This window comes from Pseudochaenichthys georgianus, chromosome 10, assembly GCF_902827115.2.
Source record: "Pseudochaenichthys georgianus chromosome 10, fPseGeo1.2, whole genome shotgun sequence".
In the NCBI taxonomy this organism is placed as follows: domain Eukaryota; kingdom Metazoa; phylum Chordata; class Actinopteri; order Perciformes; family Channichthyidae; genus Pseudochaenichthys; species Pseudochaenichthys georgianus.
The window spans coordinates 40,602,562-40,674,650 of record NC_047512.1 but is presented as its reverse complement, the minus strand read 5'-3'; the positions used below and the strand labels follow the sequence as shown (position 1 = coordinate 40,674,650).

Genomic DNA, 72,089 nt, shown 5'->3' with positions numbered 1-72,089 from the left:
TTTTGCTACTTTGTACTTCTACTCCACTACAGTTCAGAGGTACATGGTGTACTTCTACTCCACTACAGTTCAGAGGTACATGGTGTACTTCTACTCACTACAGTTCAGAGGTACATGGTGTACTTCGACTCCACTACAGTTCAGAGGTACATGGTGTACTTCTACTCCACTACAGTTCAGAGGTACATGGTGTACTTCGACTCCACTACAGTTCAGAGGTACATGGTGTACTTCTACTCCACTACAGTTCAGAGGTACATGGTGTACTTCTACTCCACTACAGTTCAGAGGTACATGGTGTACTTCGACTCCACTACAGTTCAGAGGTACATGGTGTACTTCGACTCCACTACAGTTCAGAGGTACATGGTGTACTTCGACTCCACTACAGTTCAGAGGTACATGGTGTACTTGGACTCCACTACAGTTCTGAGGTACATGGTGTACTTGGACTCCACTACAGTTCAGAGGTACATGGTGTACTTCGACTCCACTACAGTTCAGAGGTACATGGTGTACTTCGACTCCACTACAGTTCAGAGGTACATGGTGTACTTCTACTCACTACAGTTCAGAGGTACATGGTGTACTTCGACTCCACTACAGTTCAGAGGTACATGGTGTACTTCTACTCACTACAGTTCAGAGGTACATGGTGTACTTCGACTCCACTACAGTTCAGAGGTACATGGTGTACTTCTACTCACTACAGTTCAGAGGTACATGGTGTACTTCGACTCCACTACAGTTCAGAGGTACATGGTGTACTTCGACTCCACTACAGTTCAGAGGTACATGGTGTACTTCTACTCACTACAGTTCAGAGGTACATGGTGTACTTCTACTCACTACAGTTCAGAGGTACATGGTGTACTTCGACTCCACTACAGTTCAGAGGTACATGGTGTACTTCGACTCCACTACAGTTCAGAGGTACATGGTGTACTTGGACTCCACTACAGTTTTGAGGTACATGGTGTACTTGGACTCCACTACAGTTCAGAGGTACATGGTGTACTTCGACTCCACTACAGTTCAGAGGTACATGGTGTACTTCTACTCAACTACAGTTCAGAGGTACATGGTGTACTTCTACTCCACTACAGTTCAGAGGTACATGGTGTACTTCTACTCCACTACAGTTCAGAGGTACATGGTGTACTTCTACTCCACTACAGTTCAGAGGTACATGGTGTACTTCTACTCCACTACATGTATTTAATACCTTTAGTTACTTCACAGATGTGGATGAATGATGTGAAATCTAATCAAGTGTTGAATCAGACTTTAGTTCCACCTGGAGTAAATCCACAAGCTACCCTGCAGTCTACAAAGTCATTCAAACTAGCTGCACCTTTACCAGCTTTGAGAACACTTTCATGATCAATCATTGTAAAACATATCATATAATCTGAAATGGACCAATCTGCACAATGACTGCTTTTACTGTTGCTACTTTCACTATATTTTGATGAGAATACTTTTCTACTTTTACTTGAGGAACATTTTGAATGCAGGACTTTTACTGAAACAGAGTATTCCTACACTCTGGTACTTCTACTTTTAATCAAGTACAAGATCTGAGTACTTCTACTTTTATTAAGTACAAGATCTGAGTAGCCTACTTCTACTAAAGTACACGATCTAAGTACTTCTACTTTTAATCAAGTACCATATCTATACTTATACCACCTCTGTATATAGCCTATGAAAAAAACTATTAGAAAACGAAGGCTAAAGCTAACGTTAGCAGATAGTGACAATGTATGCTAGCTAGCTAGTGTTAGAAATTAAAATCAATGTTGATATGGCATAATTTGAATTAAATACACTATTTAATTTAAATTAGTTTTATTCTGAAAAACCTGAAGTTCACTAACTATTAACTTAATACTTTTATTCTGAAAATGCTTCACTTCCGGTTAGCATTAGCATGTGGCGAAATGCTGCATTTTCAAACCATGAATCAACGGTGAAATGACATGTGATGTTGTACACTGAGCACACTGGGGTTAGCACTCTTCTATTGCCGCTGAATAACGTTTATTAGGGAATGTTTAATTAACCACAGACACCAGAATGATGTAATTTAACAGAAAAAGGCAGGAATTGCATTGGACCCCCCCCCCCTCCACTCGCACATTTCATTTTGTACACCACCGCATCTTTTGTGTAATTAAATGCTGTTAACTTTTATAAGCTTCCCTTGACTCTTTTCAGTCTCTCCTGCCTTCAGGGTTCTAGAATACACGAACACTAGCTCAACGATTCTTTAAATGATATTGCGACAGAAAAACGTTTCAGTTCACATCACGCTCTGCCGCTCTGCTCTGAACACCTGAACGGCCCGTTCTAACAGCTGTTCACCAGCGGCTCAGTCTGTGCCACAGTGACTCCGCACAGTTAACGAACACACCGTAGATAATGTAGCTGACCCTCATCCCAGAGCAGTTCAGCCGGCCCGACAGGCAGGAAGACTCGAGCACACAGCTCGCGCTTCATATATTAAAAAATAACACCATCCGCGTCATGATGGCACATAACAGCTCGCGACCGCAGATTATTTCAGCGATTAGATTAAATGTAAATTATATTTGACGCAACTTTAGTTACATTTCCATGACTTTTCCAAAACTTTGGGAAAAATATTGTTTTCCATAACTTTTCCAGTGCCTGGAATTTGCATTTTCAATTTCCATGACTTTTCCAGGTTTTCAATGACCGTACGAACCCTGACAACCCTCTCTTTTCCTCCATACCCAAATCTCTTAAAAAAAGGGGCTGTAACGGATCTGATACAGACTGATCCAGATTTGAATTCTTTCCTACGTCACAAAAGTGGTGCTCTGCTTAGTGGTCAATTTTCCAACCTATCAGGGTGTTACAAGCTGGCTCTGCTTGTAACATAAGGACAACAGTTCCACACCGGAGTTGCCCAAAACAATCATTTATTGTATCCAACACAGTGGTTACAACCAACAATAAAACAGAACAGAGGAGCGGTGTCCTGCTGCACCGAGCAGGGCAGCTGAGAGAGAGCGAGAGCCTGTTCTGCAGCCCTCTTATCTACTGGAAACAAGTGCCACAGGTGGGTCCCATCACTGCTGATTACAAGAAACACAGGTTACAGTAGGGGTGGGCGATATGACGATATATATCGTCGTGACGATATTAGGTCTTCACGATATGCTTTTTCAGAGATATCGTCCTATCGTGATAAAAAAAAAAAAAAAGATTGAAAAAAAAAAAATAGCGGGAGGGGAAGAGGCTCTCCGTGCGCGGCGCAGGGGGCTATGACAGCGGACGGAGAGCCTCTTCCCCTCCCGCTCCCCCAGCCTCACCTACTGATTTTAATTTCACCATATATCAAGCCCGATCGATTTCATAATGTCAGCGCACCTCTGCTTTCGTTCAGTCCGAGTTGTTTGACAAGTTCCCAAAGTCCCCGCCCCCTTTCTTTGCAGCGAGCAACCATAGGGCAGGCATTTCATAAAGGGGCTCCTTATGAAAAGACTAGCAAACGGTGGAAAGACATAACTGACGCTGTGGCGTTTTATGTTTTTCCCTTCAGTTATGCTAAAGTATTTTATTACACTTCAAGTCTACTCTAAAGTTTACATTTTAATTGTTTGGCACTGACTTTTCCTCATTGATGTTTTACTTAGTTATGTTTTACCCTCCTTTTCATGTTTATTGATGTTCACTGCTCACTTGTTCATTCAGGGTTTCATTTCTGAAATAAAACCAGCTTGAAATGCTATTTTGGTCTGTTACTCCTTTTTGTTTTAGTTTCTGTTACCTTGTAGGTGCTTGTACTGTTAAGTAACTTGAAAAATAACCATAATAACCGTCATGAAAAAATATCGTGATATATATCGTCTATCGTGATACTGCCTGAAAATATCGTGATAACATATTTTTCAATATCGCCCACCCCTAGGTTACAGCAGCACCACCTGGTGGACAACCACAGGGTTGTCACAAGGGGAATGAGAGGTTGGGCCACGGCCGGCCATTGCCGCTGGAGACGCTGTAGTACATATGCCAGGCCTGTAAGTGGTGCTGTAGTCTGCCACAAAAGCAGCGAAGAAGACTTCCCGCGCATGGTTGCCATTCTGTTTATTCTCTGCTGTGCCTCTGTGCAGCGAAGCAAGCTTTTTGATTACAGATTTGAAAACATCGTTGCTTGCTTTAAAAGTAGCACAATTCATGATGTCAAACCTTGGAAAGTATCTAGATATCCCTGCCCTAATACCAAAGTAACTGGCAACTGAATATGTGTCGCCGTTTGATGTCTATGTCTGGACCGCTGCGTAAAAAGGAGGGTTTCTGCCCCATTACTTCTCTTCTTACTTCTATAAGGATAAAACACGGAGGAGGGAGATCTCTTTTTCTCCCCCTCTTCTGACAGCCCAGCAGCTGATCTCAGAGCACGCTCCCCTCTCCTGCAGGGGGGCGTGGTCAGCTGCAGCTCACAGAATCAGCCCCCTGCAAAAACAGCGCTGGAAAGAGCAAATAGAGCGAAATGAGGCATGGCTAAAATGCAGGATCTGTTTGGCATTTTGAAAATGTATATATATATATATATATATATATATATATTTATATAGGTATGGCCCTACAATATATTGTTCAAATATAGCATGATATGTCCCCTTTAAAAAAAAGAAGGAAAAAAAGATAATACTAAAAAAAGTATCGTTTTATTTTGATTACGTCGTTAAAATACGATTAATTGAGCAGCCCTATTACACAGTACTCCCCTCATAGCACTTCATTGATGTTAGACATTGTGGCAAAGACAAACCTAGCGTGTGCAGGGGTAGACATTAAGGGTAAAATGCCACTGGCCCTCCGGGCCGGTGGATTTGTATTATCACTGGCCCCACCATTGTAACCACTGGCCCGGAGTACTCATCCAAAAAAAACAATAATGAAGAAAAGGAACACATTTGTTGCCATAGTAATTTATGCACTAACTACATTACTACTTGTACTACAACATTTTAATCATCAGTTCTTCCTCATTTTCCTCAATTGTTCATATTTGGTTTATTAAAATAATGATATTGTGGTCATTGTTAAAAAATGTCTGCTATTATGAGTATTATTATTATTATTATTATTAGTATAATGCACTTTCTGCCTTCCTGTCATTAGGAGTTAGACATGTAATGGCTATGTAATAGATTAGAACCTTCATTCTCCTAAACTGCTGGGACATTTCCCTAAAGCCAATACCTTTATATTTTCTACTCTTCACTTACTTGTCAGCATAGGTCGGCATTGATGTACAGAACCGACAGAAGACCTTGTTCATACTGGCATCATATTGAGAGGTGCAGTGACGCGTCCTAAAAGCAGGAAGTAAGCTGCTGGTTCCCTCGACAAAAAGCAATGCGATTTCTCCACAGGGTTTTGTAAAATAGCTTGAAATAAGGTCTGTGGAAAACTAACCTGTTTGATAAATGCACGTTTTGTTCAGCCGGATAATATCCACATGTCTACACTACTTTTAAAATGTTCGAATCATAAATCTAATCGATTCCCGCTCACGGGAGCCTGCTCGCGCTGTGCTACGCCGTAAACAGCTGTTTGCTTTTCACCCCACAACGACAACCGACTCACAAAACGCTATGTTGTAGCGTTAATAAACGAAACAATTTAACAAAATTGCTAGTCAAAATACCAATACCACAGGACCATTTCTTTTTTTAAAGCAATATTTTTAGTGGCCCGAGCGGGCAAGTGGAAAGTACGTTATGCTGGCCCGGGGTGTCTAAATAGTGCTTCCGGGCCAGCGGGCCATTTATAATGTCGAGCGTGTGCGTGTGCGCGTGTGTGTGTGTGTGTGTGTGTGTGTGTGCCTGTGGTGATGGGGAGAAAAAGCCTTTGAGTTATATCACTACTGCCTTTCTTCTCTTTAATCAGAGCAGAAAACCCCAACAAACACATGCACACTCTCACATGCACCAAACTCTCACACGCTCTCTCACGCCCACACTCTCTTTCACGTGCACACACAGTCTCTCACACGCACGCACATTCTCTCACATGCATGCACACCCATTGCTGTAGGATGATGATGGAATTGTTTGACTATAGTAAGTAGACAAACAGAAGCCTCCGTTTTCAATACATTGTAATGCAAGCATTGATAAATTATCTTTTAGATCACTCAGAAAGTATTCAGACCTATATCCAGGGTCGGGTTATAAAAACAGAGCACCACCAATTCCTTTATTCCTAAATGGAAAGAATACGTCACCACAACAAACCTGCCAAGAGAGGCCCCCCCCAAAACTCACAGAGTGAGCAAGGGGGGCGTTAGTCACCACAGATAGCAGGATCCGGCCAGCAGAGACAGGAGTGAAGCTGTACACTCAAAAGGGCTGGGCTTTATGGAAGAGTGAACAGAAAGAAAATCACAGTGGAAAGAAAGAAATGAGAAACTCGTTATGATTTGGCTAAAAGGCATGTGGCCATGTCTGTCCAAACCCATCACCTCTCATCCCCCTGGGAACACCACCCCACAGTGAAGCCTGGTGGAGGTAGCAGCATGTGCTGGTCACAATTGATGAATAAATCTAAATACAGGAAAATGTATTTCAGTTTTCCAAAGATTTGAGGCTGAGACAGAGGTTCACCTTCCGGCAGGACGATGACCTAACGTATACTGCCAGAGCAACACCTGAGAGGTCAAGGGGAAACATTTCAGTATCTTGGAATGGCCTGGGAAAAGCCCAGACCTTAATCTGATTAAGAATCTGTGGGATGACCTAAAGATTGCTGTACACCAGCAAAACTCTTACAAGTTGAAGCAGCTGGAGCAGTTTTGGGAAGAAGAATAGGAATAAATATAATTTGTCTTTTCGAGACATTGCCCAAGAGACTAATAATAATATGTCAGTTTGTTGTAATGAAAACAATTGTTTTCATTACAACATTATGGCTCGTGTGTTGACTGCATTCATAATTAATAAGAGTAAAAAGGCAAAATGCCACCTAAGTTAATATACAAACAGTTTTTGATAAACAATGTAGCATTTAAAAAGGTCCAGCACAGTGATTACTGTTGGGGAAATATTTTCCAAGGCCCATAACTTTGACCCAGTTGATCAGTTCATGCTGTCCTGACTGAGCACACGCACCTGTAACCGTGGCTGCTGTGCTCTCAGTGTTTTGTCTCCCTGTTCCTGCCTGTTGGCGTCAGCAGATAGAGGTGTTATCATTAGTGGTGCACGATAATTATCGGTCCGATATTAGGAATTATGATGTCATCACGATAAACCCGATAAAAGTATTAATAGCCCCAATAATATACAATTTATTTCTTGGGTAAAAAAAAGAAACAAACAGATACTGCGGTGTGGGTGGATTGGGATGAGGGGCGCTTGTTTTTCACTCGGCTCCTCCCGTTTTGCCAGTACTGTGGTATTAGTGGTTTAGGAAGAGGGGAGTTCTTCACAAATCCAGCGCTCCCTAATACTTCGAACCTGATCAGTCACCTGAAACATCGCCATTGCTACGATGGTGTGTTAAAAGCGTACGAAGACAATAATACAATACAAAGTGTGTGTGTGTGCGCGCGCGTTGGAGCTATGTGCAACTCAAGGCATATGCTCGAACGGGAGCTGCCTGGACGCTGCAATCATGTTGCACTATCCGTGCTGAGTGTGCTGACTTCTCCTACAATGTCCCACTGTCTGCCTTCCTGCATAAAGTCAAGTGCTCGGCGCAGTTGTGGCGAAATGTCGCTCCTCTGTTTTCATTTAAACAGCTCCTTATATCCGTTAGCGCAGCTAGCTAGCACCAGATGCTAACAACAACAATGCACGTAAGGTCTCTCTCTCGCTCGCTCGGGCCACACATACACACACTCTCCCGGTCCTCCAGATGGCCAGTCGGTGCCTGCCGGTGAGCGTGGAAGTGTGGTCTGCCACAAGCGGGCGGCAGGAGCGGGGCAAGCATCAGCTTGTAGATGGTATTTTAAACTCGATGCGCTCTGAAAAAAATACACATGCGTTAATCGCGTTAAAATAATTAGTGGTGTAAATCTTTTTTTATTATCGGTTATCGGTATCGGTCTTGAGAAGCAGGAAGTTATCAGTATCGGTTTCAAAAACCCAATATCATGCATCCCTAAAAAAAAACTTCATGTGTGTACGCCGTGTGCTTTGATATATTCAGAAATGTTTCAGGTTTGGTCAATTCAGATAAGAATGAGAGAATAAGTGAACTAAATGTTCAGTGTTGTCAGGTTTTGGTAGGAAGGCAGTGACAAGGGCTAAAAGTAAGGGTGGAGGGGTTCCGGAGGGGGCATGAGTCGGCAGGACCCCCGACGGGACAGGAAGTGGGTCCAGGCTTGAAGACTTCTACATGCCAGTATTCACTTATCGACATATTGCCTCCTGTCGATAAGCTGTCTGGTTCAGCAAAACTCCATGTTAAAAAACATGGAAGAATAGCCGCACTGCTCTAACTACCAACCAACATGTGGAAAGCATTTCCTGTGATTCAGCAAACAAATAGTGCACCAAAGAGTACCTATAAAAGTATTAATTTAATATATCCAAATATTCACCCTGTTTCGAACAACACACCACAATATTTCATATTAACTTCATCTTATTTTATTATATTGGGTTTTGTTTTTGAATGCCTCTTGCCATCTCCCATGCTAAAGTACCACTCTCCACCAATTTAGACACGGGTGCGCTGGTGGGGCATTGTTTTACCTGAACACAATGAAAATGATGTGACATTGACAAAATTGTTATTTGGACAACATTTGAAGGTGAGGCCTGTCGCGATAATCAATAAATGGACTTATCGTACGATAAATAAAAATGGACTTGATAACTTTTCTGAGCTCGATAAATTGCCGTTTACATGCGTGTTTGTTTACATAAGGATGTGACCAGCATTTTAGCCAGGAGCGCTGTGGCTGCCAGCCCGGCGCGCTGTGAGGGGCGGGGCTCACACACAGCCAGGTCAGGACACTCCGCGTGCAGCAGTGTAGTAGCCAAATTAATAATATAGAGACAAGCAGGAGACAACGTGTGACTTACTAGAGGCGAATTTTAAGCTAAATGGAAGTGGTTGTAAAACCTAATACCACATCTCCGGTGTAGGAATATTTTGGCGTTAATAACGCGTTAACGCGAAAAAAAATTAATTAATTATTTGAACGCGATTAACGCATGTGTACTTTTTGTCCTCGGCCGCCCCGTAGTTTCAGAGCGCATCGAGTTTAAAATACATTCTACAAGCTGATGCTGACAGCCTCGCTCCTGCCGCCCGCTTGCTGCAGACCCGGCAGACCACACTTCCACGCTCACCGGCAGGCACCGACTGGCCATCGGGAGGGTGTGTGTATGTGTGGCGCAAGCGAGCGAGGCATACCTTACTGTATACTGTACTGTGTATTGCTGTTGTTAGCATCTGGTGCTAGCTAGCTGCGCTAACGGATATAAGGAGCCGTTTCAATGAAAACAGAGGAGCGACATTTGGCCGAGCACTTGACTTTATGCAGGAAGCCAGACAGTGGGACATTGTACGAGAAGTCAGCACACTCAGCTCGGATAGTGCACGCAACATGATTGCAGCGTCCAGGCAGCTCCCATTCGAGCATATGCCTTGAGAGCGCACGCGCACACGCGCACGCGCACACACACACACACACACACACACACACACACACACACACACACGAAGTCCAAAAAGCAAAAGTAGAGGAGGATTTAAGAAAGGCTTCCACAGTTGCGCTCACCGGAGACTATTGGACTTCACTCAGTAATGACAGTTACCTCGGGGTCACAGCGCATTATTTTGATCCACAGTGGGAACTTCAGGCTCATGCTTTGACAGTTATGAAAACAGAGGAGCGACAACTGCGCTGACACACGCACGCACGCCCGCCAACAAGCAACGCTGCTTTTCAAAACTGTTGGGGAAACCCGGGGGGAGGGAAACGGAGGTCCACAATGGTTTTTGCCAGAAATACGACTGGACTTTCAGCTTTAGATAGAACAGGACTTATTATTGGAACTCAAAACTCAGATCATCTGTAGCACAGAGTAACTGAACCCTTGTTGAGGAAAGAAAGGAGGATGGATTTTGTCTACAAATAATCAAAGCTAGTTAACTTCAGCTAACTTTATACGAGCGGCAACATGGATCGATTTTTTGTGAAGTTACCTAAAGTGAGAGAGGAGACAGCGTCTGGCAGAAAACGTCACTTGCACACTTTTGGCTGTCTGTGGAGACCGAGTTCCCCCACCTCGCCAACAAGGCTGTAAAAGTGCTCATTCCCTTCAGCTCCGCCTACCTGTGTGACAGTGTGAGTGCAGGTTTTCCGCATTGACCTTAAATCAAAAGCAAGTACCGGTCAAGCAGGGGCGGATCTACCGGGGTGGCAACTGCCACCCTAAAAATAGGCCTTGCCACCCCAGCTGCCACCCCAGTTGGCAGCTTTGTTTTTTTAAATAAAAGTTGTGGCTCATCGGACATTTATGAGAGAAAACCCCTAATGTCCGAGTGCAAGTAAATGCAGCACAAGACGCGAGCCTTGTAACCCTGGCGCAAGCGTGGAAATGTGATTGGCGGCGATTTCATTTGAATGGGACGGCGCAAAACGAGAAGCATTCGGACCCAAGCACTGAAAGAATGAGGTATTTGCGGTCTACACTGACAGAGAAGAGACTGTCAGTTTGGCTGTACTCAGCATTGAATCAAAACGCACTAAAGCTTTGGATCTTAATCAGTTTGTGAGGCGTTTTGCTGAACAACATGGTAATCGCCGCATTCAGCTGTTATAGGCAACTTGATGCTCTGCTCACGGATGACTCGATGAGCATAACAAACTGTTAAGATGATGACCTTACGTGTGTAAATACATTACAAAAAACGGTTTTAAGTCCTGAGAAAGTCAAGTAAGACGGTGAGTAAAACTACACTGCCCAGCTAGGGCTGAACGATTAATCGGTTTGAAATCGAAATTTGAAATGAACTTCCGTTGGGTCGCTTAAAAACAAATATCGCAAATCGAATCTCTGTCAGAAAAATCGCAATTAGATTATTTCCCCAAATCGTGCAGCCCTATGCCCAGCCAAAAGAAAGTAACCACTTTGATTTCACTAGGCCAGTAGGTAAGGGCATTCCACTGGATAATAATACCCCTGCAGTATAGCAACAACAACAATAATAATAACAATAATAATAGCAGCAATAATAATTGGGAGGGGGGGGCGCGGCTGTTCTTATGTTCTCTGAGGGGAGGCTCACCTTCCCACACTTTGAAAACCCCTTCCCTATAACACTATAAACGGACAAGAAGTTCCTGCTTTCTGGTAATTCAAAGTTTAAGGACAAAACATAATCTTTCCCTTTCCTGTAGTGTGTTGTATAGGTTTTTATACGTGTAAATAGTCTGCAGAATCCCCTCCAGTTTCTCTCCCACACACTACCCCCCCCCCCCCCCCTGCCTGAAACACCTCCATTGGACTCCTTTGTTTACTTCAGTAACAGAGTGACATCACTATGAAACACTCGCACTTCTATTGACTCTTCTTCAACACATTGTTTGTGATAGTTTAAGGGGCGGGACATCTCTAAAGGGGTTTACCAATCACAACAGAGCCGGCCAGTTAACCAATCAGAGGGTGAAAAGAGGTGCTGCAGCACAGGCAGTATGAGATAAATAAAGAGCTTTTTGAACATTAAAGCATGGAGACATGTCCCAGTTGAGACACCAATATACACCTGGAAATTAGCAGAACAGGGCCCCTAAGCTTAAATCTGAAGTAAACATCTTTGTTGGGGGTGTGTCAACTTTGAGTGCCCCCATCTTCTGAATGATGGGTCTCGTATGGGGTGAGTTAAGTTGTGAGGGTGACTCATAACATATATCCTTGTTCAGAAATAAACAGGTATAAAACATTTACATATAAATTGTTGGAAAGGAGTGAACAAAAATCAATGTGGCTTATGCAACTGGAAGTGTGGCTAATCCGTTTTATAATTGAGTCTAAATGCAACACACAACAGACGTGCTGTGGTGTCGGCGGTGTGCACAACCAATGGGTCGTGCTGAGTGGAGGTGGTCGTGTAGCGTAGCGTCAATGGAAACACAAACACACGAACATGATTCGGCCTAAACCTAAGCAGGCAGGGTGGGTGTAGAGGCCTTACCCAGGTATTTGATGGTGAATCCTCGTGGCGGATTGAGGGACCTCCGCATCCATCCCTCCCTCAGCACCTCTAGGTGGTCCTCCTTCCCCTGGATCAGCAGCACATGCTCATCTATCCATCCCAGAAAGAAGGTCTCGGACACAGCCTCAGTAATCCTCTGGTTCCATACATGATGCTGGGTATTTTCTGCTTTAAAGTCGGCAAAAATCTCATAGCCGGTGTGGTGTCTCGGCAGCGCATCGCTCTCTGACACCCCGGCCGCCCCCCCCGCATCCCCAGCCCCAACCCTGGACAGTACTATAGCCAGTGAATGGGGGGCTATCTGCAGAAAAGACTCCATTTTCGCGTCGGCCTTCTAGCTGACTATCGAAAGCCCTGTTATCATTGTATGCATGCATGTGACACCGTGAGGCTTCATGCGGAACATAGACTCCATGTTAGCTCGCAGGGTGTAGCTACAGGCTGCGGGCTGCAGCAGCCGCATAGCCTACCACTGTGTCCATGAAGCTAGCCTGCTAGCTCCCGTTAGCTCCCTATACTTACATGAAACCCATTCCTACACCTTTAGGTCCTTTCCTCTAAACATAATACATAGCCCCGTAACGGAAACCGGTTTTTACCAAAGACCCATGTCGAGCGCTGTCACCTAAAAACCAAAGATGACATTCGTGATTTTCGGTGTAACGGTGTCTTACACCTCGTTGTGTTATGTACCTGCAAATTAGGCTAACTAGCTTGATGCTAACGTGTTAATGAATTCACCCAGGCAACAGATGCGGAGAGACCCCCCTTTCCTCGTCGCCAGGCAGCAACCGGGTCTCGTCGGACACCTGTATCTTTTTATCCAGCCTCCACGGTACCCGATGGCTTAGTATCTCCCCGGCCGCCCGGTCCTTCTTTCCTGTCCCCTGCCTGACACACGGCGGTACGGTGCGAGAAACCCAGCTGGATGCAGGAGCGTCTCATCCAGGTACAGTGATGGCAGGCATCTGTATGGAGCTGCGTCAAGGCAGCTATCACAACAGCCGACACACATCTTCCGGCCACATTTCAAATTAAGACCTCTAGCCCAACAGGTGTTTACAGTCAGCAGCTCGCCTATCTGCTGCCAACAAGCTGAGTTAATAAGATAATAGCTGTCGAAAATCATACAGTATCCCTGCAGCGAAGTATTTCCAAAGTATTTAACGGTAAGAAAATCATTTTATATTTATATTTATATATCTAGCTCATTAATCAGTTGTCTGATAACTACCTGAAAGAAATACATTAATGTATCATATATGTTGAGGATTTTCAATTGTTCTAATTGACATTATACAAATAATACATGTTATAGCAATTCCAACTTTTATTCAGTAGCCTATTGTGATTTTTTAAAACAAAACATTAGATAGCAAAAAATATGTTTGTCTTGTCGATTATGTTCTTCTTACATCAACCAAAAAAAACACCGCCCCCACACTTAAAGTAATAATTAATTCTCAAAATTTGATCTGAAACCAGGTCCCTCTGCCGAACAAGGACTCAATAAAGGACCCTCCTTTAGGTTGTTATCATATTTAGTTATATTTCACTTGTGTACAATTTCATTGCCCCATATTCCCACACATCCCTTGAAATACGACATGTCATAGTGCAATACAAACTGAAAATGATAAGCTTTGTTAAAGTACATTTTATGTCAGGACTGTTTTATTGCATAATGTGGTACAGGTGTGCGATGCGTCAGCCGTCGTGAGGAGGCTGAGTGCAGCATGGAGGAGGGGAACTTTGTCACAATGGGACCACCTCAACCTGACAAACTGCTTGTATTCGTCCTTAAATATTTACTTTTTTGTATTTAGTTTTGTATCTATTTATTCTTGATTTACTATATTTTATATGTATTTTACCCTTCACTTTTTGAAGATGTTTAGTTTGCTCTGGATATTGCCATTGCTTTTAATGCTCTTTATTATATAAATGATTTGCATCTGGTGTTAGGGGGCAGGCAGACTTCAAATGTGGACCTTCTTGTTCTCGCTCCAGCCTCTGTATTTAACATACTTGTTAATCCAACATTTCTCCTCCAGTTTCAGTTACAGTTTCTACGTCATTTCTGTTTCTTACTTAATTATTTATTTAACTATTCCATAAGCGATTTGAGCACCATGGAAAAGCACTATATACATTTCATGTATTATTATTATTTTTATAAATATATATAATTTATAACCCAATGATACACACACATTACCCCCTCTACCGGATCTTATGTCCTCTTATGTGTTGTGACATGAAGCAGCTCTAACCCTGCCGCAGTGTAAAGGGTGAACTGTTTGTATTCCCCAAACCTACAGCAACACAAACAAATATAGATATATGAAATAAATACATTGTTAATACATTAAAAGAAGGGGAAATAAAGCGGGACACTCATTGAGCCAGTCGTATTATTTACTTTCTTATCTGCTTGGATATAGATGTGTTATTCATTATACTGACATTTAATCTCCAGGTACTGTTTTTATTTTTACCATTCAAGTAGACAGAAAGGTGTGTGTGTGTGTGTGTGTGTGTGTGTGTGTGTGTGTGTGTGTGTGTGTGTGTGTGTGTGTGTGTGTGTGTGTGTGTGTGTGTGTGTGTGTGTGTGTGTGTGTGTGTGTGTGTGTGTGTGTGTGTGTGTGTGTGTGTGTGTGTGTGTGTGTGTGTGTGTGTGTGGGGGTGGGTGGGGTTATCTTCAGACAGCAGCCTGCTCTCTGCATCACAGTCTCATGTCTGGATATTTGTTCTTCCTGGCTGCTCTGATCCGGTTGTGTTATCTTGAGGCTTAGATGAGTCTTGTTTTTACAAAGCAACCAATCAGAGGGCGGCTACATCCAGCTCAACAGGTTGTGTATGAAAGGAAAAACATAATGTGAGAACCACACACCTGCCTCCCACAGAGACACGTACACACACCGGAAACATGAAGTCCCTGCTGCTCTGCTCTGCTCTGCTGCTCTGCTTCTCTGGTGAGTTCATTTCAGCAGAATATCATGATCTTAACAACTAGTTAACAACATGTCGTTCAGCAGACTCGGATTCTGCTTCCTTTGAACCCGTGAACACCGGACAGATCGTTAGTTTCCATCCCAGAAATGTGCCACAGGAATACAGCAGAACACTGCATTAGTGTCTAGAAAGAGGACAAAATAAGAAACAAAGTATTACAAATGTGAATTAATATCATCCTGAGGTGGATTGTTTTGTTAGTGGATTGTTTAGAAATGGTTACGTACAAAAAATTCAAATTGGTCGATCAAATATTATAAAGAGCTAGCTATTTTTAATGGGTAAAAATCCCAACAAAGGAAAGTCTGAGGATTAAATAATGATATTATGTGTTCATCTAAAAGTGGTCGGTTAAATCAGAATGACATCACTCACATCATGTATGTGAGCAGACGCTTTCTGTTTCTTTATGCGTTTCTTTCTTTCATTGAAAAAATAAATAAGAATACAAATAATTGTGTTTTGGATATTTAGGATGACATAACACTTAGCCAGGTGGAACACGTTTTGTAAGCCTTGTTTTGGACTAACTCTGTGGTTCAGATGTCCTCTTCTCGTGGCTGCTCAAATCAGGTTACCATCGGTGTGTCCCTACGGACAAGACAACAAACAAATGAGTTCAGGACATTGCTGAAACAGCAGCTCTAATTTCACCAGCACGCCAAGAGCAGCCAGACAAGAGGAAGTACAGAGGAACTTAAGACTTGGTTACATTCTTGTTTAGAAAAGCTGGTGACGATGTTACATTCTCTGTTGCGGCTTTCACACCAGCGCTTTTCAGTTTCTAGCTCCGAGCGGGAGCTTTTCTGGTTCAGCTCCGGTTTCCCTTTTCAGCTCCCGCTCTGTGCACACCGCCCACTGGCGCCCCAGAGCTGCCCTTGCTGCGTCATGACGTCACCGTTTACATCGCTGATTTGCCCCCCAACGGCAGCTCACAACAACAACAACAACAACTGCGTCGGGTCGATGATCGTGTTGCTTTTAATCACACCAAGCCAGAATAAATTGAATAACGACTTCTCCAACCTTATGCTTTTCTCCAGAGTGCCGTGGTTCATTGTTTATTAATGTGTTTCTGCAGCATTTACCGACCGCTGCAGTGCTGGCTGCTCTTCCACGGGAGTTTATTCTCCCGTTAGCTCCCGGTTAGCTCACACTGCAGCGGCCGCTCTAAGTATTCACTGTCCGACTCACACACGCAGCTGATGCATATCCCCAGTTCCCCTTAGCCTAAGTGAATGTGTGTCAGTCTGAATTGACACTGTTTGGTATCACAACGCTGTTATGAAAGTTTCTCTGGTATAAAACGGGTGATGTTGGCATAGCAACCGAAGCTAAACTGACTACTTGCATCCGATAGCTGCAATAATACAAAACAACACGTCTGCCTCTCTCCACAATGATCGATAACAGCGAACGGATGGTCAAAGTAAGGCACAAATAAACAGAATCACACGAAGCCTGGTTAGTGTTGCCTGACTTTATAAAGTGTGTTTATAGGCACTACTGCTTGTAGGCGGGCATAACAGTCGACCCATGGGAGGTGGGTTTAGTTTCCTGCACGCCTCGACGTAAGAGAGACGTAAGCGACGTCACCTCTTAGCTCCAAAGCTCTTGCCTCTGGACCGACAATTTTTTGGAGCTGGAAATGAAGCGGATTCCGGAGCTAAGAGCCGGCGCAGCTGCGGTGTGAACAGGAAAACCCGGCGCTTTTCAGGCTCTAGCTCCGAGCCGGAGCTGAAAAGGCGCTGGTGTGAAAGGGGCATGTGAGGGTTGAAAAGAAGCCATCTACATCCTGAGGGCTGTTCGTCCAGCCTCCTGTTCATCGAGCTCTCTGTGAGGTGGACTGGTCTCAAGGTCACAGTCAGGAGGGTTATGTGAAGTTGAGGTCATGGTTAGTGTTAGAGTTGGATAGCAATACAGCTCTGGGGACAAGGGGCTATATTTCTGGGTTGTTGATGTAATAGATAGACTTGCTTTTTGTAATGTTCCAGCCCGAGATCTGAGAATGGAGTTTAAGTCAAAAGAAAAGCTAGTTTTAAAGTAATAAAAAGCTAAATAGTCCTCAGACTTTGGCTGTTGGCTTCCAAGATTGTTGGAGAGATGACATGCATTCAACCGAAGCCTTCTGAAATATATGACTAACATATATATATATATATATATATAAGTAACCAGAACACTTCCATTCCCCACTCAAGAGATGAGGGGTAGTGTGACGTGTAACATTAATGAGGACTATTACAAGAATAGAGGTACTGATGACACTGTGTGTGTGTGTGTGTGTGTGTGTGTGTGTGTGTGTGTGTGTGTGTGTGTGTGTGTGTGTGTGTGTGTGTGTGTGTGTGTGTGTGTGTGTGTGTGTGTGTGTGTGTGTGTGTGTGTGTGTGTGTGTGTGTGTGTGTGGTGTGTGTGTGTGTGTGTGTGTGTGTGTGTGTGTGTGTGTGTGTGTGTGTGTGTGTGTGTGTGTGTGTGTGTGTGTGTGTGTGTGTGTGTGTGTGTGTGTGTGTGTGTGTGTGTGTGTGTGTGTGTAGTCCTGTCCGTGGAGAGTGAGGCGGTGACAGACGGCGATGGGGCGTTGATGACTGGAGAAGAAGCAGCTCTCACTGTTACAGCAGAGGTGAGAGTCCTTAGGAGGATCTGACTCTGGATTTTAATTTGAACTCCTGGTTTACACATTTATGATAAATAATCTCTTTAGCAAAACAGAACTTGATCTCATTAGAATATCAGAATAAATAAACCAATGAACTAAGTGGGCTTCAATGTTGTTTTATGGATAGCTCCAAAAGGTGACGGGTCATCTCAGCCCTATTACCAGGGTGTGAACAGGAAGAACAAACATCTCTTCTTATTATTAAAGAGATGCACTTCAATAAGCTAGTTGATCTCTAAAGTGTAAGGCTTAAATGTAGGACTATTTCATAGATGTGCTTATGGACTCCACAGAGAACCTGCCACGAAGACAAAGGTCAAGGCACCATCAAACACTTGTCAATGACAACATGCAAATCTGGTTGAATACATTCATAATGATGAATACATTTGTTTTTCCAGGCTGGCTGTGAGAAGTTTGAAGAGGAAACCTGCACCAGGGAGTATGATCCAGTATGTGGCACCGACGGAGAGGTCTATAGCACCGAATGTGTCCTCTGCCAGGAAAACAGGCATGTAACATGTACTAATACACACTAAAACACATATGGAGATATCATTGCAGCATTATTATTTTCCAATGGGTGGGGTGAGTTTAGAAACTATAGATTATAGGATCATGTGTGTGAGAGTTGACTCTGACAGCCTGCAACCTCCAAAGTGTTGTTTAAAGACTGAACAAGGGAAACAAAACAATTCAATGTCCTTTTACTCATTTAGTGTCAACGGTAGAAACTAACACCAATCACTGCTCTCTGCCTCCACCTGGTGGTCAAAAACAACTCTGTCCCAGCTTTTATTTTGAAAGTAGAAGGAAGGGTCTAACAGTAGAACCACACACAGATTATGTAATGCATGACAACAGTGTGAACTTACTTTAAGATTGTTTCAGTAAAATCTGTGAAACTGAATGCAGTTTATTAGATTTGTGTGTAGCGTTCTGCTCCACATGCAGACAGACATCAATTAATCCACAATGCTGTAACACACATTTGTTTTTCTCCAACAGAAGAGAGAAGAAGAATGTGAAAGTGGCAAAGAAAGGGACATGTTCTCCTTAACCGTACAGTATATGGAGCCCAGTCTCACACACACTGTGTAATGGGCATATTCTGTAACTGGCTTTCTCAATAAAGTTGTACACTGCAACCTCTCTCCTGTGTGCGTGAACAGAATTCATCCTGGGAAATGTAACACACAGTGAATGAACACCCTGACCACCACCGATCTCTCTTCCATCCTATACTCCAACACCAGATAACATACGGTGCTGTCCTTGTGATGGTGATCTGTGCACACAGACTTACTGTACACGTTCTTTTAGGGAGGAGTTCTGCACAAAATGTGCAAAACTTTTCCAGAATTTCAAGTTTAACAGAAAGGAAGACACATTCAAGGTTCATCTATTGTCACAACACATGTTAGGCCACATTTGGCCCCCGGGCCGTAACCACCGAAACCACTGTGGTAGGGTTTTTGCTTTAGGCAGGAGTTTTCCTGTGCTTTAGCTTTCCTGGTGACAGCTCAGCTGATTCAGGTGGTTCCGTTTCCTCCTCTCGAACCACCACTCCAAAAGGGTCCAGTTTGATGCCGATGTGCACGAGCAACAACAGACTGATAAAAGATCATCAACATCTTGCTGCACAGGAAATAGAGTCTGCTCATCCCCTTCTTGTGCACAGCGTCAGTGTTGATCCTCCAGTTCAGTCTGTCGTCCATGTGCACTCCCAGGTACTAATAATTCGTAACCACTTTGACATATTCTCCCAGAATGCCTAGGGGCTGGGAAGCTGTCCTACACTTCCTTCTAAGGTCTTATACAATTGCACTTGTCTTTTAAAGCAGGTGACTACATACAGTCCAATCCACAAAATCACCCACCAGTGCTCTGCTCCTCCTCCCGTCCATCCCTGAAACACCCGACCACTGCAGAGTCATCAGAAGACTTCTGCAGATGGCATAACTCTGAGTTGTATTGAAAGTCAGTGGTTATAAGGTGAACAGGAAAGGAGACAGCACAGTCCCCTGTGGGGCTCCTGTACTACCAACCACCACACCAGACAGCACACCGCCCAGCCGGACATGATGTGGTCTGTCTGTGAGGTAGTTGGTAACCCCGGAGATGGTGGATGAGTTCACCCTCATAGCCTGCAGCTTGTCACTCAGTAGCCGAGGCTGGATCGTGTTGAATGCACTGGAGAAATCAAAGAAGGTGATTCTCACAGTGCAACCCGATCCATCCAGGTATGAGTGAGCACGCTGCAGCAGGTAGATGATCACCCACCCCCCACCTGCAGAGGGTCTATTGGTGACTTCACCAGCCTCTCTGAACTCTCATCACATGGGATATATAAGAGGCTGGGTTTTGCTTGGAAGATGTTCCTGCAGACAATTCAGGGTTTCAATCAGCTGCACTAGTTTATTTTCCCCAACTGTGCATCACAATAGTCTAATGTTGAGTACTTGAGAATGGCATTATAGCCTATGTAAACAATAGTAAAAAAAGATTGGAGAGGTTTTGGGCCTTATTGATGATGCTCCATTTCTGACATTTTGTACTCAACATTGCCGGGTTCACAATAGAACCCCTATACCCTGATACACGTTGGGAATATATGGGTGATGTTAGCATAGCCACCAAAGTCTGACTGCCTTTTCGCTCTCATTTTTGTGGCATAAGCTGTTTTCTAATGGCATATTTTACCGGCTGGTTTCACGAGGCACACCAACTCAAAAAGGGTAAAACAATGTTGTTGTGCTTTATACACATTTTTGCGATTCTCATATATTTTGTAATAGTATTACTGGAAGGAGCTTACAGCAAGAATTTCATTGCCAAAGAATGCTCCACTGTGTGATTGTTGTCAATTGATCAAAGATTTGACTTTTAAATTCCTGATGAAGTTATGTTACTTTATTTAATGTCCCCTCAATATCACAGTTTACAAAGGAAAAACAACGATAGGTTTTATTGTGCGGTTACAAATAATAAGGACCCCACTATATATCATTACTTGTTACTTGTTAGACGCTTTTATCCAAAGCGACTTACATACATCCAGTACTGTGGGCAATAACCACAGGAGCAATTTGGGGTGAACACAGGGACACAACGACATGCCGACTGCAGTGGGACTCGAACTTGCCACCCCCTGACTCGAAGTCCGGGGGTTCACTTTCCACTGAACTACAGCCGCCCAATTTATGATTAATCTTGGATTTTTCCAATTCATTCAGTTAAAGTTTTCACTTGAATCATCGATTATTGTCTCAGGCAACCTGTAAACTCATCATATATATATGGGTGATTCTCTGAATCGGGTGCCCTTTGTGTCCCCCATGCTTACTTCAAAGATTTGATATGAAAGGAAACTACAAAAATATATGTTAAAGCACTGAATTAAAGGAACAGGGTGTTTTGCATTACAATGTAAAACTAAATATATATATTTTGTTTTTGTTTTATAATAATTAGTTGTCTTTGTAGTAGACAACACACATTTTTGCATGTCCTCACTGAGCATAATCACATATTCATTGAATATTAAACAAATAGCAATTGCCAATTATACCAATATTTTGATGCTAATATAATCATATGCTTGTGTACTTTAACTGAGAAAAAAAAAAATCTGAAAAAATACATGAATTATCTATGAAATTGCACTATTGACACACGTCCCCGAGTTTGGTTCAACCCCGTCACACTATACATTTTACCCCCCTATTAAAATAATGGATCAGTCCATGTGACATCTGCATGAGGGAGTGACATCACAGAAGTCTATTGAGGAAAAGGCGGCAAAGAAAGGCAAGTGTCAGTTTCTTCTCTTACCTATATTTCATTTTTTAATGTCAGATTGAGAATGTCAAGCTCAACATTTCAACTCTGTTGTATGAATTACTTATAGTAAACAGTTCTTTAGGAAAAATTAAACAATAGTTGTGCAAAATACTACCATTTTATGATGTCCTTAAATTCCATGTGGTGCTATGTCTTAGCTAAACAAGGTCTCATGGCTACTTTTTGTCAAGAACTTCAACCCCGTCACATTCAACCCTGTCACATTTCTTATTATAACAGGGTTGAACTGTTGTGACGGGGTTGAATGTTTGACATTTCTTATATGACTAAATGGTAATGTCTGTATCATTCTTAATGTTTTTTTAATGTTTAATATTTTCAGACATCACAATGGGAAAAACAGCAGCAGAGAGGCAAAGAGAGTACAGGGCAAGAAGGAATGCAGACCCAGATAGGAGGGAGAATTATCTCAGGAGTGAGCGCAAGAGGTGGAAAATGAATACTGAGGAGGGGAAAAAGAAAACTATCTGTGATCTGAGTGACAGAGCTAAACGACAGAAGCGTAAGATGTGGAGGAAAGCTAAAAGAAGACAGAAAGAAAGGGAAGCTTTCAGCAATATCAACACTCCTCCACAAAGTCCTAATATTCAGCATGCAGTGCAGCCCAGACCTGAGTCCTCAAGGTCAGGGAAATATGTTGTTAGGTGTAGGGGTGTGTGTGTGTGTGTGTGTGTGTGTGTGTGTGTGTGTGTGTGTGTGTGTGTGTGTGTGTGTGTGTGTGTGTGTGTGTGTGTGTGTGTGTGTGTGTGTGTGTGTGTGTGTGTGTGTGTGTGTGTGTGTGTGTGTGTGTGTGTGTGTGTGTGTGTGTGTGTGTGTGTGTGTGTGTGTGTGGTCAATGGAAGTGTTTATCATTTTGTTTAAAATATTATAGTTTATCCATGTTAGATGTTTATATGGGCTGGAGTTTTGCTAATTATGTATTGCTTGGTTTTGTTTTAGGCAACGTTTGGAGGGCAAAAAGCAATCCCGTAGATCAAGAAACAAACTGCGCGAAGAAATAGAACAACTCAAACATTCACTGAGAAAGGAGAAACAACTTAAAGAAAAGTACAAAAAGAGGTTCCAGCGATCAGCAACACATAATGAATCTCCAAGATCCAAAGTCCGTGAACTGGTCAAGAATTGTACTGTGAACAGCAGGGTCAGAAGAACGTTACTTCTCCATGAAGCCCTTGTTGCTGACATCAAAAGAAAATACCAAAAGAGCAGAAATGAAAGAGATAAGCAAATCATATCTAAGGTTACTGTGGGAAAGATTGTCAAAAAGTATAGGCTGCAGAGATGGTCAGAACAGGCACTGGGGATTTCAAAAAAACGCAGAAACCTTTTGAACACTAGTAGCCTAAGCAAATTTACCAGAAAGCCTGTGAACAGGTATGCAGATGCATCTATGGAGAACAATGTAAAGACCTTCTTGACAAGAGATGATGTCAGCAGGATAACTACAGGAAGAAAACAAACCATTACAAGAAACAAGGTAAAGATGCAAAAAAGGTTCCTTGTAGACACAATAAGAAACCTCCACAGAAGGTTTCTGGCAGAGAACAATGTGAGGATCTCATACCCTGCATTTTGCCGCCAACGTCCCTTTTGGGTTGTGCACCCGTCCCTGTCTGACCGTGACACGTGCATGTGCAAACTGCACGAGAATCTTAGCTTTCTGGCAGAAAAGCTTAGTCAGTTGAAGTTGATTGAGACCTCAAATCTTGAGGCACTCACTAAAATTGTGTGCTGTGATACTGCTATAAAGGACTGTATGTATGGGGAGTGTGAACACTGCAGAGACAAAACAGTTCCACTCTCAAGTACATATGACAGTGCAGAAAGGGTGTCCTATACTCAGTGGGGGACAGAAGATAAGGCAACAATGAATGACCAGGAGGGGCCAACAGTGAAGATAACTGTTAAACAGATTGTTGAGGGCACCCAGGAGCAACTTGCTGAGCAGTTCCAAACACTCCTGAGCAAGTTCAAGAAGCATTCCTTTAATATTAGGCAGCAGTATGCCTAATGCCGTGAGCTAAGGAAGAGCATGGCCACTGATGAATGCCTAATTCACATAGATTTTTCTGAGAACTTTACCTGCAAGTACAGTTCGGAAATCCAAGCAGTGCACTTTGGAGCATCCCACCAGCAGGCAACACTGCATACAGGGGTTCTTTATGTAGGTGGCATCCAAGAACCAATCTGTTTCACCACAATATCCCCATCAAAACACAAAAGCCCAGCAGCTATATGGGAGCATCTAAACCCGGTACTGGATCATGTGCAGGCAACATACCCAGATGTTTCTGTGGTACACTTTTTTAGTGATGGTCCTTGTACCCAGTACAAGCAGAAGGGCAATTTTTTTCTTTTTAGCACTGAGCTGATGAAAAGAGGCCTTAATGCAGGGACTTGGAATTTCTTTGAGGCCAGCCATGGTAAGGGAGCACCAGATGGTGTTGGCGCAGCCTTGAAGAGGAATGCTGACATGCTAATAAGCCATGGGCAGGACATCAAAGATGCACGTGAGCTCTTCGATGCCCTTTTGGAGACCAATACATCCATTAAGTTGTTCTTTGTCAACAGTGAAACAGTTGAACAGGCACTCGAGAGGATGCCATCAAACCTAACAGCAGTGCCAGGAACCATGCGAATCCATCAGCTGGTAACTCTCGCTCCAGGAGAGATAATATCTCGTGATGTCAGCTGTATGTGCTCTACCCAAAAGCAGTTACGCTGTGAATGTTGGAATACACAGCATTTCAGCTTTCTCAAGAAGGTGCCAGTGGCAGTGTCACAGAGGTCAACGCAAATCCAATGGGAAGACACAGAGGTGCTGGGGCAATGGTGTGTGGTCACATACGATAAGGATTTGTATCCAGGAATAATCCTAATCGTGGATGAAACACAAGTTCAAGTCAAATGCATGCATCGTGTCGGACCAAACAGGTTCTTTTGGCCTGTTCGTGAGGATGTGCTGTGGTATGTGTTTGATGACGTGCTCGAGCTCATCCCACCCCCGAAGCCTGTGACATCACGACACATGGAAATTGAGAAAGAAGTGTGGGCCAGGCTTTCTGATTAAAGGATGAAGCAACACTTCACAAACAAATATTCAGAGTTCAACATTATGTACTGAATATTAGTAGCCAAATTAGCAATCAAAATTAGTTACATTTTACCATTATACATTTTATTAGGAATTGTGGTTAATGCTGACCATATGGACTTATTCATTCCATTCATGTTTTTGATGGATTTGTGCTTGATGTTTTTTAAATACTTCATGTTGTATCAAATGTTTTGATAGTTCAGCTGTAATTCAATTGAATTTCCATTTAATTGAATGCATAATCATTAATTGCTCAGCTAAATAAATCCATACCATATAGAAAAATGTGTTGTCCTTTCAACCCTGTTATCATATTCAACCCCGTCATGCTGAGTTCAACCCTGTTATTTAATAGGTTTGTATTCATATTTTAGTGATATGAACTTAATATGAACTTTGAAGTGTTGTATTGTGTTTACAGTGTACAAGATAATCAGACAAAATATGAAACCTAAACAAAATTCTAAGTTGAATGCATATTTTTGATAACATTTGAAGGCCGATGTTGGATAAAGTTCTAATGATCCCCTTTTGCAGCCAAATGGTCTACTAATGGTCTAGAAAAAATGTACTTAACATAGGTGATCCTAAACAAGGGACTTCTGATGATTAAGGTTCAACAATAATTAACTTGAATATCTTTTTGAATCATATTCACACAGACTCCAAGTTGTCTGTGACGGGGTTGAACTCCAAACAACTTTTTGTAAGAAGGAAACTCCTAGTAATTATTGGGATTGTATGCCTGAGGTGGGAAAATGTGTTTTCTCAAAGGTTTAAGTAGTCCTCTACCAGATGTTATGATAAAAAATGCAATATTTTAAGGTATTTTCTTAAAAAATGCGAAGACCCAAAAGGCACCCGATTCAGAGAATCACCCATATACATCCATTAATCATTATGGACTATCTTTAAATGTTTTGTTCTATGGTTTTTGTCCATCCCTTCACACATTGACAGGGGCCCCATTGTTCATGTCGGTTTGGAACCACGAGTAATAATAATAATAATCCTTATATTTATTATAGCGCTTTATCAATGACTCTCAAAGCGCTTTACAAATACACATCACACATACATGTAATGGTCATCTACTGTGGACGATACCTACAGGAGCAAATTCGGGTGAAGTGTCTTGCCCAAGGACACAACGGCCTGACGCAGTGGGGCGGGAGCAGGTTTTGAACTGGAGTTCCCCAACGCCCCCTTGATCTGATTATCAAACGCACAGACCACTGCGCCACCCGTCCCATACGAGTGACTGTTAGGGGCTGTGACAGCAGAGGGTGAAGCCAATAGTCAAATACATTACATGTCATTTGTTAAACGCTTTTATCCAAAGCGACTTACATACATACAGTACTGTGGACAATCCCCACAGGAGCAATTTGGGGTGAAGTGTCTTGCCCAGGGACTGACTGCAGTGGGACTCAAGTGCAGTGGGACTCGAACTTGCTATCCCCGATTCGAAGTCCAGCACACTATCCACTGAGCCACAGCCTCCCTGGATTTTATGATGAGATGACAGACTTTTATGATGAGATGACAGACTTCGTAACATTTCCATTATTTGTTTTTGGTAATTGGCCCCTTTATACTTGAACACTGACATAAAGGTATACATACCTTGTAGTTTTTGAATTTACTATTCCATTTCTGGCTATAATCCATGTGTGTTTAAGTGTATATGTTACAAAGATGGGCATTTTTGCTGTATTGTATGGCTTCCTTTTTTCACCAAGGTGTTTGCAGGGCCAGTTCGGAGCAGGTGCCTGATTTTTAACCTGTTTTTCATGCTTCCAGTGGCGCCGGCCCTGAGCACCGAAAACCTGATTTCAATGTAAAAGGGGTATCTGAGAACATAGTCTAGTAATGTGGTGACATTCCGATCATCACTTCCAGAGATAGATGTGATAATACGGACGCGCCAACCTTTGAAGCCTTAATTGTTTCAATATTTGCATTAGTGGGAAATAACCAACCATCAACAAAGAAATGATTTTGCATTCAAATATTTGTATACCACCATCCATTTCAAACCTAACACATATTAGATTAATGAAAAAACATGGTGGTGCTTTATTCTACCTCAGTTAGGGGCAGGGCCGTTTCTTCCTATAGGCGGACTATGCGGGGGCATAGGGCCCCCGCGGCCACTAGGGGGCCCCCAAGTTGAAAGTATTTTTTTTAATTAATTTTTTTATTCATCCGAAAAACAAAAAAAGTTTAATTCATACACACAAAGATGAACAAAATTAGTAGAAGCGGGAGGGCTGAAGCATAGCTTGTGGAAAGTAGCCCTCCCGTGCATCATCCTAATACAGCGGCATTGTTGCGTCAAAAATGTATAGAAATGAAGGAGTACAAAGAAATAAAGAAAACAGGAGAAAAAATTAAATAAAAGTTAGGGCAGGAAAACAATAAATGCATATATATTAGGGCTGTCAGTCGATTAAAAATATTTAATCGCGATTAATCGCATGATTGTCCATAGTTAATTGCAATTAATCGCAAATTAATCGCACATTTTGTATCTGTTCTAAATGTACCTTAGAGGAATATTTTTCAAGTTTTTAATACTCTTATCAACATATGAGTGGACAAATATGCTTTATGCAAATGTTTATTATCATTTGAACAATGACAACAAATCTCATGAATATTAAACACAACAACCTCTGAACATTACAAATATTCGCCTCAATTCAACCTGGAACCTCTCATACAATAATACAATACAAAGTGTGCGTGTGTGTGTGTGTGTATGTGTGTGTGTGTGTGTGTGTGTGTGTGTGTGTGTGTGTGTGTGTGTGTGTGTGTGTGTGTGTGTGTGTGTGTGTGTGTGTGTGTGTGTGTGTGTGTGTGTGTGTGTGTGTGTGTGTGTGTGTGATGGATCGTTGGAGCTATGTGCAACTCAAGGCATATGCTCGAACGGGAGCTGCCTGGAAGCTGCGATCATGTTGCGCGCACTATCCGAGCTGAGTGTGCTGACTTTTCGTACAATGTCCCACTGTCTGACTTCCTGCATAAAGTCAAGTGCTCGGCGCAGTTGTCGGCGAAATGTCACTCCTCTGTTTTCATTGAAACAGCTCCTTATATCCGTTAGCGCAGCTAGCTAGCACCAGATGCTAACAACAACAATACACGTAAGGTCTCTCCCGGTCCTCCCGATGGCCAGTCAGGGCCTGCCGGTGAGCATGGAAGTGTGGTCTGCAGCAAGCGGGCGGCAGGAGCGGGGCTGTCAGCATCAGCTTGTAGATGGTATTTTAAACTCGATGCACTCTGAAACTACGGGGTGGCCGAGGACGAAAAATGCACATGCGTTAATCGCGTTAAAATAATTAGTGGCGTTAAGTTTTTTTTGCGTTAATGCGTTATTAACTTGACAGCCCTAATATATATATATATATGTATACAAAAACTAGATATAGGGTCATTTTCTGCACATGTCAATAGCAGTTTCAACTATCTTTTTTTGGAAATTAAAATACTATATATAAATATATACATAGGCATGTACCAGGGTTTCCGCTAGGATTTTTTCTCGCCGGTCAAATGTCCGGGCAGAATTTATTTTACCGGACTAATTTGAAACTTACCGGTCATATTTCAATAATAATAATAGTTGTGTAGCAGAGTTTCCGTTAGCAGGTAATTACCGGACTATGAGCAGATATGCTTCAGTTTAAAACTCAGTTCACGGGCTCATTTTTATATTGCTTCAGTTTATAATCGTAACAGATCGAAATATTCAGATTCATTTTTCAATAAATGATTCCACAAACAACAAACAACATAATTATTACATTCAAACAAACTACTTGTAGTAGATAACGTACATTATTCAGAAGTTTACATCAACTTTGAATAATAACACGGGAGAAATGGATCCTCTCCCTCCCTCTCTCTCTCCTGACAGCACGTCAGTTTCTCATGCAGCTCGCTAAACAGAGGGCGGGGCTTCAGGTGATCCTGCAGAGCTGCGTGTCTCGGTCAGACTCAGCAGCTGATCTGATCTCTCTCTCGCTCCGGTTACACTTCACTCGCGTTTATGTCCATATCGATCAGATCCAGCTCTCCTGATCGGCCTTTATAGAGAGCACCGATCAAACTATTAAGAGTGAATATCGGCCGATAATGACCGGCGGCCGATCGATCGGAGCCTCCCTAATTATTACCAGACATTTTGACCGTCAGGTTTTGAATTTACCGGTTTTTTATAAATGTTACCAGCTAAAAACCGGTAATTACCGGCTAACGGAAACCCTGGCATGTACTTGTCAAATGAATAATAATAATATATGCATAATTGCATATAAACATTGTGAACACTTATTTTCAAGTGCCTTTTTTTACATTGATATGTTCACGCTGTGGTTTGGAACTGCTTTTGAATGTTATTAGGCATTTTCTTATGGAAAATGTTGTGCATAATCAGTACTGTTTTAAGCTGTACTATCTCAACACATTTTAATAGATTGAGTTTTTTTAAATATGGGAGTTGTGTGTTCATATTTACCAACACCACAGACTATTCGTAATACTTTTTGTTATTATTTTTTGTAGATTTGTTGAGTACGTGTTTCCCCATATTTCGGAGCAGTAGTAAAGGTAAGGGAGAAATAGACTGTTATAAAGAGTATCTTTTCTTCAAGAATGTTCTTAGTATGATACAAAATACCTATTGTTTTTGACAGTTTAGTCTGTACATAATTTATATGGTGCTTCCAATTGAGTTTTTCGTCAACAAGCATGCCTAAAAATGTACATGCACCATCTTTTTCTATCTCTGTATTGCAAATCTGTATAATGCAGTCATTTCTACTCTCAGATTGAATAACATGTCATTTGTTTTGGCCACATTAAGGGATAATTTATTAACTGCAAACCAGTTACATAGTATTTTTAATTCTGCATTCACAATTTTAACAAGATCGCCAAGATTATGATGGGAGCAGAGAATTCAAAGTTCAGGTTCAGCCTCAATATATTTGGGGAGAATTAAAATGAGCCGTCTTTATTTGTAGACAGCCAAGCCCCCTCCTGTGTTCGCAGTGGTGTTTTTATATGTACAAAAGTGGTGGGGCACAAAAAACGTAGATGTCTATATATTAGCTTCTGCAGTGAGGTTCATGGCTGGTGAGGCACTGGCACTGACTCTTCAGGTTTACAAATATTATATTTTGACCTAAATCAAAATATAATATTATTTTCAAAAGCTTTTTTCAATTAATTTTAAACAGACAGTTCAACAAAAGGATACCCAAAAAATGTAATTTTATCATTTAAATATTGAATTGTTCTCTCTTAGTAAGATCCCATTTTCAATAAAATACCTTACCTTGACTTGAAGATGAAGTCCATTTGCCTATCCTTCTGGACAAAAATCTCTATTACTTTTTTGTAAAAGTCCTCCTTATCTTCTTGTAGTTTCAAAAGTCTATCATAAATCTAATCGATAGATTTATGATTAGAAAATTATAAAAGTAGGGTAGACATGTGGATATTATCCGGCTGAACAAAACGTGCATTTATCTAACAGGTACGTTTCCCACAGATCTTATTTTGAGCTAGTTTCTAAAATCCCATGGAGAAATCTCATTGCTTTTTTGTGGAGGGAAGCCATGCGCAGCTTACTTCCTGGTTTTAGGACGCGTCTCTCTCCTCCTCTTCACACACCACACTTTTCGCGGCACAAGTACTTACAGCCAATCAGCTCTGAATTGTGAGATGATGTATGGTGGGGATGGCAGCTCAGTGCCCCTATGGTCATTATTTTGTTGCCACACACATTAAATAGGACAATACTCTGAGCATGCGCAGTGTCGTTTTTATAGTCACCGTTCACTTAACAGTGAGAGGGAGGGGCATGATCGGGTTTTGTCCCACATGGCTCGAAAACAGCTCAATAGGCACACACTGTAGATACTAATTAGAAGAACACAGACTAAAACAGCAATGCACAGACGAATCAGATGATTAACCATGATCTTAAAATATATTTTATATATTTTGTTATTTATTTTTTACATTTTTTTGTAATAATTATTTGTAATACTTTCTGCTGAGACTAGGTGGGGCTGTGCCTGCCCCTAATGACTAGTCGCCACTGTGTGTTCGGTGAAGCATTATATGCTTACAAATCCAATGTAGGATATAAACACGACCAGAGTTGGGTGTAACGCGTTACAAAGTAATATTATTATAGTAACGCGTTACAAAGCAACGCGTTACTGTAATAATATTACTTTTGTCGGTAATGGAGTAGTGTAACGCGCTACGTTTACAATTCAGTAAGCACACTACAGTTACTAACATTGCCCCGACACGCGTTACTTCGTTACTTACTCAAATCAGTCATAATCACACTGACAGACAAGAGGGGTTTCCGCCGCAGGTTTATATGTACGTAATCTACGCGACTTGCGCGTCCACATCTCCACGTGCAGTGCTGCATAAACATGGCTGAGTCAGCGATAACTTTCGAGGGGTGGAGGTATGCCCATTATTTTGAGTTCGTCCGAATAATAGACAGGAATGTGACGGTGAGGTGCAAACCGTGTCCAGGCCAGAAGCTGTTATCCACTGCTGGAAACACCACGTCAAACCTCAACAAATACCTGCAAAGAACACATGCTAAGGTGAAGCTAACGCACACGCTATTTGTTTGTTTATATCACGTAGTCTGTTCTTCTTCTCTGTCTTCCGGTTGTTGCCTGTTTTGAATGACGAATACACACTACCGCCGCCTGCTGGTAAGGAGAGTTATTGCCACTCACGAATGCGCAGTTCGTACGTGCTCGGCGAGTAAAGTAACGAGTAAAGTAACGAGTTACTTTATGTAGAGAGCACAGTAGTGTAATATATTACTTTTTAAAAAAGTAATATGTAATATGTAATATATTACATGTTTTTAGTAACGACCCCATCTCTGAACACGACTAAACTGCAATGATAGCAAATCTGTGGCTTGGGTTTTTGGGGTAATAAAGTCCAAATCTGAGGAAGATGAAAAATGTAAATTAAACATTGTTGAGAAAATGCTGCATCTCTTGCATTTATTGACATAGAGGAGCCTTATTGTTTACCTTTTTAATATCATTTTTTGTAATTTTCAATTGCTTGGTTTTCGTGAAATTAGCCTGTTTTCCTATTAAAGTGTAACAGATTGATGTATCTCCACAGATCATCTTAAAGGCTGTCAAACTGTCAAAACTAGGGGCCCCAAACAGCATCTTGCATAGGGCCCCAAAAAAGCTAGAAACGGCCCTGGTTAGGGGTATCTCACAAACAACATACTTGTTGAGGGATCTGTTCCTGTGTTTGCACAATGGAGCTTTATAAGACTTCAAAATATCCTTGAAGCAGGAATATGTGGCTGCTTCTTATCTGACGTTTTTGGAGAAAGAAAGTGTATGCCACTGCAACATCATACCACTAGCCATGAGTTATCTCTTGCTGGATATATTGAAATAATCGGTTACCCATTATGGATAACCCCACCCCCCCCTCTCCACCTGCAGCTGGACAGACAGGAGCTCCTTCTCCAACAGACTGCTGCAGCTCCACTGTCACAAGGACAGATACAGGAAATCATTCCTGCCAACTGCCATAACTCTTTACAACATCTCAACTCTGGTTGGCAGAGAACTATCTGCTCCATAGTTTTTCTTTTGATAACTGGACTTATAAATTATTGGACTTTTTTTCACACTGTACCTTTTATATTGAATTTAATGTGCTATTCCTTTCACACTTAAAGGTGGGGTAGGTAAGTTTGAGAAACCGGCTCGAGATCGCTAGAATTTGAAAATACACAACCGGAGAAAATCTGCCACCTCCTTATAGAGCCCCTCCTCCAACACACACGAACGCGCACATGACCAATGAGGGCACGAGATAAGTTGTACTTTTTACAGTATTATGGCTTCTACAGATGACGTTTTTTTATGGATTTTTTGTCAAAGCACTTAAGATATTCATTGCTATCGGGATGTTAAGAGCATTCCATGGAATATAACAAAAAGTGTATCTCGAGCCGGTTTCTGAAACGTACCTACCCTACCTTTAATGCAAATAATATCCTACTTTTAAATGATGTGGGCTGTGATTTGGCCCTTCATTGTGTTTATTTCACAGTCGTTCAAAAACCCCTGAACTGTGTGGTTTGTGGCCATCCGCCCTGCATATGCTAAAACCATAGCTAAAACTGGACTTTCTGGGTTGTATGTGATGTTCTCACCGGTTCTCACCTGTACCTGGAGCAACATGCCTACACCCATGTGGTCCCCACCCTTATGCTGCATTCATGTAACTTCGGCAGAATAGGAGAAATCGGAACAGCGATTTGGAAACGTTTACACCATAGAGAACCCCATGGTTCACACTACTAATCATACAGTAACTCTAGATGCTCGTCAGATTATTTAAATCACCATAAATTAGTTATTGTTGTGTAAAATATTCATAGCTGTTTAATAACAAGTTAAACAAGATACGAAACAGTGTATCATAGGCCACGCTAGCTCACTTTTCTCTTTCTATTTTATATCATCAAAATTGAATATATATGTGTCAATAAAGGCTAGGTTTCTATTTTGACTGGTAGTGGTGGCTTTAAATCCATTGGTACTGGTTTGCGGAAACTAAAGTCACGTTTGTTGTTCAACTTTACAGATGTTGACTGGCTACATTGCAGGTATCATAGATGATATGTCCTCTTCCATTCACAATTGTGAGTCACAGTTCTGCGTTCATATAAAGTGTGTCATTATATGTGTTGATGGTATTATTTCCGATAGAACCTGAAGGGGTCATGAGATATCTAACCTTAGCTAATCGCCTCCAACGGAAAGCAGCTGAGAGAAAGGGTAGAGAAGACAAGATGGCGGAGTGAGTGGGTTGCGCTTTCTACAGACTGTTGCGACCCTTGATGTTTGCTGAAAACGCCCTTAAGTAACGGAAAAGATTGAAAAGGCAACAGCACCATCAGAGGTTTAATTAAAGGGGCTGTTTTTTTGCATCTCATCACGGAGGAGGTCCGGACATTTTTCCGCGACGGTCCTTGCGACAGCGTTAGCTTGATGCTAACGTGAGCTCACGTTAGAGCTCGCTAGCTGCTACTTCGAGTTGGCTGTTGAAGGCCTTAAGCTTTATCGGGTTTAGTTTTGGATGTATATACTTCGATACTGACACGGCATTCCGTGTTTTTGGAGGAGGTTTTATTTGGAAGAAGATCCGTTGTAGACGGTAGCCTATGAAAAAAGCCAACAGAAGAAATCGGCTGGCTTTTTCCGTTTATTGTCGTCACGTCTTTTTGGAATACAGCTAACATTAGTTTCTATTTGGTTTTGTCAACGTCAACTGGACACGCAGGACTCTGTATATACTGCTGACAATCGTGATAGACTGCTACACAGATTTCCCCAAAGTGATCAGGTGGAGATTATCATCTGCTGGATATTATGGCGAGCAGCAGTGGCTCCAAAGCCGAGTTCATAGTCGGTGGGAAATACAAGCTTGTCAGAAAAATTGGATCAGGATCTTTCGGTGACATATATCTGGCCATCAACATCACAAATGGAGAGGTAATCTACTGCATCAACGTCTTCTTTACACTATATTAATTTAGTAAATGTGATACACCATATGTATGTGGCTGAGTCAGAGTTGAAGCAGGTCTATACTATTAAACTGCTAACGTTCCTCACAATGCATTATACACCATGTGTCCTGCTGAAACTAACAGTGACAGAAGCTGGAGTATACATATTTGTTTGTGCTTGTGATTTTCAGGAGGTAGCTGTAAAACTGGAGTCACAGAAAGCCAGACATCCACAGCTGTTGTACGAAAGCAAGCTGTACAAAATTCTACAAGGGGGGGTCGGGATCCCACACATCAGGTAACCAGTCCGGCTTTCGCATCGTGGTTTCGCTGCTGGAAAAGTGACACATTGTTGTAAATGACACTGTTTAGCTGTATAAGTGTGGTAAAGCACACACGTTAAAGAGGCAGCAGCACTGCTGGCATTAGGCCTGCTAATCTGCCTCACATCACTCAGTCTATTCTAGGAACCATATATGTTTCGCGAACGCTTAACAACCCCGTCGGTTTTCCCCGTACTTTTGACTTTGTATCAGTCTGTTCCATGTGTGCTTTTTTGTGTGAATATCAACTGATAGTACTAAGGAAAACCAACTATGTGTTTGGAAATGGCCGCTCCTCTTTTGTTGTGTTAGCTCCCAACATGTCTTCCCTTCCCCTGTTAGAAAATGGCGGCCGAGCACATACTCGAAATCAACAACGCAGCCCCGCGGTGGAGGTGTTCTCACCGCTAACTCCGGCCTCTACGTGTACTTATCTTTCCATGGAATTTGTGTAGTTGTGCGGCAGTAACTGTTGAGAACGGGGTGTAGCCCAACGGACCGAGTGGTAAGGTTTTAGAGGAGCTGCGGCCCACAGTTCCTCACATTAACACGGCGCTCGAACACAAGCCCTGCTTCAGGATACATTGTGGGTTTTGTTGTTGTAAATATCATAATCGTCGATGGATCAAAGTAGAGTGCTGTGTATGAATGAGGATGACAGTATAGGTGGCCAATACTTGTACACAAATATAATTGAAATAAACATTTAAATATGGTGCTGTGCACACTAACATAGATAGTAAGTTTTTCCCCTCATAGTATAGAACCAATACAGGACAAATTATGTTTTTGCTCTATGTTAGGACCATGGCAGCAGGATTGTTTGGTTTAGTAATGGTTCTTGTGAGTGAGATCCCCCAAGTGACTGCTTGCTTATTTCTTAATTAGGTTGACACTTTTTTGGGCTCTAATAAATCATTTTCATGGTTCCTTTTTATTCTGTGATTGATCCCATCATGCATTTTATTTGACCTTTTTTGTATTATAAGTTAAAGGAAATCTATTTGTACCTTTTTTGTTTCATATATTTTAATACAATTTTTAAGAACGTCAAGTAGTGCATACCTTCTAGGCTTGAAATTACTATCGACTTATTTTTGGCTAACAAGTAAGAGGTGCAAAAGTACAGTGTGTGGTGAAACAGGAGCAGGCACACTTGCTTGGCGTGTAGTCTGTGCAGCAGGTGATTTAGGCTGTGTGGATGATGGATTGTTTTTTGCATCACAGGGACCATGGCAGACACTCGGACACGGAAATAACGACCCTGTATGCTTTCATTCTCCCCTCTGTACTTACTGCAAACCCCAATTTAGAAATTGATTGGTCTGTTTAACAAGTATTGCGACATTGTAAGCAGCCATTTAAGATCTGTGTTAGGCTACAGTCTCCTGAAATGGTGCAAATATGAGTATCTGGGGCTACAGAACAGAAGAGGAAGTGACACCTGAAGGTCTAGAATGAAGAGCATGGAGGATGGCATATATTTAAAGTAGTACTGCACATCATGGCCTGATTATCTACTTGTAGAAATTCAGTCACTCAGTGTGAATCGTCCGTCTTCTACTAGTCAAGCTGGTCTGATTGTAGTTTTGGGAAACAAGAGAATCTACCTGTTGTGCAGCAACACCTTTTTTATTTTGTTCATATTTTTTCGCCGATGTAAAAACGATTCCATGTCTTTTTTTTTACTTTAATCGGCCTCTTGAGGTGCAGCTGTGGCTCAGCAGGTAGAGCAGGTTGGCCACCAATCAAATGATAGGAGTTTGAATCCCTTGTTTTTTAAGTCTGCATTTCGTCCTTGGGCAACACACTAAACCTGAATGGCTCCTGAAGACAAAGCCATTGGTGCGCGAATCTGTGAAAGAGCACGGTTTAATCATGAGCTGTTTGAGTTTGGCAGTCACAGAAAATCGGGAGCTGGAAATGGCCCAGTTTAATTTGGCCGGTGGCCACGTAATATTGCAAAACCAAAGCACCATTTTACTCGAGCTACGGTTTTTTTAATATTAAGTTTTCAACTTGGTTAATGCACTGTTTTTTGTGTGGAAATTCACATTTTCATTCAGTAAAACGGCTTGTAGTTCAAAGTATCTGTCTGTGTGCCAGACAGAAAATACCAACATTTGACTGGTGTTGATTTTCCTATCCCTGTTCTATATCTGGCTAACTGCACTACCACGTACTGCCTTATACAGTACAGCTGGCACATGGCTGGAAAGAGACAATGACTGTGAGGCTTCACTTGGTTGAAACCTGAGCTGGAACACACACACACACACACACACACACACACACACACACACACACACACACACACACACACACACACACACACACCTTCTTAACAAATTAGAACTGCTTTGTAAGGTAACCCTGTGATAGATCTAAGCACACATGTGTTACATGCCAATCGTGCATTGTTGTTGAATCTCATGGCCATTGTAGAGTTACCAAATGCTGGTAACTTAAAATACTCTATGCAGGCCCCATTAAGTGAGTTGTAGTGACCGGTTGTAAAACTAGCACCAGCATCTTAAATTAAGTATAAATCACTAACTGTTGCAGGTCTTTTATTGTAATGTAAGCAGGGATTGCTCATTGAAATGGTGTGCTGGCTTAATGTTGCAGCAATGACTTGTTAGAGCCTGTCCAACCTGCTGTTCCTGCTGCCCCTCCTCCACTCTTACTTCATCCTTGCTTACATTTATACAGTAGTCACCTATCGTAGTTTCGGTATTTTTGTCTCCGTCACTTTCTTTAAAAAACATTTGAGGCAACTCATATTTTCTTTGCATACAACTATATTTTAGCACAAACTATAGATTTAAGTTGGGTTATTGTATTGGAATATGTATCTGATTTGAAGTAGAAATGCCCTGTTCAGGTTTTTGTGGCTGATGCTGATTGATTATTGTCAAGAAGCACAATAGTAAATGCTAGCCCGTACATGGCTGAAAACAATGTTTTTTTTCTTGCAAAGCAGCTGGAATAAAAGGCTCCAGACCATTTCTCCCCATTGTCCTGAAAAACATATTTAATCTGTCCCACGGTCAATTTAAATGTTATTTATTGGAGATTTAAAATGCCTTGGCTGCTACATATTTCTGTTGTCTTGTTTACCAGAGTTTTAGATTGCAGCTTTTTACTGAAATATTGTTATTGGATTCGTTTTTCACAGGGTAGCATTATAAGTAGGGATGCTCCGGTAATTAATCTGAACTTTTCGATCCGTTACGATTATAAACTGAAGCAATATAAAAATGAGCCCCATTAACTGAGTTTTAAACATCACTTTAAAGGGAAGATCCCCATAGCCCCCACCCACCGGATCGGCGATCGGCCTCAAAATTCCAGATCGGAGCATCCCTAATTATAAGGGGGAAATAGTTGGTTTGCCTGGACAATGTTGGTTTACTGAGTTAAGAAATGCATAAAACCAATTTTTAATTTCATATGCCAAACAGAATTTTGGCCGACAACAATAGAAGGCTAATCATTCAGGGCATCCCTAAATTGTCGTCAGCGCTGGCAAATGCGAGTCAGAACACAGCTATGTTAAAAGTGGTGTGCTTTTAGTAGCAAATCAGCCTTCACACCTCTATCATGAGCTAGCTATTTAAAGGACAGGCTACTCTGTTATGGGCCCTCAACATGGATAATCTGAATACATGTGCTTGCTACACAGGCCCACATCTTTTTTTGTTTAGATTTAAAGATATTTTCCATGTTTGAGTAGTGACAGGCTTTGTATTTCAGCTTTTTCACTGCTGAGCTGTATGTTTATTTTCCACAGTGGGCTAAAGTTCTGAGTCAAAGCCACCCGTAAGATGTCGCAAGCATTTTTTATTAAATGACGGTGAAACTACATTTGCAACAAATAATTGAGGACTACTTAAATTCTACAATATATTCTTGCTATTTAGAAAGGCTGTTTAGTTATTAGTTCTATAGAGTTAATTATTGTTACTTTACTCTGATGCGGGCGTTTCTCTGGCTGCAGTCACCACTCTGTGTACACGAGCAATGTCCCAGAGAGCGAGAAGCTCATTAGCTAGCCAACATGTATCAAGCAAATGTTTAGCAAAATATTAGAAGTGAGGCTACTAGACTAACGTTAGGTCTACTGTAATAGCCTCACTTTTAATAGTTTGCAAAACATTAGCTAGCACTAGTGTTTTGCAGTTGCTCGCAGCTTATTGGGATGTTATGCTAGATAGACATGTATTGTTTTTATGATAAATTAAGCATTATTGTTAGTTAAGCATGTCAGCCTGCAGCCCCACTTCTTGTCTCTCTAACTCATTGCAGATGGCTGCACTAAAGAAAAGGGCGCAGAGAGGAAACCAGTTGTAAGATGTTTAAAAGTTCATTAAACATAATCTATGCTTGAATGCATTTCAAAGAAGTTGAGTTGTGTTGGAGTTTGTGTTATTCTATATTTTGACACCAAGATTTTCTGATTTTACTGCAAATGTATATCGGTTCCAAATATCGGTTATCGGTCTCCTTGATTACTAATAATCGGTATCGGCCTTGAAAAAGCCATATCGGTCGATCCCTACTTATGATATCCTTTTGATTGGCCAACCTCGGTTGAATGGATAGAATCATTGTTTAGTTGGTTTTCCTTTTTCGTATTATGCTGATAAATGAAACTGTACACACGCAGTACCGCAGTTTTGTTTGAAATTCACAGCTATAGTGTTACGTGACTATGATTTTTGCCATAATCGAGCAGCCCTACTCTCCCCCCTGCTAAGAAGTTTTAACTTTTCTTCCCAATTCTTTAAGTTGAACTGTTGAAAGAATAAACGCTCAAGAGCGTGCTCCTAATAAACCTGCGGGGACGCACCTTATTATATCCCTGGAAAAAGCTACATCGTGAACCACAAACTACTGTGAAAATCATCAGGAGTGCTCGTAACTGACTTGCTGTCAGCAGTCATTTCAGCTGTTTTTGAGTTGCATTTAAAGGTATTCCATGTCCATTCACTAAAAAATATTATTTTGTTTGGTTAGATTTTAGTGTCTAATAATGTCCATCCCTAAGCTGCAGCTGGTGGTAAATGATTAATTGTTTGTTAATCAGGTTGTCGTTGCTGCAGGGCAGCCGTGGACGTTAACTACAGCAGCACCGCTAAACTAATGTCAGCTAACGGTTAGTGGTCGGTTAACGGGGGTAGGCTAGTGGTCAAAATACAACATAGGACCCCCTATTACAGTACCCGCACGATCTAAAATTGATTGAATTTGAACCTCTTTAATTCCACAACGACATCCCTTAGGGCTGCACTTTATATGGAGAATCTATTGTAATTGCTATATCAACATTTGCGGTATACATATTGCAAAGATTGCTTGAACTGCAATAAATGGTAGGCTATTGTAGGGCTGTGCGATTATGGCAAAAATAATAATCACGATTATTTGGGTCAATAATTGATATCACGATTATTTTGACGATTATTCATTGACCATTTATTGAACTTTAAAACAAATAATATTTTACCAATAAACAAGATCAACAAATATGTTGGAGCGCACTTCCAAAACCATACTAAACATATATTATTAATATGATAAATAAAAATAAATTGGACCAAAATAAATTAAATCGAATATGTTGCAGTGCACTGTCACAACCTACTGAAAACTCCTTAACATTTTGGTAAAACATATTCAACATATTCCACTCAGTTAAACGTTGAAGGCTGGCCAACCGTCATGGTCCAGAAGTAACAGGAAATAAATGTTGAACTACAATTCAAGACCAAATAAAAAAATGTTGGCCACCATGGCAAATGCTGGTAGGGCTGCTCATGTCATCTCTTAAAGATGTTTTGCAAGAAACACCAGCCTGTTGACATGGTCTGGTTTCAGAGATGAGCGCAGGCAGGTGACGATATTGCCACCTGTACTGAAGACCCTCAGCCAGGCCCCCGACACATGAGGTGACGCCGGCCAATCACAAAGCTTTGATGCGTTAAAGTGCATTATTCTGGCACAGGAAGGTTATATTACAGGACATTAACGATAAAACAGAATATTATTGTTCTATTTTTAGACACATCTCGCGATCGACTAGTTGGGCACCCCAGGGCTAGACCATAGGTCTGTTGTGGTAGCAAAGTAGTCAGCTGAAGCCACATCTCTCTCAACTTCCCTGCGGCATTTGTCACATAGCGTAGGCAGCGCAGACCTGCTGAAATAATACCGAGACGGCATCGCGTAACGCTTGTCCAACGTGTTGACAAGTTGCTAACAGTGCTAACTGGGCACATATCTTTAGCGATGTGAAATGTAATGGCACCTGTAATATCTCTGTCTCTGCGAGCTCGTCGCGTAGGCCGTTGCTCTGTACAATGCATCCTGAATCGATGACTGTGATGATGTGGTGGATGAAGTCAAGCGGGCATCTGCTTTTTGTTGTATTATTGCCCGGTCGTATTGCACTTGGTGGTTGTATTTCAGATGATTAGAGAGATTGGTTGTGTTAGCGTGTGGTGCCAACACAACCTGGTAACAAGTCCTGCACTGTACTTTGTTTTGCTCCACATCGGACTCCTGAAAGCCAAAGTACTTCCAAATAGTGGAAATAGTTGTACCCTTCTTTTTAACGAGTTGCTGCTCTTGTTCTGACATCTTCGCTCGCGCTGAACACTCACAACACATGTCACTCCCACGTGGCCGAGTGGGCTTTTAGGGAGGGGCAAAAGCGCACCCAGCAAAATAATCGTATTTTGTCAATTATGCTGTTTTCATAATCGTCGCAAGCCATATCGTAATCGCGATTAAAATACGATTAATTGCACAGCCCTAGGCTATTGCATGTGCCATGTACTCATGCTCTGCATGTATATATTTGGCCAATCAGATGAAGGCGAACCGCTCTAGATGTCCCGCCCCAGTTTAGAAGTCACGGTTGTCGTGTAAAGCCCATGGGTTTGAGCTGGCAGTCCGATGGCTGAAAGGGGGAGAGAAGAGTGAGGAAAGTAAAGGGGAGGCAGAGGAAGAACTTGTTGCCTTCATTATATCAGAAACGACAGCCGCTGCTACAGTATAACCGTCAGAAATCTACACATATCAGAACCTCAGATTAGGGCTGGGCGATTTTTTTTTCTTCTAACTAATGGACAATTTTCGATTTAAACCTCGATCCTTTTTTCCAGTTTTTTTCTACACAAACCAGACCAAGGCAAAATTTCAATACATATTTTCTTTAATAACACAATAAAGATAAATGAGATTACCAAGTAGTCTAGGCCTATGTGAACAAATCAGTTGTTCAAGAATAAAAAAAAATAAATAAAAACAGCACCACGGCACTTGGCTGTCATTAATGTGCAAAGATTTTTTTTAAATCAAACTGAAAAAAAAATCTCTTGTAGGCCATCCCTGAAAAAACTTGTAAAATGAAATACAACAAATAATAAATAATGATAATGAAATGAATAATAAAAAAATACCCTCAAACAAAATAACATCCCTTTAACTTTCTAGGAAGTTGTCTTTCTACAGACCTTACACAGAACAGTTGTTTGTTCTATGTATGACCGCTTGTACCCGAACCACTTCCATACAACTGAAGTAGCACCTTTTTTAGGAATGAGTTCTTCATCTGTGTTCGTGGACATTTTTATGGTACGTCTGTCGGTGAAGCGGTGAATGTGATTGTAGTAGGCTATGTGACTACCCGATCTGCAGCTCTGCACATGCGCACAGTGTTATAAATTAAAATCAATGTTTTTGATGGCATAAAGTACCTTAAACATACCGTCAGTTTAAATGCTGTTTTATACTGAAAAACCAGAAGTTCTCGTGCGCAGTTGTTAAGCTTTTATTCTGAAAATCCTTCATCTCCGGTTAGCATTTAGCATGTGGCTAATACCATTTACTATAGAGGTGAATTTAGTAGCGATATGACACGGAGTGTTGCACACCGAAACCTACTGATTTCAACACTACAACTACTGTATAGACGTCGAGATATTATTATTGCTGAATATTAAATGAAGGTACAGTTTATTTGAATACGTTTGTTTACAGACGTGGGTAGCATGAGACAACATCCGGAACTACCAGAAAGGAAACCAGCTGTGAAGTTTTTCCTGTATTGATTACAGTGTTCAACACAATATTAAATGAAAAGTCATGAAAGAGATAAGGAGGAGAAAAGGCGTGTTTAGTTATATATGTAATGTACAATGTCTGAGTCTGTTATGCTCAACAACGAACAACGAACACAGCATAACAACAGCAGATCGGGCAGAGCTGCAGATCGGGGAGTCACAGGCAATGTGGCTGAGTTTTGTGCGTGTTCTGGAAAGTGAGAGAGTAAGCTACTACGGAGTCCCTTAAAGCAAAACAAATCTGCGGAGTCTAGAAATGTTTTTAAATCGCGATTTTTCGGTTCAGCCATTTCACAAACCGTAGGAAAGTAAAAATGCAAATTAATCGTGAAAACCGAAAAAATTGCCCAGCCCTACCTCAGATATTGTTTCATATTCTGCTTCTTGAAGGAGACGTCGTCTGGTTACCATGGCGAATCATAGCCTCTTCAAAAAAGCTACTTTTTGCTCGAGGTACAACCTTAGTGTCCTGCTGCCATCAGAACATAAGGCTCATGTACGTTGACAACAGTGGACTTGAGCCTATTAAAAAAAAAAAAAAAAGGCGCGTGTACGTGTGAATTGCAAATATTATTTTCCCGGTGCTTTCTTGCTGCACAACACATGGAAACGCAAGAACCTTAAATGTAACCTTCAAAATATAAGATCTTAAGAAATATGCTACATTTTAAGAAAGCTGAGAATGATCAGATCTGGTCAACCTGTGAAGTTAGTTCAGACATGTTATTGATTCAGATCAACCCCAGAGCCTCTGCCCCCCTCATAACATCACCATTGTTTCTCCAGGTGGTATGGCCAAGAGAAGGACTACAATGTCCTAGTGATGGACCTGCTTGGGCCCAGTCTGGAGGACCTCTTCAACTTCTGCTCTCGCCGCTTCACCATGAAGACGGTCCTTATGCTGGCAGACCAGGTAGCTCCACGCACCCAGATCTACCTCTGTGTAATCTTCTACAGCAGCATTGCGGCTGAATCATGGTTTGAACGAGTAATGGAGAGGTTAGCCTCTCTGTTAGAATGTGTAGAATAGCTTTGTCTGTGTGTAAAGAGTAAGCATGATCTCTGCTTTGGGTTCCTGTGGGACCTCTAGTCCCTCCCATAGTCGAAAGGCTGGTTAACACGGCAGACTTTTTAACATTTAATAACATGGATAAATGGGGCATTGTTCATGATGCAATGAAGGCTACCTCATTGGTTTGGTTTACTATAATACTTAAATGATTGTTCTTAGTCAAACCAGTGTTTTCCTGCTATAACACACACAAACAAATTCCCTCTGACTTTAATTGGCCAACATTTGTCTGCGGTCTGTTTTACATTACTGAAGATACATGTTTTTGTTAACAAGTGGAATTGATTTGACCCTTTCATTAAAATGTTAATTTGTTTAAATGAGGATGGTAAATGTGAAATATTTAACTATGGCATTGTTTTCCTCTTCAGATGATCAGCAGAATTGAGTATGTACACACAAAGAACTTCATCCACAGAGATATCAAACCAGACAACTTTCTCATGGGCATTGGCCGTCATTGTAACAAGGTAAGATCTGGCTGGTCATTTGTTTATTTATTGATATGTATGTATACTCTAAGCAACATTCCCTGTTCTTGGCTCAGCTACATTTGTAAAATAATCTTAAAAGAGAATAGACGAATGCAACTATTTATACATCTGCTGTTCATATCCTGAGATTTGATGGCTATAAAGGAGTTCTGTAATCTCAACAACCTTAGCCGATCTCCATTCAGAAAACACACATTTAAAAAGGTTTTTCGCCTGCCGACTTGTCAAATCATTAATTCATGGTTTTTACTAATCAGTATGTGGTTACTTCGGCATCATTTTGAAACGTGTATTACAATTACGGTAAAATATGTTCATTTTGTTGTAGTTGTAGCCCCTTTGCCAGCAATTCTCTCCGACCAATCAGCAGTCGAGAGTGTTTACGTCACTAGTTTAGCATATTCAGCCCGGTTGTTGGCCCAGTAAGAACCTCGATTTTGGAGGGCCAGAAAAAAGGTGAAAAAGTAGCCCTGAGCCGGAACTACCCCTAGTGGAAAAGCAACAAAAAACGGGCCGGGCACGGCACGCTTAAACCGTGTTACGCGCTGCAGTGGAAATGCGCCATTAGAGATTTTATAAAGTTATCTCATGTTTTTGTTTAATTATTGCCGTTGCCTCCTTAAATGTAGTTGACTGGCTTATTTTTTACTTTAAATCACGCTAAAAAAACACACTTCGCTTAGGCTTAAAACATCAGTGATTAATATTTAATGCAGAAAATGTGATATATTTTTCTAATTAAATACAATAAATGCAATAATTTAGGAGACAGATAAACAAAGAAATGTTTTCAACTTTTCAAATTGTCGGTAACATTTAAAAAATGTTTTACGTCTGTATAGACGTGGAGATAAATTGTTCCACCTCTGTTGTGAACTGTGCATGGACTTTGTTAGAACTCTTTTTTTTTTTTTTGCCAAAAGGCGACAATTTTGATCTCCAGTCCAAAATAATCTATAAATTGCAGGGGTAGACATTAAGGGTAAAATTTGGGCCGGTGGAATTGTATTATCACTGGCCCCACTATTGTAACCACTGGCATTAGTCCATTCGTCCAAAAAAAAATCGACTAATAATGAAGAAAATTAACACTTGTTGCAATAGTAATTTATGCACAAACTACATTACTACTTGTACTACAACATTTGAATAATCAGTTCTTCCTCATTTTCCTCAATTTGGTTTATTAAATAATTATATTGTTGTCATTGTTAAAAAATGTCTGCTATTATTATGAGTATTAGTATATTGTGCTTTCTGCCTTCCTGTCATCAGGAGTTAGAAATGTAATAGATTAGAACCTTCATTCTCCTAAACTGCTGGGACATTTCCCTAAAGCCAATACCTTTATATTTTCTACTCTTCACTTACTTGTCAGCATAGGTCGGCATTGATGTACAGAGCCGACAGACGACCTTGTTTATACTGGCATCATATTGAGTGGTGCAGTGACGTGCCCTAAAACCAGGAAGTAAGCTGCTGGGATTTCTCCATAGGATTTTTGAAAATAGCTGTAAATAAGGTCTGTGGAAAACAAACCTGTTTGACAAATGCACGTTTTGTTCAGCCGGATAATCTCCACATGTCTACCCTACTTTCATAATGTTCTAATCATAAATTATAAAAGGGTTTTAGGACGCGTCACTGCACCACTCAATAGAAGCCAACTCCATCGATCAAGCCAGCGTGGCTGAAACGTTCTCTCCCTCTTCTTCTCATACTCCCTGTCACTCTCCTTTTAACTCCTCCGGTGACTTTCTTTTATTTGAGGATTGTTTTTTGCCCGGCGCTTGGCCGGTTACCCAGGGCTCGAGCTTAAGGACGTCCCGTCGTCCCGAGGCCGAAAAAAATTGTGTCGGGGAGGATAACAAATTATTTTGGGACAAATTTGGGACGAGAGTTAAAATAAAAATACCCTACAAACGGCGATGAAAATGAAACCGACTGCACGTTTAGTGTAGCACACAGTTATTAAACCTCCTTGTGAACATAAACTCCATGATAAACACACACGCACAAAACATTTTGAAACCCGCGAAATACACACACATGTAGCTACAGCTGTTCCCGCAAATTCGCGGGTCTAGCTATGTAGCCTACTGAGTGTGTGTATTTGGCGGGTTGAGTGATGTACAATGACATCCCGTGGAGGAATTCTGAAATGTTTTACCGTTACATCACAAAAACGCACAGCAGAACCAGACCCTGGAGCGCCGGTCTCTTTATTTACTTACTCCTCTTCATCCCCTATGGGTAATAAGGCTGAGAAGAGAACCCTCCATCGTATTTAGTCCTTAGCAATATGCTGTGCCTCTCCCCATGTAGGGATGGGTACCGAGCCCCGGTGTTAAACGGGCCCCGGGCCGGAATTATTAAAGACAGTGGTAACGTTAAGCTCCGCCGTTATCGGACTTTTTATCGGTACTGGAGACATTTAAAAAATATGTCATGTATTATTGCTACATACACATTATATCGCAGTTTTAGTTTCGCCAACTCCGTTTCTAATATGCAATAAGACTACAACATGCGTCTATGATGTATTTTCGAGCTTTCCAATCCAGACGAGATCTCTCTCTCCCGTCTGTGTGCGAGGGGGCGGGGCAGTTTGTAAAGGATTATCATCTAATGATTTGTATGATTTATTTATGTTAAAGGTCACTTTGAATGATTTTAACTAATAATGTAGAAAAACTAACATTTTAAATTCGGGACGGTCCACATTAATTTCGGGACGGCTTAGATTGTATTTCGTGACGGTCCGGGAGCATGGGGAAATAAGTTAGTCGAGAGCCCTGCGGTTACCGCTGGTATTAAAAACATTTTGGCGAATGTTTAGGTGGCGCGAAAGTCTGTAGTGAACGAGCAGGCTCCCGCTCATGGGAGCCTGCTCGTTCACAAACAGCTGTTTTTCTGTGATCTGCAGCAAACAGCTGTTTGCGTTTCACCCAACAATGACAACCCTCACAAAACGCTATGTTGTAAAAAATAAACGAAACAATTTAACAAAATTGCTAGTCAAAATACCAATACCACAGGACCATTTTTTTTTTTTTTAAACCAATATTTTTAGTGGCCCGAGCGGGCAAGTGAAAAGTACGTTATGCTGGCCCGGGGTATCTAAATAATGCTTCCGGGCCAGCGGGCCATTTATAATGTCGAGCCCTGAGTTGGCTCTCTCTCGGCTGAAAGTTTCTCTTAAAGTCTTCTCTTAGGCCGAGTGTCTCTTCGTCTTTTAAAGCTCTGTCTGGGCTTTCCTCTGTGGAAGCTGTTCCTCAGATGTAACACTGGCATTTTCATTTTGCACTTCTATTTCTTCAGTCTTCTGCAATCATTCCAGGAAAAAGTCCCAAAATTGTGATTTCTTGACATGATATTTAAAAACAAAACAAAATCATTGGTCAAAGGATATTTGATATTTGATATTATGATTTAAATATTAAAACAAACATTTGTTTTGTTTTGTACGGCACTACAACAAATGATGCCAAATAAGGTAGCTCATTAATTTTGTCTCAGATATAAGGTCATTGAAATCAGATTTCCGCACAGCAGGCAAGGTTCGACAGTCGCACCACATGCGTCTGTAGATTTCTCCTAAATTCACCAAAAGTTAGCATTCTAACGTAACATAAAATACCGCGACCGCTTTTTGCACCATGTCAACAGAGATATCGTTGGAAAGCTGCGTCTCCTGCACAATCTCATCGCATCCAAATATGGTCATTTCCTTTGTATCAGCAACCAATCGTGAAAGCACAAAGGGGTCTTACCTTCACGGAGTGCGTCGAGGCGCAAGCTGTCATCCAAAGAACAGGAGGGTTTAGCTAGCGCCTCACAGCAATCTTTAAAGGTTGCTTTCTCAAAATGAGTTTTTTTCTCCTACTCGGAGTTCAAAATGTCCACTTCAGTAGCACATACATACACCAAACCTTCCAGTTATATTCCTATCAATATTATGAAGGCTTTTACAGAATGGTTTGTTCATATATCATTCATAGCCTAAAAACATGGCGAAAATTGATATTTTAGGGCTGTTGACTTATGGAGTGATAAAAAGAGATATCCAAAATCCCTTCTGTAAAAGCCTTGGATACTAATATGACTACAAAATGAAACAAGAATTTTGAACCTGGCTATATCCAAAGTTCAGATTTCGGTTCCTGAAATGTGTTAAAATATGCGCATATTTAATGAGATAATGGTTAATTTGCATATTTAAACATGCTATTTCAGAAAACTTGTAATACAAAAAACTATTGCCTTATTGTAAGTAATTAACTGGAGAAATTGCTAGCTGATATCTTTAAGTTAACAAAATGACCCTATTCACCTGGGGTGTCTCGCCTTAAAGGCACAAATGATAACTAGTGTTTGTTTAGTAGAGTAATACTGGGTTATGGAAAGCCATTTAGTAACATGTTTTATTTTAGGCACAAGTGGAATCAAAGTGTTCAAGCCAGGCTTAAGTTGAACTAACAATGCAATTCAAACAATTACATTGACATTTCTTCTGATGCTTTTTGTCTTTAATTTTAGGCTTTGTTCGTTCTTTGTGTGCTGCTATTCCAACTATTGGACTCGTCTCTTTCTGCTTCCATAGTTCACACTTTTTGTTCTCACAAGTGTCTTATTGCTATCAGTCTTATATTTGAATTAGGGATGTCCCGATCACCTTTTTTTGCTTCCGATCATTTGATTTTGACAATCTGCCGATACCGATTTCTCCCATTCCGGTCTTTATGCAATGCATTAAGAGAAAAAAAAGGTAACAGATAACGGCTGGTCATCCAACGCGATGAGTTCAGCTATCTTGGCTGTTATTCTTTTGGCCTTTTCACTGTTCTGGGGCAGTTTCTCTTTCCTCTTAAAAGTCTCTGAAAGTGTCGGTTGTTTCAGTGCCGTTACCCGAGTGGCCGCTGTGTACTCGTCGTGTTGTTGTTGGTGTTTGTTTCTCAGGTGGCGTATTAGATTGCTCGTGTTGAACATAGCTCTGTTCTTTCCACCACGCGGAACCTCCGACTTGCAAACATGGCATCTGGCTGTTACACTGCCTTCGCTTTCAATTTTATAATACTTCCAAACTCCTGACATTTTCTCTGTCCCGACTCCCGAGTCACCAGCTGAACGTAGCCTCTCGTTAGCTTACTGCTACTATTAGACACTGCGCCCACTCTGTTGCCAGATTTCAGAGAAATAAGCAACCAGGTCTATGAAAACAAGCCCAAGAGAAGCAACACATATATAATGTGTAATTTTAAACCAAAACTAAGTCCTCAGGATGACTTTAAGACGTGAACATTGTCATTTTTGTTTTGTAACATTAAATAATAAAAAAAAAAAATCCCGATCCCCGATTTTTGTCCTTCCTATCTTTTGAAAATCACGTGATCGGCTCCGATCCCCGATCACGTGATCGGATCGGGACATCTCTAATTTGAATGTATTCTCTATCATCGGTTAATGTTTGTAAAGTTAGGAGCTCTACAGACGCAACCAACAGTAGTACTAGATAGTTTACTTAGGGTTTTAAAAATGTTAAGCAACTAGTTAGTAGAACAACAATGTTTTATGATCTTTGAACCACGAATAATGGCATTATTGCTTACAAACATTTGCACGAGCTTTGTAATTAACATTAGCAACCTACTTGTCTTTAATCAAAACTAAACCATATTTTTCTCTTTTCAAACAACTCAACTTGCATCTCTCAGGAGGTTATTTACAATGTCTGAATAAATGTATAAATAAAATGAGTTGGGGTATTGAAAGGTAAAATATCACACACTTTTCAGCGCGTTTAACCACAGCTCTGTAGCAGTTCAACCTCATTTTGAATCTTCCTTCCACTCTGAACGCTGAAACCCTTTTCTTTCAGGGATGGTTCAGAGCTAAAGCCTGTTTGCAAACCTGTTATTCGTGTTTCCACTGCAGTGACGCTGAATTCTGGCCTTAAAAAAATGATTTAACTCTGACAAGAGAGCCTTACGTCAGAAGATGGGGGTAGGATTTATGTAAGCAACCGTTCATGGGGAGTATGACAAGAGCCCAATATAGTCGTAACGACAAGATCAAATAAGTGGCTAATGGTTGAACGGCATTACCAATCCCTAGATGTAACGCAGATGCTCCTTGATGGTGGTGAAAAGAGCTTAGTGGTGAAGTCATGACGTTGCAACTATTGGGCTTTAGTTGATGGAAAGTAAATGGGTTCTTGAGAGGTTGGCAAGATACACCATCTGCAAACCAACACTAGCCCCAGCACAGAGGTGAAACGGAGCTCATTTGAGTTGTAAAGGTGCATGATTGGTGCTTTGCCGGTTGAACTTTGATAGATTGGAACCAAGTAGAATTCGTTTTTAGATTGCAGGGGCCTTCGCTGCAGCCTCCCCTCACTCTGGAACTCCCTCCCCACCCAAGTCAGAAGCCACTCTTGCCTTCAACTCCTAATCCACTAACCCCTCACCCTTATTCCACCTAGCTTAGCATTTAGCACCAGGACAAGCGCTATAGAAATGTAATGTATTATTAGATGGAACTTTATGTTTTCAAGCTAACAACTACCGAAACAATGTCATTAAAGGGACATAGTTCTATTTTAACATTCAGTCAATTGTAGACGTGTAAAGCTAAATGAAGGTTTGCCCTTTTTTGCATGGCAAATGTATTAACCCAAAAGCGGGCGTCAGAGGATTGACAGCAGTCTCCTAGTGTAAATGATCATTTAATTGCACCCATTTGTTCATGTAAAAAAAATGTTTTGTTAGTATTTCATTGATAGTGCTCAAACTAAGAAAATAATGTTATTTGGGTAGAATGACTCTTGAAGCCGTTCCACACTAAATGCCTCCATAAATCCCTATTATTGTAAGATGTTTATAACTAGGGATGAACCGATTCATCGGCATGGTGGTAAGCCCCATTTACCACCATCGACAATAAGGTGAGATGCACTGATGGCAGTTTCCGGTGTTTGTGTTGCTCGGTGACTGGAAGGTGTTGCGTTACTGTTTTTAATATTGACATACCTTCATTTTGAAGGACTAACACACTGACTGAGGGCAGTCTGATGTAACTTTAAAGTCTGTTCGTATTATATGGAGCCCTTGCAGACAGGCAACGTCTGGTAGGGCTGCTCGATTATGGCAAAAATCATAATCTCGATTATTTGGGTCAATAATTGATATCACGATTATTAAAAACGATTATCCATTTACTTTGAAAACATCAATTTATTGGAGACATTTTTTTTTAACGGTATGTTTTAACAGTTGATTACTCTGAACTTTAAGTATAATTCAACTGAAAAACCAATAAAAATAAATAAAAAATCGTTTTTCGATTACGTTGTTTTCGTAATCGTTGCAAGCCATAATCGTAATTGCGATTTAAAATGCGATTAATTGAGCAGCCCTAACATCTGGTAGAGTTAAAGAATGGCATGTGTGTTGGAGCAACTTTCACATGATGTGAACTCGGCTGCACACCTGCTCTGATTTGTCCTGCTTTACCTTGCTACAAATGTTCATTTCTTGTGAGGGAGGGTTTAGACCAAAGTGAAAAACTTAAAATATACATTAACTGAATAATTACGATTTATTCTGTTCACATTTGACAGATGGTTAACATTACAGTTGGGTAGAAGAAAGTACATTCCCTCTTATTTTGTTGTACAGTAGAGGGAAGTTCATCTTAAAGCAAATCGGAGCTTGCTGTGTGTTCAAGGGACGGTTCACATTAGACCTGAGGCCATGCAAAGCATTCGATCAGGGTGTTGTTGCTGGTCGTTTTTCTTTCACAGCTTTGTGTTTCTGTTCAAAGGATGTAACGAGATCTAATACTTCGGTACCAGGTTGATGCCTGAAACCTGATGAAACCCAGTTTTCTACAGTAGTGAACATTGGGAAATCGGGACTCCAGACCAAAAAACCCAATAAGCATCTAATAATATATAGACAATTTAAGCATTTGTAGGCCATGATGTTTTGGGAGCATTAGCTCTTAGAAATTAAACAAGGTCTTTTTTTTGAGGGAGCAGTACAGTCAGCTAATGGTTTGGTTTGATTAGCAATAAATATCTGATGCTGCTTCTTTTGTGTCCAATGTGGCCGTTAACATTTCAGAATTGTGGCAGGAATGTTCTCTCTTCTTGCAGGTGGGCGGGAGACAGATCTGTATGAAGTACCTGAACGAAAACACACACAGGAATTGTGCTTGCAATCTTCCCTAGCTTGCGCATTTTGTTTTTTCTGTTTACGGTTTCAAAGGCAGTGTGGAATTGTAACCCTCCGTACCCACACAGTACTGTTGGCACTGCATCTCATCCATCAACCGGTTAGACTATTGATTATTCTACAAATGATACAGGAGGATGATTTCCCGCTTGTGCATTGTAGTGTACTTGATTTTTTGAGTCTTTGAAAAGAGATTTTGCAGAATAGATTTACGAAACAAGTCTGTAGCTTCAGCTGATAAACTAGTCATAAAATAATTAATGTCAACATGTGCTAGTGCTGATAATGATGTGCTTAGGACGAAGTGATCTGTTCGTTACCATGTCATGTGGTTAGTTTAATGTTATATATTGATTGAGCACTTTTTGTACGATAACATTTACTCGTATACTTTGATTGCATCATGAACACATCTGGTTCAGGTTAGTCTATGGCTGACGATGACTTGAGTCACGTGCTTGCAGTGTCAAACTGGTTCATGTTGTCTCTTAAAACTGATCGACCGTGCCCCAGACCAGTGCTAGGACCAAAAACGGTTTTGTTTTGTTTGGTAAAGAAAAGTACTAATGTGGAGTACAAGCTTGTCTTTGTAGAGCAGGGGCTGCTGCTGTCTGGATACAGTTGTTTCACGATACCTAAATTAATGTTAGTAGTAAATTGTGCTCCAGCACAGGATATGAGTGAAAATACTTTTCTTAAATGCCTTGCTGCGAAAAATATCACAATATGACAGCTAACCATATGCCTGGAACTTTCGTCCAACATAGTGACGGATAGGAAAGGGTTGGAGATGTTCGATCTAAAAAAGTTCTTTAGATGCATCTTAATGCGATATAGGTAACTATTTAATGTCACAATTAACAGCTGGCTCACCATACACTTTTTTTCCAATACTAACTCAACTCTAGGACAGACCTAACCTCAATATCTGTTTAGCTGCATATGATTGAAGAGACCACAACTCCCCATGTTACTGTTGTCCTGTGAACGTCTTGGTTCAGATGATATCCACTTCACTCTGCAGGGTGGAAGATGGACTACCATGGGCCCTTTACAATCTTCTGTCCAAACCCCCTCGCTCCCCAGGTCTTTTTCTAAGCCATGGTGTTGCCCGTCTGCACTGGCGTTTATAGTCACTGTCAGACATAATATTGAAGTTATCTCCATGTTTCCAGAGACACTAATGGCTTGTTGTACAGGGTTGATCTTACTGCGGTTGTCCTGACGGAAGAAATCAGTCATGTGGTTTCTTCTAGACTGATGGCCTGACTGATCACATCTGTACCACAAAGATTTAAACTGGATTTGTTTGCCTATGTAGTTCCAGCCTATCCTAGCTGTACAGGACACTGTTAGTTGTATCAATGGGAGAAAACCATGTGGGTGCAACCAGAAGTGCCTGTTGTACTCATGCTTACTGTGACTGAAGGTGGATAGAGGCTGTGATTTTGACCCCTGCCCCTCTACTGTCTGCCCTAGTGTTTAGACTCGTCAGTGGGGAAGAGGAAAAGAAGCTTGGCTGTTAGCTCCTCTCAGGACCCACCTTTCTCAGGATTAAACCAGGTGTGACCTTTACCACAACACCAGCTGCCTCACTACAGCAGTTGTTTGCTTTGCAATCATACCTAAATACACAGGTTTAGAGTGAGTCAGACCACCAGCACCCATATTACACTCATAATACCCAATGTATGTACTCCCACCCAGTATTCACTTCATTACAGTGGGGGAAGGAAACAACTTTTCCTAGCTTGGCCTAGGGAGTAGCTACTGTTTTTATTTGTAATAATATATGGTCCCAGTCCCTCGAATCATTGCTCAAATGGCTTCCTGTTGTCTCTGTAATGTGTTGTTCCTGATAGTAAGGAAAGGATCTTCAAGTCGAGTGCAATGATTGGCTATATATAGTCATTCAAGCCTAATCTCAGATTTGAGGAAGAGCTTGATTGAACCTGATCCTTGTATCATTAGATTGCAGACCGTTTGACTCGACCCTGTTTCTCCCAGAACTGATGTTTAATTGGCAAGCAGAGGGTTAATGCATAAGCAGGATGCTTCCGCTCCAAAAGGATGGACAGAAAAGCTCTGCAAATAACAATGTTATAAGACGCCTATACCACAAAGTCAAATGTATCACTTCAATTGTTATATTTAAAGTAAAACAAATGGCCCTTTTTATATCAAATGTGTCCACATTTTGCATATCGGCCTTAAAATATAAATTATTTTTAAGAAGGTGAAAGTTCCATGCAAGTCACTGAGATACACGACTACTGCAAAGTCGGATTTAAGCTGTCACTTTTGCTCGTTAAAGAAAAACCTTTACAGAAAAACTCCACTGCCAGCCTGGTTTTGCTAGCATCATCAATAATGATGAATGTGGTCATTGAAATATATTTGATCATGTGTTTGACGTGACCAGGGGGAGGGGGACCTAGACCGGTTTGTCTTGAGACATTGTGTAAGTTGCTATTTCAGATTGTCTGGTATGGTCACTTTTGATTGGAGCATGGACGAGGAATTTCTAGATGGTGTTTAAAGGGTTAATGTCTTGGTTGCCAAGCTCGTGTGTTTAAAACACCTTTTCAACACGGTTTCCCAATGGTATCGCATATAGTTGGACATCTTCCGTGTCACTCATGGTTGTTCCCCTTGTACCTGATTGGGTCTTACTGCATCCCTACTCGGTGTAGGACATCACATCCATATGTATTCTGTCCCTGGATTGAATGTCGATAGAAGCCCCGGTGTCAGGATACCTTAATGTTCGAGATCTGCTCTGCAAACATTTGAAAACAAAATGGCGAATACTATTCAAATGAGTAACAGACTTGTTTGTAAGATGAATAAAACCTTACTTTCAGGGTGAAGTGTTTAGAGATCTTATGGGCCTCTAGCGACCAGCAGCTGCATTCTGAGCAAACTCAAACCTGGAGGGTGGTGTGTGACATTGGTCACGGAATGAGTTTAACCTGGTGAGGTGTGTCTTTTACTTTAATTACACCAGTAGGTGTACAAAGTGACAGCTCTGGCAAAGAGCGACTAAAGATATGGATTATAGGGCTTATTTAGAGTCGTGTTGGATGTGTGAAGATGGATAAGCACAAAGAGCCCACAGTCTGCCCTGTTGAACTCTTGTATCGCGGAAACAGATCTTGCTACTTGTTTCACATGGTCATTTGTTTGTGCCTGTAAACCCCTTAATAGCCTTGTTGTCTGGATGTTCATATTAGCAGTGAACATTCATGCATGGTGAGGTTGGACTGGTTGTTTATCTTTGGTGTTACACTTGTACATAGTCACCGATAATAACTCGAATGTGTCCCGCTCTTTATTGTATGAGCCATTGCATTACGAATTACAGATGTTTCATTTTGACAACATGTGACACAGGAAAAAGATGCTCTCATAACATAACGACATCTGTGGTAACTTCATTATGAATACTTTTTGTAAGAAATATCAAGAGGTTATATAAAAGAATATACAGAAGGAGTGAAACAGGTGGCTCGTGGCCTTTCTCACCACCCTGAAGCTCTGCCAGGTGTTTGTGTTGATAGGACACGATGGAACTCGGATCTCCTCAATCAATGCAGTTGGTCATAGTTTTCAACATTCATATTTTAAAGCAGGGCTCAGCTGATTGTCTGTTTTTAATATAAGGATGTTTAATATAGTGCATCTCCATATTTGATGAACTATTGTCATTTGTCAGTGTGAAGTCCGTGATGGATAACCAGCATGTGTTCTCTCCCTCTCTCAGCTGTTCCTTATTGACTTTGGCTTGGCGAAGAAGTACCGAGACAACCGAACACGGCAGCACATCCCCTACAGAGAAGACAAGAACCTGACTGGCACAGCCCGCTACGCCTCCATCAACGCACATCTGGGCATTGAACAGAGGTCTGTGCACACATTTGACTCTCACTCCACTTTTCTGAAAAGATGCATGTAAACGTATGCAGCCATGCTTTTGTTCTCGGCAACTAACATTATTTCTGTATGCAGCCGCCGTGATGACATGGAGTCGCTGGGCTACGTGCTGATGTACTTCAACAGAACCAGTCTGCCGTGGCAGGGATTAAAGGTATGGAAACATCACCCATGGCAGCAATACTCGCCTCTATTCTCAGAATGTTTTGATGGTCTTTGTGTGGTGCCTTTTCAAGTGTAGCTTTATTTGGTTGGAGCGTCATGAACTCTGTGTCACACGGTTCAGACGGTCTTTTGTGAATATGGGTGCCGGTCCACTTGATGTGCGATCGGAAGAGAAGTGCAGAGGGCAGTTACACTTGTGATGAAATACAATGTGGATACTGAAGATATGCTATTTGCACAACACAGCATTCCCATTATAGAATGTTTATGCCAATGAGCGCAATCGTTACTACAGGTTTTTTAGTTCTTGTAGAGCGCTGACCTGTTTATAAACGAGCCTTGCTGAGGAACGGCAACACTGAGCTGTGGGGCAAACCTGATGGTTGCTCTGCTGCATGTCTCGGAGCGTTGCTGATGTTGTGTCTATTTGTCAGGCTGCCACGAAGAAGCAAAAGTATGAGAAAATCTCTGAGAAGAAGATGTCCACCCCTGTCGAGGTCCTCTGTAAGGTAAGAACCTGTCGATGAAGGAGCGTGATACAAGTTCCTCCTGCACTTTCACACGACTCAATGTATGACTGGATGTTTTCAGGGCTTCCCAGCGGAGTTCGCCATGTATCTGAACTACTGCCGCGGCCTGCGCTTTGAGGAGGCTCCAGACTACATGTACCTGCGCCAACTGTTCCGCATCCTTTTCAGGTAAACACACATTCTGCACATACACTAGGGAAAGGACATTTTTGCCGTGGCATGTCTTGACGCCCGGGTCGATGCGGGTCAGTCTTCGGGACCACTTGGGACAAAATGTGTTGTAAACAAATTTGGCAAATATTCACCAGAGGCAGCAGCAGTCCATCTTTGTGCTGATAAAGTGATGCCGTCACAGCTAATAAATGCTTACGTCTTGGTCTATGATTTATGTAGTATACATGAACAGATGAAGCTCCATTGGGTGCAGAACAGTTTCTGTTCTTTCACCATATTCTGTGTTGGTTTTCTTCCTGCTATTCTTAAGGACTTCCTCCGCTTCAAGCAGCTGACTGTTGTTAATATTGTGCTGGCATTGTGTTTCTATTTTATTTCTGAAGGACTCTGAACCACCAGTATGACTACACATTTGACTGGACCATGCTGAAACAGAAAGCAGCCCAGCAGGGGGCCTCCTCCGGGGGCCAGGGCCAGCAGGCACAAACGCCCACAGGCAAGCAAACTGACAAACCCAAGCCTAACATGAAAGGTTAGTAGCAAACAGCCAAGCGACGTTTATTACAGACACCAATTGCTCATATATATATATATATATATATATATATATATATATATTCAGTTTAGTAAAAAGGGAGTACTTTAGATACTGTTTTATATCCTAGCCCACACCCCAGTGCCCTTTTTATTTATTTTTTTAAAAGATTAAAAACACAAAATTTGAACTCAAAAGCAAAAGTAGCTAATTATTCCTTTTTGAATAATGAAGCCAAACAGTATTACAAGTTTTAGGAGGCACCTTTTTTAAAGAACAGAACATCCCAAATAAAACAATTTAATACAATTGGTCTGTCTTGCAGAAGCAAGCACGTCCTTGGGGAATTTGACTACTAACTTTGTTGCCATGCTATTCTGTTCCTTTTGTTGGGGTTGGAAAACAGGCTCTTTGTCACCACACTGTTTTAATGCTGACCAACTTCCCAGCCCTCCTCTGACCCTCTGCAGTCTCTTTATTAACACTTCCTCTCTAAACTGGAGCTTGTTAAAGACCTATTCTCTCCGCTTCCTTCCTCTCTCAACCCTTGTGTGTTTGACTGCAACATTATTCAGGATTCTTATAAAGAACCCTGAATAATGTAATACAAATCTTAAAAAGTCTTACATTTGATAATCAGAATTTAAGGCATTAAAACGTCTTAAATATGTTTTGTTTTTTTTTTTGTTTTTTTTTTGGTATAGATAAGAAAGGTCTTAAATATGATTTAGAAGGTCTTAAAAATGATGGGATTTGAAAGGTACTTCTGTGTTGCGATAAATGTGTTTTGGGGGAAATGTCCGTGCTGCAAAGTAACCAGTACGGTAATAGCCTTTCAGTTCCCCCGGCCCCTTATTTGAGAACACCCAGCTCGTAACCTAGCAACCCCAAGCTTCAGCTAGCGGCAGTCAGAAACCCATGTATCTTCGAATCACAAATAAATATGGGGAAGTGTAAGTTCAACCGTATTTGGTTGGAAAACATAGAATGTAGTGCTTGGTTGAAACCAGTGGAGGGGACGTGTCTGAAGCCCGCCGCACCTTTTGCAAAGAAATGTAGCGCTTTTTTTTGTGCAAATGTGGCGTTGGCTAGTGCAGCAGCTCCCGCAACAACATCGGGGATAATGGACCTCCGTGCGACGTGTGGGTCTGTCAACGCTAAAAGTGGAGGTGCTGTGGACGCTAAATACCGTAGCTAAACACCAATCATACAACCGCAACGATGAAAGATTGTAGCCAAGGCAGCAGAGCTCAGAAGATAGCTCTTGTTTGACACACACACACACACACACACACACACACACACACACACACACACACACACACACACACACACACACACACACACAGTTTTTGGCTAACACAGTTCTGTGTACTGTTATGTTCAGTCATCGTTCTTATGTTGAAATACATTTACTTTGTAAGTAATTATGGGAAGTATTTCTTCTTTCATAGCCATTTTCCTTCATACTTTCTTGCCGTGAAATAGGTCTTAAATCCTATTCAAAGTGGTCTTAAAATGTCTTAGATTTGAGTTGGTGAAACCTGCAGGAGCCCTGAGTACTGATCACACCTGGTGTCATGCAGGTGAGGCTCAAGGAGTATCGGCTCCTCAGGGCTGAAGGTGTTCCGTCACTATCCCCACTCTCCCTCTCCTTTGTGGCGAACACCACTCCGCCCCGGGGTGTTCCTGGGGGAAACGATGATAAATACATTAAGTTACTAGTAATAATAATAATAACTCGCCATAAGGAAAGTTGTAGTGAGTGTTTCGAGACTAATTTCAACAAGCCTGTCCACCAGAAGGAATGTCTCCTGAAGGCATTGTGGTGTGGTGCAACATGGGATATTACCCCCATGTGAAGGCGGTGTGCAAAACATAAAATAAGTTTGGGAAACATTTTTCAAAAAGTTATCCTTTTTTAAAAATAAAATATATTTCAGCATTTAATGAAGTGCTGCAACATTTTTATCATTCTAATTGTTAAAACTTGAAATCTAATATTATTATTTTGTATGCTAGTTCCACGTATTGGTGGTCGGCTTCTGTGATTGCTAATAATTGGTATTGAAAGAATTGTCTCACCCCTTAATTTCTGTGGATAGTTGGTACACCATTAACCAGGGACTGAGCCGCTCTGTGGACCGCAGACCCCCCTCCCCGGTACCGATGCTGCAGCTGCAGATAGAATGTTGATGCACTGCAGAGTGATGGAACAGAGCTCGAGGGGGGCTCTGATAGTGGAGAGGTTAGGCCCCGAGCAGCACACATTTCTAGTCTCTCTCTCTCTCTGTGGGGACAGGAAATAGAGTTTAATGCCGGGGTGTTTCAAGTAGAAGTGTTAATGAAATAAAGACTTCTACTTCCAAAGTAGCCTCCCCACTTCACAGCGTCATCGATGGGAGCTCACCTCGTCAGTACTTAGGTCGTGCTTACTTTGACTTTGTTTTGTTTCTCCTTTTTCAGTTTCTGTTCAGTAACATGTCATCTTTTGTAATGTTTTGTTTTCAGTGATTATATGATCTATTGTTTTATGGAATCATATTGCATTTCCAGTAAGCGGGCAGTGACGGCACGGAACGACCAGGTCCTTCACAGATCTGACATGAAAGCAGATGTTCAAATTGGAGACACCTATACGCTCCCAGATACCGCCGCGCTAAACCACCACTGATTAACATGGCTGCGTACTTTTAGCTTTTTCTGTCCATTTACTTTGTTCTACGTTCAGAAAGTAATGAGTTGGCTTCAACAGAATTCTAGCGTGAAACAGTTTAAAGGAATATGACAGTGGTCCGGAAACCAAACCAACCTAATGGAAAGTAGATGAATGATCCTTCAGACGGCCTGTTGAACCTGTTCTGCGCTCCTCGCCCTGCGGTCAGTCAGTCGTCCTGATGCAGCGTCACCTCCTCGCCCTGCGGTCAGTCAGTCGTCCTGATGGAGCGTCACCTCCTCGCCCTGCGGTCAGTCAGTCGTCCTGATGCAGCGTCACCTCCTCGCCCTGCAGTCAGTCAGTCGTCCTGATGGAGCGTCACCTCCTCGCCCTGCAGTCAGTCGTCCTGATGGAGCGTCACCTCCTCGCCCTGCAGTCAGTCAGTCGTCCTGATGCAGCGTCACCTCCTCGCCCTGCAGTCAGTCGTCCTGATGCAGCGTCACCTCCTCGCCCTGCAGTCAGTCAGTCGTCCTGATGCAGCGTCACCTCCTCGCCCTGCAGTCAGTCGTCCTGATGCAGCGTCACCTCCTCGCCCTGCAGTCAGTCAGTCGTCCTGATGCAGCGTCACCTCCTCGCCCTGCAGTCAGTCGTCCTGATGGAGCGTCACCTCCTCGCCCTGCAGTCAGTCAGTCGTCCTGATGCAGCGTCACCTCCTCGCCCTGCAGTCAGTCGTCCTGATGCAGCGTCACCTCCTCGCCCTGCAGTCAGTCAGTCGTCCTGATGCAGCGTCACCTCCTCGCCCTGCAGTCAGTCGTCCTGATGCAGCGTCACCTCCTCGCCCTGCAGTCAGTCGTCCTGATGCAGCGTCACCTCCTCGCCCTGCAGTCAGTCGTCCTGATGCAGCGTCACCTCCTCGCCCTGCAGTCAGTCGTCCTGATGCAGCGTCACCTCCTCGCCCTGCAGTCAGTCAGTCGTCCTGATGCAGCGTCACCTCCTCGCCCTGCAGTCAGTCGTCCTGATGGAGCGTCACCTCCTCGCCCTGCGGTCAGTCAGTCGTCCTGATGCAGCGTCACCTCCTCGCCCTGCAGTCAGTCGTCCTGATGGAGCGTCACCTCCTCGCCCTGCAGTCAGTCAGTCGTCCTGATGCAGCGTCACCTCCTCGCCCTGCAGTCAGTCGTCCTGATGCAGCGTCACACGGCGCTGACGGAAACGGCTCATCAGAAGCTGTTCCAACACGTCTCACTCCACTTAAAAAGTGCATTTTTGCTAGCAATAATAACCATATGTCAAGATTAGTCAACAGGCTGAGGTAAATGATCCCCACGTCAAACTGTTGGTACTTACTGACATACTTAAGAGGCCATATTCTTATTTGTTTTCACGACAGTGCTGTCAGTTCACATTTCCATGATAATGAACAGGCATGTGTTGAATTAGTGTTTGAGGGAATGCAATGTTTAAAATGCTGAGCAGAGGGCACGGCCTGTCATACCTGAGTGGATCACACACACCCTGTCATACCTGAGTGGATCACACACACCCTGGGTGTGTCTTAAAGTGGCAGAACCTTAACCTGCTGCTCTGGCTTATTCATTGAATTTAGGCTTGCAATAAATGTTAAGCATTTTTAAATGTAAACAAAAAGAATATCGCTTTACTTCCATGTTGTGCTATATTCCTTCTATTGTATAAAAAAAGCTCTTCACTTTCAGGGCACGGCAGGAGTTGATCAGAGCGTAGTGTTTGATGTCCTGACCCAAGGGAGTGTCAAACATGCTCTGTGTGCTGATGCATGCAGCACTGCGCCACCGGGGTCAGAGCACATGTCGTCTCAGCTTGTGCCTTGGTCCATCGTTCTATTAGTTTGATCACAATTCAAAATGGTCCGTTTCATTTACACCATTAAACCACCTGATTGCAACATGCCTAACTGAGTAGTGAATGGACGTGGTTTATCCACGCAGCCCGTCCTGTGGCACCACGACGTTCCTCTTGCTCGAGGGCTGTGAGGGAGAGCTGATGGCTCCTCTGTCGCCGGTGTGCGTCTGACTGACACATTCTGCATCGGTTGTGCACATGCGCACACGCTTCACCGGTCTTGTCCGTGTTGGCTCAGGTTGTAGTCCTGCATCATAGCACGTGAGTCTCGCAGCCAAAGTCCCTCTCAGTGAAGGCACCGGAGGGTTCTGCCTTATTGTCATTGCAGACAATGCCATGCTGTACAACATGTATTATTATTATACTCTTATATCGGCCCGTTTCTGGGGCCTTTGAGCTGGACTCTTCTCCTCTGTGTAGCCTCTGCACTCTGCTGTAATGTAGCATCCTGTACTCTGCAGTGTGTGTGTGTGTGTGTGTGTGCTAACTGCGTTTCTCTGTCTGTAGGTTTCTGAGGCCCACAGCAGGGAGCAGCAGTGTTGGTGACCAGGACCAACAAGTCTCTCTTCCTGGACAAGCGACAAACAGAAAGTCTGTGTCCCCTTCCATAATAACTATCTATGTAATGGAAATGTATAGATTAACACACGCCTTTGTCAGCTGTGTCATCTATATATTCATATGTATATATAATAAAACTCTGCACTCCGAAAGAAAAGGAAGAATGAAAAAGCAGGTTTTTTTTGGATGTGGAGGCTGTAGCCCCCTGCCCCCGCCCCAGACCCCCCACCCCATCCACCCCTGTCTGCCCTTCTTTCAGTGTTGACTTTTTGTAAGGTTTCTTTGGAAACTGAAGTTAAGAAGATAGTCAGCTGGCCCCCTTTTTTTCTCTCCCAGTGGAACCCTCTCAGCATCTTCTCCCCTCTTCACTCCTCAATTTTTTCACTCCCTCCTTTCCAGGCAAATGTCAACATGAAAATTGTTTTGTTTAAAAAAATCAAAATGTTGGATTTTCTTTCTTGTTTTCTTTTTGTTTTCCTATGGTGATTAGGAGTTTGCCTGTCTACAATATAAGCAGCGGATGGCAACAGTCAATGGTAGAATGATACTCTGGCTCTCTCCCTCTCTTTAGAGCTCTGAATTATTATTAAATCTGTTGTAAAATGGTCTTCTCCAAAAATACCAATAAAAACATTACATAACTCAGACTTCCAAGCACATGTCATTATCAAGTGTCACAACTGCAGGTGACTCGTTATCAATGGAGGATGTGGAAGAATGGACAGCGAAGCATCTCCTGTTCTCTGGCAGTTATTCTGAGGACAACCTCGCATCATGTCCTTTAGCATCCACGTTGCATCCACGTTGCATATCACTGCTCACGTCACTGTTGGTATATATACATATTACAGAATTGGAGAATAATTAAGAAATTGCCAAGATAACATTATTTTTGAGTAATCAAATATAATACAAACATACCGGAGGACAACAGACGCATAATGTCCTTTAACAACCACGTTGCATCATCACTGCTCACAGTGAGGGAAGGCACACCGGAATAAATCCCCGAGGGAAGATTACGCCAATGAAGCCGCTGACGTCACTTCGTCTTCTTCTGCTTTGGGTTAACTGGCAGGCCGCAGACAACTTCACGGCGTATACTGCCACCCGAAGTCCCCGGAGGGAGTCCCAGCCGCTTCTACTGAAGCCTTCCGAGTAAATCGTCAGAGCGCCGACACCTCATCTCCACCGCTCCCATGTTTTATCTTGTGTTGCCATAAGTTATTCTCTGTCCGTTGGTGCGCGGGGCTAATGCTAATAATGCTAATGCCAGCAAATACATGGCGGCTTCACAAAACGAGTTTTACGGGGCGTGGTTTGCAATTCCCCCAGCCTATCAGAAATGTGAACTTTTTTTCAAAGGGGCTAAAAGTTCTCTTTTTGGTGTGAACGCAAATCCCAGGAACTATCGGAACTAAACGGGAAAAGTACCCCTGTGTGAAAGCGCCTAAAGATGTGCAACTGGAAAGTGTTCCCACGGGAAACAACTCAAAAATATTAAACGAAACAATCTCATAGAAATAAAATTCATAACTTATGAATTAAACATTCACAAACTTATAATGTATTCACATTAACTCCTTTACACTAGCACCTTCACAAACAAACCATCTCCAAAGAAAATGTCAGCAGGATGGTTTGGGGATTGATTTTGTTGATCAAGTGACATTGTTGGAACAATCTGGAAATCAAGTCCAATGTTACAAAGCATGTGGTATACTGTCGGGTGGAGGCATGGTGTTCCTCTTCAGCGACACCTTTCATAGGTGAGTTTAGGTTCAACTGGTCCCTGGTGCGGCTCAGGGGGTTACGGTTAGCGCCACAGGTCACACGCATCATTCCTTGTTGGACGAATAATGTGAAGGGTTTGAACATGTGAAGCAGTTTAAAGTTGATCAGAGATGTCGGTGATTAAAATAGATTTTCATTTAGTACCCGTCATATTGGTTATATATACATATATAGTAAATATGTAAAACTGTGGCTTGAAGAGTATTTAGCTTGCCGGATTGCAAGTGATGCATTATTGTGTTTTGTTAAATATTTTATTTTGTTACGCTGATCTGTTTTTTTCCCTCCCAAATAGTGATCAATAAACTAAATCTTATCTTATCTCAAAATTATTTTAAATTGACATTAGTTTAAAACATGTTTCTTTAGAAGAACCAATAACTGAAGTATGCTGTTAGCATAAGCATTGAACCTGTGCTTTGGAAGCTCCAAGTTGAGAACACTGTAGGCCTTACAACTGACCTCGTCTGTGGGGGAGGGGGACAAACACGTGATGGAAACCTCAGACAGAGGGACATCCCTCTCCATGGACCGAGGATAAAAAGAAGATGGATGTCAACAACATTACATGTTAGACACTTTTATCCAAAGGGACTCACATACTCAAAACAGTGGAAAATCCCCACAGGAGCAACTTGGGGTGAAGTGTCCCAGGGACACAACGACATGCTGACTGCAGTGGGGTTTGAACCTGTGCTCCCCTGATCCGAACACCAACGCACTAGCCCACTGCGCCATGCGCCTCCCTACAACCTCCAACAATATTCCAGGTGCAGCTAAATAATAAAATGGCATAATAAAGGATAGTAAGGTGATCGTCAGTCAGGACCACAGGCACGACTCAGGACCACATCGACGGGCACGACTCAGGACCATAGCGACGGGCACGACTCAGGACCACAGCGACGGGCACGACTCAGGACCACAGGCACGACTCAGGACCACAGCAACAGGCACGTCTCAGGACCACAGCGACGGGCACGACTCAGGACCACAGGCACGACTCAGGACCACAGCAACAGGCACGACTCAGGACCACAGCAACAGGCACGACTCAGGACCACAGCGACGGGCACGACTCAGGACCACAGGCACGACTCAGGACCACAGCAACAGGCACGACTCAGGACCACAGCAACAGGCACGACTCAGGATCCAGACATAACCTTTCGTGCTGACAACCTGCCAGGTAACGGACACAGAGACTCCCGATGAGGCCCAGATACTGTAACATGCTTTTATGGGATAGGAGTGCAATGGGATGAGAGGGGGGGAGGAGGAGAGGTCCTTCTAAGCCTTTAGCAGCATAACTAGGGGCTGATTCCAGGCAAACTTAAGCCAGCCCTAACTATTAGCTTTATCAAAAAGGAAGGTCTTAAGCTGAGTTTTAAAAACGGATAGGCTGCCTGCCGCCGAACACAAACTGGAAGCTGATTCCACAGAAGTGGAGCTTGATAAGAAAAGGCTCTGGCTCCCATTGTACTTTAGAGACTCTAGGAACAACCAACGGGAATCTCTTTGACAAGAGAATCATGAATGTTAGCAGTGAATGCTTTTGATAAAACAATCCCACTCATACCTGGATACTCATCAAGACAAAAGACTGCAGGCAGGGATATGTTTGTGAATATAAAATGTAGTCTTTAAAAAAATGACTGGTTCGTACACTTGTGTCAAAAAGTCATTATTACAGCACAAGAATAAAAGATCTGCAGTGTCCACATAATGTGGCTTGGTAGGATATGGAGCGGTTTGAATCACTGAGATCATCGTGACGTCCAGAGAGAGAGTAAGTCAAGCATACGTCACTGTACACACACACACACACACTGCAGGGTCTGACTTGAACCTGTGACCTGTAGCTGTACACTGGTGACACCAGTGCGGGGGGGGGGCACCAAGGGTTCACAAGTCAAATTGAAAGAACCCCCCACCCTGCTTTCCTGACCTCCCCGTGTATACTAAATAATACGTGGCAAACTATGGTGTGTGTGTGTGAGCGCGCCTGTGTGTCTGTGTGTGTCTGCCTGCTGTGTGTGAGTCACAGAATGTTCAGGAGGACCACACCCAGCTAGTTGAATTACTGTTGGCTTGATCACCCCAGGTAGGGTGTGTGTGTGTGTGTGTGTGTGTGTGTGTGTGTGTGTGCCACTCCTCTGTCAAAGCTTCCCTCCTGTTCCAACTGACTGAGACGACAGAGGTCTGAACACGTCATGTTCACCTTTATACAGCCTCTGATTCTCCCTGATCCGTTCCACCAGAGGCTCTGCTCTGCTGAAACGGCTGGAAAGCCACTGGCTGTTCCATTAGAGATATCACGGAGACGTGTAGACTCAGGCTGGACTTTGCAGTTCAACATGTTTGAACAATTGAACCGGCTGCTCTGAATGGGGGGGGGGATAGACAGCCAATCACATTGGTTTTGGTTATTGCCACAGAGGTGCTGTGGAACCCACACACCTGAGTGAAACTGAACAAGCTCTGTCCTGTCACTACGCTCCGAAGACACTCGTCATACCAGTTTGTCCAAACATAAAACTTGGTACTATGTGCAGCCTGTTTAACATATTTCCTTTAGCCTGCTGCCGTGAGGACACTTAAACCTGAAGATGACCTTTGACTTGTTCTCATGTGAACAGCTCACACAGTTCATCTCTCTGCGTGCCTCCAACAAAGTGAGCGGAATACTTCCTCATTTGAAGTGTGTTCTGTTATATGTACAGTGTCAGGCTACGGACTGTTGTCGTAGGAACCACCGTACAGAGTGTGTGGCATGGGGAAAGGATTGAGGAAGCCAATTGTCTGCGTCCTTTTTAGGAGACACACACACCTGCAAACTCACATGTTGGTAAACCGGACTGTAAAACAAGCCAAACCACATTGCTGATTCTGGGTCATTCCAGAGTCAGTAGAGTAAAGAGCATTTATATTTAGTTTCAATTAGTTCATTTGAAAGTGCGTGCGCTCTGCTGCCGCAAAGAGGGGGCAATGTTTGTTTTTACATTTCCTCTTTCAAGTGTACTGACATGTCCACATTGCACATCTTGGGTCCCCAGGAATACACCCATCAAGTGTGGACTTACGAGCTGTTCCCAACATGTTCTCTTGTGCGGAATAAACCGGTGTTCTTGTTTATTACATTTGTAACCATTTTTCGAAAACGAGTTATACTTTGAAAAAGTAGTCAGGACAAAATGTGCCGTTTTAAAAAGTGGTGGGGACATGTCCCCCGTGTAAAGGACACCTATGGGTCTACGCCTCCTCTCCTATTGGTCCACAGTAGGACATGTGGAATGCTGCCAGTCCGGAGGAAGGCTCTGCGGAACAGATAACACTGGGCAGGGTGCTCATGACGCTAAAGTGCCGATATTTACTGCTCGGCTATTTAACTCTCTGTGTAACATGCATATATCACATGTAAAGGCAACTTCACACGAAAGCAACAGTGGAGTAGAAGGTAGGTTTCCTCCTGAAACATTGTGGAGGTCGTCTGTGTACTTCCCTGATATGTACACTCTTCACACGCGTCTATCCTCTGGGACACAGATGGCTTCTTCTGTTTCAAAGTAAATAACAACATATTCCGGTCCATGTCTGAGGCTCATGAATCTGACAGTGCTGATTGCTTACATCACAAATATTATTGTAATAGTTCTCTCTCAGTTGCTGCCATTTTGCTCCCTTTCTTGTGTCCTTCCCTCTTTTCTTCCTTCCGTCCTCCTCCTGTCTTTCCTGTGTGCATGATAATGGGCACTGAGGCAGATCACCTGATGAGGAAGGAGGCCTAGCCTCGCGCGCCACTCCCTCAGAGGCCTAGCGTCGCGCGCCACTCCCTCAGAGGCCTCAGGTATTCCTCGATGATAATTGAAGGTGAAAAACAGCCACGGTTTCACCTGAAAGCTAATCTCCTTCAGACTTCTCTTCTGGCTTCAGAGTCTGGCTGTCAGGCGTCCTCATAGTTCAATAATCAGAGGGTGCAAGTAACTAAGTACATTTACATAGTACTGTGCTTAGGTACAATTTTGAGGTACTTTATTTGAGTATTTCCATGTTATACTACTTTGTACTTCTACTCCACTACAGTTGAGATTGTAGCGGTGTAGCTGCTCCAGCTCCTGGGCGGGGCTCTCGGTGATTCTCTGCAGCTCAGCCTGTCTCATCTTGTCTCTCTCCGCATTGCGTCCCATTCCATCTGCTCATGTCTCCTTTAGCCTTCGGCCTGGGATAGCTTTTACTTGATCATGTTCTCTTGACCTTTTGCCTCACAGGAAGTTGGGAGTATTAGATGAATACACTGTTTAGTTGTTTGTATCTAAGAAAACAGCAACACACTCGTAGTTATCTCAGGTTCTGGAAACAATGTTTGAGCTGACTGCCTTCTTGGAGATCATCAAACAGAATCTGGCTGACATGTTGGAGTCTCTGACAGGTGTTAGAATACAAACATCCCATCACGTGTACCCTGTCCACACAGAGGCTTTCCTTCATTAATGACACATGCCCAAGAAACAGCAGCATGAAGTCCAGTCAGGGTTGAAGTCTGAGGAAGAGGAAGGCCTGAGTGCAGCTCCAACTGTGCCACCTGGTGGTCACACATCATACCTCTGTAGCTTAGAATCGAATGGGAGGGATGCACACAGCACACACAGTGATATGTGTTCTCTGCTTTTAACCCACTCTAGTGCCAGGAGTCTAGTGCTAGGAGCAGTGGGCAGCTAGTGCACAGCGTGAGGGGGGTGTCCGGTGCCTTGCTCAAGGGCACCACGGCAGGGCAGGAGGTGAACTGGGACCTCTCCAAGTAGCAGTCCACACTCCATATTTTAGGTCTGGTCGGAGACTTGAACCGGCGACCGAACAGCTCCCAGTCCAAGCCCCTACTGACTGAGCCACTGCCAGGGCCTAGTTGTTTCTATGTTCATAGTTCTTTGTGGTACATTTTATTATTGCCAAACTCAAGGTTGATTTATTTATTTACTTACCCTCTGGAAAGTCCCCGACCCATAGGTTGGACACCAGAGGACTACACTTGCTAACTGTGTTACAGCAGCAGTGTCACATACAACCACATATAAGTGCATCATACTTCACAAGGAGTACTTTTACTTTTGATTCTTTATATACATTCTGCTGATGGTACTTCTATCACCGTACCGTGAATGCAGACCCGGCTTCAGACTGTCTATAAAATGTCATTTAAAAAAAAGTGGAGTGAGAGTCTACAGCAGGGGTGGGAAACTCCGGCCCCCGGGCCGTACACGGCCCGCGAGACCATTTGGTATGGCCCTCGAGGTAATTTATAAACACACGCAAAAAAGAAAAAAATTAAAGAAATCTAGACCGCAAAATAATTAAACAAGCGAGTGTCTGTTTTTCATGGCAACGGTCAGGGTCCTTGAACACAACACGAACCTAACGTGTCATCCATCACGTGGTATATGTCTCGTCTGACAGGGGTGCAGTGCTGACAGAGAGCACCAGAATGCCGCTCCGGGACTTCAAAAAATTGCTGTCTCTTTAGTTGAAAGCCCAGTCGCGATCTGTTCATCTGTCATACTGATCATACAGTCAATAACTTTATTGTTATTAGCATCTGGTTAGCTAGCTATGCTAACGGATATAAGAAGCTTTTTCTACAACCAGTGAGGTAAAGGCACATCTTTATATGATCATTATAGTTATCAAAAAACAAGAGAATAAAGTAAACCGGTATAAAATACTATATGACAGTAAAGTAAGTTGTTATTAATAAACAAGAATACAGTTTGAAAGGAGAGTGATTTGTAAAATATCCATAAACAAAAAATAAATCTGCTTTTCTGTTCTGTTTCATATGGGTGGTGAGAGATGTTTCCATAGGTCTCTTCATTTTGCTCTCAAAGTGCACCAGATTGATGCTGAAAGGGTTTTCCAGACCACATTGTTCAGAGTCAAGGATTGGAGCGTTCACAGAAGCAGAAGTACAGTCAGTGACAGAATCAAACAGAGAGCCACAAGACACAAAATGCTTATTAAAGCAATTGAGCATAGTAGCCCTGTCCGATATAGTGCCAGATGCTGTGGTGAGGCACGGAGGTAGCTCATTTGGGATATCACCAGTGGAAATCGATTTTATGGCTTTCCAAAATTTCCTAGGATTATTCAGTTTTTCTGTGGTAACCGACAAATAGTACTTTGATTTAGCACTTTTTATTTGAGATGTGAAGCTATTTCTTAGCTGCCTAAAACGTAGCCATTCTACCTCTGAGCCTGATTTCCTAGCCTTAGCCCAAGCATTATTTCTCTCATGAAGGAGACTGGACAGCTCAGCAGAAAACCAGGGATTGTTTCATCCCTTCACTCTAAATTTACGCAGAGGTGCATGTCTATCTATAATTTTCATAAAACCAAGATAAAAATAAGGCCATGCAGTTTCTACATCAGCACACAGATTGATTTTACCCCAATCAAAATCAAACAGATCATGTAAAAAACCCTGCTCCACAAAGTGTTTTTTGTCTCTCTTTGTGATGACACGTGGTTTAACCTTTTGGACCTTAGTGTCCCTAATTGTGGCTACAACACAGTGGTCACTCACATCATTAGCAAATACTCCCACAGATGAGTATTTATGTGGAACATTTGTTAAAATTAGATCAATTAGGGAGGATTTATTTGGGGACTTAATATTTGGGCGAGTAGGACTGTCTATAATCTGGGTAAAATTCAAAGAGGTACACAGGTTTTTAAAATCCTCTGACACAGAAGTTAACCAGTCCCAATTCAAATCACCAAGCAGCACTATTTCCTTGTAGGAAAGTTGAGATAACAGTTTTGCCAAAGACGATAAAGAGTCCTTGACAGCCGAAGGGGCCCTGTAGCAGCCCACCACCATGACCTGTTGACCCTTTGTTACCTCAATATTCACGGCTAAAAATGCTAGCTGTTTACTAACAGATTTGGAAACCATATTAGTTACACAAAACTTATTTTTCACATAAATGGCAACGCCACCACCTTTTTTAGGCCGGTCAGTACGATATACACTGTAACCATTTATGTAAATGTCAGAGGTATTATTATGTTGCACCGTTGGAGGAGCCTGTGACCTAAGATTTTCATCGTCATAACTACAGTGTCGCTATGTTCGTATGTTCGGACGTCCCGATGGCCAGTCCTCCACTGG

The 72,089-nt window shown here is 42.2% G+C and overlaps 3 protein-coding genes across 6 annotated transcripts in view; 2 read left to right on the top strand and 1 right to left on the bottom strand.

The window, feature by feature from the left end:
- Window positions 1-12,965, bottom strand: part of LOC117454446 (storkhead-box protein 2-like) — a 109,238-nt gene extending 96,273 nt beyond the window's left edge. The window contains exon 1 of the mRNA XM_034093681.2: window positions 12,193-12,965. Coding sequence (XP_033949572.1) covers window positions 12,193-12,532 — 340 coding nt within the window. The 5' untranslated portion in view covers window positions 12,533-12,965. The remainder of the gene's footprint in view (window positions 1-12,192) is intronic.
- A 1,994-nt stretch (window positions 12,966-14,959) lies between these two features.
- On the top strand, window positions 14,960-19,036 carry LOC117454164 (trypsin inhibitor ClTI-1-like). Its single transcript, XM_034093285.2, has 4 exons — window positions 14,960-15,188; window positions 17,763-17,848; window positions 18,286-18,395; window positions 18,893-19,036. The coding sequence occupies exons 1-4, from the start codon at window positions 15,143-15,145 to the stop codon at window positions 18,942-18,944; spliced, it is 294 nt and encodes a 97-aa protein (XP_033949176.1). The 5' UTR covers window positions 14,960-15,142; the 3' UTR covers window positions 18,945-19,036.
- Window positions 19,037-33,634: 14,598 nt separating this feature from the next.
- On the top strand, window positions 33,635-63,780 carry csnk1a1 (casein kinase 1, alpha 1). 4 transcript variants are annotated; one of them, XM_034093731.2, is made up of 11 exons: window positions 33,635-34,432; window positions 34,641-34,747; window positions 43,688-43,814; window positions 44,345-44,443; window positions 54,181-54,264; window positions 56,465-56,604; window positions 56,710-56,788; window positions 57,234-57,308; window positions 57,391-57,497; window positions 57,887-58,035; window positions 63,080-63,780. In XM_034093731.2, the coding sequence occupies exons 1-11, from the start codon at window positions 34,310-34,312 to the stop codon at window positions 63,085-63,087; spliced, it is 1,098 nt and encodes a 365-aa protein (XP_033949622.1). In that variant the 5' UTR covers window positions 33,635-34,309; the 3' UTR covers window positions 63,088-63,780. The 4 variants fall into 4 exon arrangements, with proteins under 4 accessions (XP_033949622.1, XP_033949623.1, XP_033949624.1 ...); XM_034093733.2 differs by having other exon boundaries at window positions 33,647-34,432; window positions 57,887-57,999; XM_034093732.2 differs by lacking the exon at window positions 63,080-63,780 and having other exon boundaries at window positions 57,887-58,040.
- Window positions 63,781-72,089: the final 8,309 nt, after the last annotated feature.

Bases quoted from the DNA above. Each gene is read 5' to 3' on its own strand.
- LOC117454164 (XM_034093285.2), top strand. From the start codon at position 15,143: ATGAAGTCCCTGCTGCTCTGCTCTGCTCTGCTGCTCTGCTTCTCTG. The intron at 15,189-17,762 runs GTGAGTTCATTT...GTGTGTGTGTAG, and splicing joins TCTGCTGCTCTGCTTCTCTG to TCCTGTCCGTGGAGAGTGAG. The intron at 17,849-18,285 runs GTGAGAGTCCTT...TTGTTTTTCCAG, and splicing joins CTCTCACTGTTACAGCAGAG to GCTGGCTGTGAGAAGTTTGA.
- csnk1a1 (XM_034093731.2), top strand. From the start codon at position 34,310: ATGGCGAGCAGCAGTGGCTCCAAAGCCGAGTTCATAGTCGGTGGGAAA. The intron at 44,444-54,180 runs GTAAGATCTGGC...TGTCTGCCCTAG, and splicing joins TTGGCCGTCATTGTAACAAG to TGTTTAGACTCGTCAGTGGG. The intron at 54,265-56,464 runs GTGTGACCTTTA...TCCCTCTCTCAG, and splicing joins CTTTCTCAGGATTAAACCAG to CTGTTCCTTATTGACTTTGG.